The 72,089-nt window shown below is 34.0% G+C and overlaps 1 long non-coding RNA gene and 2 pseudogenes across 1 annotated transcript; 1 reads left to right on the forward strand and 2 right to left on the reverse strand.

Moving 5' to 3' along the window:
* Positions 1-25,641: 25,641 nt before the first annotated feature.
* On the reverse strand, positions 25,642-27,097 carry LOC107857880 (annotated as a pseudogene).
* A 1,105-nt stretch (positions 27,098-28,202) lies between these two features.
* LOC107861017 lies at positions 28,203-29,825 on the reverse strand (annotated as a pseudogene).
* Positions 29,826-35,473: 5,648 nt separating this feature from the next.
* On the forward strand, positions 35,474-40,160 carry LOC107858743. The gene is made up of 2 exons (XR_001671218.2): positions 35,474-35,822; positions 39,937-40,160. It is a non-coding gene; the product is annotated as an uncharacterized LOC107858743 (long non-coding RNA).
* Positions 40,161-72,089: the final 31,929 nt, after the last annotated feature.

Consider the following 72,089-nt stretch of genomic DNA (forward strand, 5'->3'; position numbering starts at 1 on the left):
AGGGGACTTAAAAATATTTAAAGATCAAATTTTAAAATTACATGGATAAATAAATATTTAAAGATAAACTTTTAAAAACTTCTTAAAAAGTCTATGGTGGAATGCTAGCCTAGTTTCTCCTTTTCATACTTCTCAATAGATTCACACGGGTTGTCTAAATGTTTAGTATAGCTGAGGAAAGGAGAGGAAAGCCAATAATATAGCTGAGGCAATTCTTTTTGACATTTGCACCTAATAAGTAGAACAAGGCACATACAAGGCATTCTAAGCCCTAGCATTTGAATCCTTTTGAAAACCTTGTGTCTTGGGTTGAAAATACTTCATGACGAACACCTGTATGGAATTATTCAAAACTTGAGGTGACTAACCTTACAGGATATTTTTCTCGATATAGGTGTAGCTCTCAGGATTCAACAAGCTCTTCTAGTATAAACTAGAAGTCAGAATCTAGCAAAGATAAAAAAATCCAGCAAAATATGGATAACGGGGCGATTATATGCTCACTTTATTCCGATAAGAGACAAAATTACAAGAATATGTATACTCAGCCGAGGGAACATGTAATTATCCTATATGTAATTTTCCATATTTTTTATTATTTTTGCCGTTGGAGATTTTTCATAGCTACCCCAAGTCTTGTATCACTTGTTGAAAATGATAGTTCGATTACCGAGTAGTTCGTTTACTTTTTAGAGCAAATTCACTGTTTAGAAGTCTTCGTTTGTTCCAAATGGCCATCGAGCAAAAACTTCAGTGAAATAATCTTGAATGAAAACTTAGTCTATTCCAGTAGCTCTGGAATATCGATTTTAGGCTAGTTAGATCATTGGTTCGGGTCCCATTGCACCCAAGCCCATTTTGACCTATTAGCTGAAAAGTTCAAAAATTAAAAGATATGGGTGTGTGGCCCACAATTGGTCTAAATTACCTTGGATGGAAAATCCAACTTCACTAATGCATCAGAAACATTGAATTTAGTGGGGTTAAATAGTTCATTTGCAAATATCAGAGTTTGAATAAGCTCCGGAGGTAGAAAAAAAATTTTGACTTTATGTACTAGTTCCATGGAGATCGCGGCCCAATTGAGGGCGATCGCGGCATCTCCAAGACTGGAAGGGAAATAAATAAGCCCTTTAGTCACAAATTTGGCTATTTTCACTACTCCTTGAGGCCTAAAAACCCTAGAATGATGTGTTAACTTCAAATTAAGTCTTGGGTGTGAGTTGGAAGCTTGTTCAATATATATTTCCGTAATTAACAATGAATTTGAGATAAGAATCCATCATTTTCAAGCTTTAATTTCTGATTATTGACTAAAACCCTAATTAGCTTGAGGGCATGATTTTAGCCCAAATAAGTTTGTTTTTCACTTATTTCTTGAAGGTTATGATTCCCTAATGGTGTATGAACGTTTGGTTGATCTTGAAAATATGTTTTCCGTATGTACGACCCACTTGGGGTTTTGGGTATTGTTTTTAAATCTGAAGCACAATGGTGTAATATAGATATCGATGTTCTCTTAATAATGTGTAAATTGTATTTTTAATAGCTTGACACCTTGAAGAAGCTTCTTGAAAGGGAAAAACAAAGGTTTAGCAATTCATGAGCTTCTTTTGGATTTGAGGGAGGTTAGGATTACTTCTTGTTAGATAGAGCTATGATATAGTATAATTATGATATCTTGTTAGATTGAGAAGGGTTCTATGTGTTGGATTGATAGATAGTAACACTTGGGATTAGTTGAATCATTTAGGTCATTTGAACTCATAGGTTGGGATGCTTGACTTGTATGCTAGAACCTTGGTTAATTGGAATTATTGTCTCATAGATAGCATGAGAAGTCTCTAGTTGCTTTAGTTAGTTGGGAGTTACCTTGTCACTCATGTTAAGGGTAAGTTGACCCTAGTTGGATATAATAGTGAAATTGCCTTAGTTGTCATGGGTGAGTTAAGAGTAGGGCGTGATAAAGACCTTTATCTTAGGAATATTGTGGATTGATAAACATCAAATACTAGATTTAGATACCTTATCCTAGTCTCAGGTAAAGGTTAGACTAGAAATGTATTTTAGAGAATTAGAAGTCAGATCTTGACTCACCTTAAGCTTGGACTTATGTAGTTCCGTTGAACACCTTAGACACTTGTTAAATGCATAGAGAATGACCTTGGGAGTGTGTGATAGCCTAAAAGCTATGAAACTCATGAAATGGACTCATAAGATGCAAATTCTAGCAACTAACAAAGAGAAAACAATACATAGAATAGAGATGAAGAAGAGGAATACTTGAAATTTAAAGATAGATAGAAAGACCCTTACTCCTATTAAGTGATTAACACTAGAAGATGTTTCAAAATCTTCAACACACCTCACAAATAAGAGTTCAAACCTTCCTCTTAGGTGACCCAAAGGAAACACTCTTCCTCAAACCACCTTTCTTGCCAAATTATCCACAGCAAGTGAAACCCTAACTTCAAATGTTCTTGGACCTTAGTTTCGGATTCTAAGACCTAAACCTAGAGAGTAAAATTAAAATATAAGAGTAATATCAAATGTCATCCAAGTCTAATGAGAAAAGTGAAGAAATGGTCTATTTATACTATTACATGCCAAATGACAAAACTACCCTTAATGAGGGCTTAGATAGAGGCACCTATGGAGTGTTAATTTAAAGTGTCAAATGTCTTCCTTTCCCTTAACTTGAGGAGCCTATGGAATGCACAAGTTCCCCTCCTTCTTTTTCTTGGTCAAGGCTTGAAAATACTCCAAAAAGTCTTTAATTGATTGCCAATTCTGAAGCCTTAACCCTTATACCATACTTTATGCTTTTGATGCTCCTTGTGCTTGTATCAGTATGTTGGCTAGCCTCAGTATGTGAATTATAGTGATTGCATTAGAAGTGATGCATATGGTAGTTGGCTAAATTATCGTTAATTCTATGAGTAATTATGGATTATGCTATTAACTAGGCCCATAACTATGTTATCACTTGAACCATTGACTAGAACACTATTTTGGACTTGGGCTATGATTATATTCAATTTATGCTTTTATCTAGTAACCAAACTAGAGATTATGCTAGAGAGACCTCTTGTTGCTAACATTACGAGTCATCATACTAAGGGCTCTAGAATGGTATATTTATTGGCTACATGAGAAGTTATTCTATTAATCATGTTGAACTCGGTAATACATTGCAATATTTATGCTATATTTATTCATATATATATATATATGGATAAATTGTCCTTGACGACAAATAATGAGATATGAAGGTATACTTCTCCTTACTTCTCAGTTACTTTAGTCCTCGTGAGCTTGAAGTTTAGTTTATCTCTCGTGGGGCTTGTCATTTATTTTAGCCCTTATGGGGCTTGTCTTTTATTATTGATATATTGATGTGGTGATGATGCTCGGCCAAGCCGGAGTAGGATATATTATGATATGATGATGCCTGACAATGCGAGAGGATATATTAATAATATGATGATGATCGACTAAGTCAGAGGAGATATTGATGCTATGATGATGCCCGACGAGGCCAGAGGATATGGTGATAATATGATGATACCCGGCAAGGCTGAAAGATGATTATTGATATGCCTATGAGCATGTATACCAGTTTGAGTCTGACTAGACCTATGTATAGCAAATATATATATATATGTACATGTTTTTATATGTATGGATAATTGTATGTAATGAGCGTATGATATTGACATTAGGGTGCCAGTTATAATTCACTAGTGTTAAACACTTATAAAGCGGAGTAGTTAATTGGTAATGATAATTAGAGAGTTTTAATGGCTGTATGGTTAGGTGATGAATCAAGACTAGTTAATAAGTGGGAACTATTTTTAAAATAAGGAATCACCTAGTGAGGTATGCTAGTATCAAATAAGGGTTAATGAAGATATTTTGGCTATTAGAATAAGATTTGTGGTGATTTATTGCCTATCAAATGACTTTATTACTTGATGGATAGAGATTTAATAGACTATTTAATAACCCTTGTATATCTAAAATACATTAGTTAGCGATCATGGATGAATAAAAGGATAATGATGATAGTAATGTGGAATATGGACCTATGGTCAATGTTGATATCTATTAGAAATTTTGTAAGATGTCTGATGATGATAAATGCAGAATATGGTTGAATAATGATGAGATTCGGTTATTTTGTTGGTTATTATGTTCTTATTATTTCCTTGGGTGTACTCTCTAATGGTATGGGACGCCATGATGGAAATCATTACTTTATGCACTAGTTACTGTATGGGGGGCAACTTTGTGCTTGTGTAGCTTGTTATTGGGCTTATGTTACTTTATAATTTCAAATCTTTTATTTCTTATGTACGTTGATATTGGCATGTGATAATGTGTTAGGTTATATTATTGTTCCAATTTGATTACTTAATATGTACAGTGATATCAGATATGATTCAGGTTGGATTCTATACCCTACCTTAACTATGTTTATCTTGCAATATATCATCTTTATATCATAACTTAACTCAGTGACCGATGATACCTACTGAATACCCATTATTTTGGTACTCATACTATACTTTTGTACCCTTTTGGTGCTGATTTGAGTACTAGCTGCCTCTGTTAAGTTGGGTTCGTATGGTGTTGAAATTTAGAATATAGGGTGAGCTCTTGGTGTTAACACTTTTGTACCCTTAATTCAGTCTTTTGTATTCGAGGAGGATATATTGACTATTTGAGATCCTTGGGTTGTATTCCTATTACTATTATACTTAGCCATTTATATTAGAGCCCTGTTTATGTATATCTTATGTTCGTTTATTTTAGGCCTAATTGGGCATTTCTTACCTAATTAACCCATTGCTTCAGCTCCGAGTTAAGGTAATGTCTTACCTACTGGCGGGTTATAATACATGTCATCATGACTTGTAAATTAAGCCGTGACAGATTGGTATCAGAGCCTAGGTTTTACCGGTATTATTGGTACAAGAACAGTGTCTAATAGAGTCTTGCGAATCAGAATGTTGACATCCATTTTCTATCTTTGGGAGGATATGGTACATTCTTAGGAGTTCTTTACTTCTTTCACTCATATCATGCTAAGAGTTTGAGTTGGTTTATAGAATATTCCCTTGACTTTATTCTTTCACAGATGGCTAGGACACGTGCTACCTCTATGCAAAATGAGGGTCGACTGAGCCTGAGGATCCTATTTCTCTTTGTGGATAACCTAGAGGTTGAGGATAGCCTCGTGATGTGTCCCCAGCTAGGTACCAAGATAGGCTATCTTCCCCAGACCCTATCACTGAGCCAGAGATTTCTCAGCCACAGCCAGCAGTGGGCCAGGGTCCAGCCCAAACTTTCCTTTCTCATTGCTCAGAGATGCCTTGATTCAACTTTGGGGGATTTTATATGGTGTTCTATCTGATGGTTCACAGTCTACTTGTCATAGTGCCACTAAGGTAGGGTGCAGCCTATAGTTGCAGCTCCCAGAGTTGAGGTTTCTCCTATGCTGATAGTTGTGACCCAGCCTGCTATGTATTCTGAGGAGCAGTAGATTCTTGAGGTTAGCTCCACCTTGATTTTTTGGAGCTCCAGGCGAAGACGTGTATGAGTTTCTTACTGTTTGTAAGGATAGGCTGTAGTTTAAGCCTGATTGAGACTTGTGGTGTGGATTACACCATATTTTAGTTGGATTTGTCTGCTCGTCATTGGTGGAGAGGTTACACGGATTCTAGACTAGCTGGATCTTGTCCCTTATCATAGACTCAGTTCTCTGAAAAGTTCTTGGAGAAGTATATGCCACGCAGCCTTAGAGATCGACTGAGGGATCAGTTCTCCAAATTAGAGCAGAGCTTTATGACAGTTGCTGAGTATGAGGCCCATTTTCATAAGTTAGCCAGGCATGCAACTTCAATTTTAGATTCTGAATATGAGAGGGTTCACTGCTTTGTCAGAAGGTTGAGACTCCTTATTCGTATGGCCACTAAGATTTTAGTTGCCTCAGGTAGGACTTTTGCTGAGGTTTCAAATCATGCTAGGGTGATGGATGAGATGCACCTTGAGAGTCGTAATGTCCATGATAAGATGACTAGGTTTCAGGGAAGATTTAGTGGGAATCATAGCAGTTCTCGACTCAAAGGTGGTAGTTCTCATGTTGGGTATTCTTCACGTCTATCTTTTTAAGCTCAGAGTTATCCTAGTCGAACAATTCAGGCAACTCTTTAGTCTACTGACGGAGGTCAGTTTGGTACTAGTGGTCGCCCTGGTAAGGGTGGTGATCAATCTTTGAGAGGTTCACTTTTGGGTTATCCTAGACGTGGTGGTTATTTTGAGTCAGCCGGATCTATTAGTTCTAGTTCTGCTCATATTTCCTATTTGACTTGTAGACTTCCTAGTCACTATTTGCGGGATTGTCCTAGTCATAGGGCGATAGTCATTTTAGCCCAAGGTGTTTCCCCTATCATAGCAGTTCACCCCTCAGGTAGAGGTGGTTCTCATAGTCGAAGGGGTGGTTATCAGGGTGCTCAAGGTGGTACTCAGGTAGGCAGGAAAGGAGGTCGGTCAGGTGCCTAGCCAGGTGGTGGGTGTGGTCATTATATGCAGTACCTACTAGACCCGAGGCTGAGACTTTGGATGTTTTAGTCACAGGTATGATTTTGGTGTGCTGCGAGTTGGCTCTTGCATTAGTTGATATAGGATCCACTTATTTTTATATATCTACTTATTATACACCACAGTTGTAGTGTACTAATGATTTATTATCTATGCCATTGCGTGTGTCTACTACCGTGGGTGATTCTTTAGTAGTGGATTGAGTATTTAGATCATGTGTTGTGACAGTTAGTGATGTTTGTTGACACCCAATTTTTTCTCTCCGTGCTTAAAATTAACGTTTTCAGGATTTCTAATCGGTAAAGGGGCACAAAATATAATTTTCACATATTTTTTATAGTGATTTAAAATATTATTAATAATCATCCTTTACTTTTGGATTTTTATCAATTTATTGTCATATTTTTACTTTTCATAATTTATTGATAGTTCTCAGTACTTTAGGATTTTTTTATCAATTCATTATCGTTTTTAAATATTTTCTCAATCGTCTGCACACGTACAAGACATGACATTATATTTCTTTCAAATTAATTATATTTTCAATATTTTTTATATTCTTTACATTTCTGTAATTACATATTAATATCGACATTTTGTACATTTATTACAACCCGCAAATGCTACGTCGGATCAGTTATTTTAATACACAGTACAATAGTCTGATATCTTGTCACATCTAATAATGACCAAACAATAATGTCTTGTCATATCTGACAACGACCACACAATGATATCTTGTCACATCTTACAATGACTACTTAGGGACATTATCCTTTGGATAATAACTTTGTCTGTTGGTCAAAAGGATAAAAAATTATTCGGTCAATAACTTAAGAACCAAAGAGTGTCCTATTATAGAAAAGGAGGACACCTTTTTATCCTCTGGATAATAAGGAGTGTCCAATTTTATTATAAAAAGGTGGGGGTGGAAGATAAATATACAAACAAACAAAAAATTGAGTTATCTTTTTCCTTTCTCTCAAAAACACATATATCCAAACATTTTTCTTCTTTCTCCCCTCTCTCAAGAAAAACATACAAACACACACCACACATTTGTTTCCTCTCATACACAAATACAAACACACAAATTTCTTCCTCCTTTTCCAGTTTTTCTCTCAAAACATACACAAAATATGTTCACACATAAAAAAAAAATAGGTTTCTCCCTTTTTCCTCTTATTGTCGACTGCCGAATTCAACTGTCGGACGACCGACAACCACCCAAAATACCGTCACGACTCATCTCCTTCTTCCTTTTCCACTTCTCCATCACTGGCTCACTGGAGGTGATTGCCAACGAGTTCTAACTGAACAACGCCACTACCGGTGTCGCCCCTTTTCCTTTACCCCTCTTCTTTCCTCTTTTCTATCGCCGCTTCGCTAGAGGGGATTACCGGCGAAGCTTTCGGCTGCTTCCACAGTATTGCTGCCCTTCAAACTATTTTTGTCCTTTATTATTTTTTGTGTTTGGTAGATCTGCTCGTACTCTTATTTTTTCGGCATTGCTCCGACGATTGTCGTAGAATCACACCATCACTGTTTATAGTTTTTTCATCTCTGGTTATTATAATTGTTTATTATTATTATTTTCTTCTCTTGTTTGATCTTGCTCACTGTTGTTTTATTATAATACTATGATTTTTATCTTTGATGTGTTGCTTATATATTTGTTAATGTTTGTTAATCTTGGGTCGTTTGCACCCGAAACATTCACTGAATAGGTGAGTTTGTTTTTCTATGCCTTGACTAATTTTTGAAACTATTTTCAGACATTTTGTCCCTTCATTTCTTTGTACTTATCTACACAGATAACGAACAAATACTACACTACTTTGGCCAACGACATTATCTCTCCATCAGATTTTTGAGGCCACCCCATAGCAAAAGATGAATTTTATTTTCTCAAATTTACTTATTTCATATCAAGTACCAATACATGGCCGATGAAGAAATTCTCCGTTGATTTTTGAGGCCCTCCCAAAATTAAAGACGGCCATTACATATATAAATATGTAACAAAAATAAATAAATTTGGGCGATGACGAAATCTTTATAACATCATGAAAATGCAAAGGGTTTTATGATTCGTATCTTGGCAAGGCAATTTAGGATGGCCGATAAATCGAGCAACCACTTTATAGCCGTGGTGTATCTAAAATCTAATCTGATCCCACACTTTAACAAAAATTCTACTTCTTATATATTTATATACATGTATACACACACATAGTTCTTAATTTATTTTAATTTATTACTAACGTTGTAACAACCTAAAAATTTGATGAAATATGTGAAATTTGTGATTTTGTGCGATTTAACTGTTTTACCCCTCTCCATAGTTGCATTATGATATTTTTAGAGTGTGGGAGTGATTGACATAATTTTTGATGCATTTTGGTATCATTTATACAATATTGTAATTTTTGATGGCTTCGAGAGCCATATTTTGGACTTATGTGGATATCTTTGATCCGTGCGATGGATGGCCAAATGGACTATGCCAGCAGCTCTGAAATATCAATTTTAGGATAGGTGGACCTTTGGTTCGGGTTCCGGTACACCCAAGCTCATTTCGGCCTATTGGCCAAAAGTTAGAAAATTAAAAATATGGGTGTGGGACCCACATTTGATCGAAACTGCCTTGGATGGAAAATATGACTTTTCCAGTAGATCCATAATGTCAATTTTAGTGTGTTAGCATGTTTGGTATGCTTTTACGGCTTTTAAATCTCATTTTGACCCTCGATTTGGAAAATTGTGATTTCGGATTTCGGGGATCAACTTTGTGAAAAAAAATTTAGAATCTGACATCGCCATCGTATTTGAAACATCGAATTTAGTATGGTTGTATAGTTCATTTATGTATATCAGACTCCGAACGAATTCCGGGCACCCCGTCGAATTTCGGGGTGAATTTGAAGTGAAAAATCTGGTGTGATACCAGATTTTTCTGCATATAAATACCTCTTTTGGGCCCTTTTTGTTCAATTTTCATCTTGCCTCTTAGGAGTTAAACCCTATAATAGTGTGCGAGTTTAAAGTTTGTGAGAGCTTGGAAAGCTAGATTACACCTTTTTCTTGGTTTTATTACGGATTAAAGGTAAGAATTCACCCTTTTCTTAGTAATTTCTTGATTAATTTCTAAAAACCTCAAAAATCTTAGGGCATGATTTTAAACCCAAATTTCACTCTTTTTCACTTGAATAATGTTTTTATCTTATAATTACTAGTTTTTTTTTACCAATTTAACCTTCAAAACAACTCTGATTCTTGATTTTAACCTGAATTTTAAAAATTTTACCCGGTAAAGCTCAAAAATAGTTTTTATTGGATTTGAACTCTGTTTTTCAATCTATTTAACTTGGGTTTTTAGCTGTAGATTTCTAAAAATATGGGAAACATGTTTTTGAAGTAAAGTTTTAATTTTTCCCTTATATTTTGAAAACCCATTTTGGGGGTCCGTTTTAACTCCGAACCAAAAGTACTCAATATGGGTGTCGTTGGTTTTGTCTTGATGCGTAGATTTTATATTTGATGTTTTTAGTGGATTTCAAAATTGTTCATTAAAATTAAGGTCGCGGGTTTAAGTACAGCGGACCAGTTTCAGCTTTCGAGGTAGGTTATGGCTTAACTCTTTCAGACTGGGTTGGGTAGTAAATGATAATATAAAATACATGTTAAGGGTAGAAACTAATCATGAAAATTGTTATTTATGTGTTTTGCCCATGTAGGGGCCTATATATGTGATGTAGTTGTCGAAATTAAGTTATTACATGATATGTCCAATCGTGTGGGGTCCTATGTGATATTGATAGCCTTGAATACATATGAATAGTTGTATTGTGTTGTTAAAATTTTTAATGTGGTACCATTGGTGTATTATGATTATATTCATATCTTATTGGCATATGAGACATATGAAAATTCATGGATGAAATAAAATAATGAGTGGGTATTGGTTCATGTGGTTATGGAAATGTATCATTGTGGTTGGTTCTGGAAATATATCATGTCGTTGGTTGTGGAAATACTCATTGTGATTGGTTTTGAGTATTATATCTTCATATCATACTCATTCATGAAACATTGGTACCACCGTGGCAATATCTGAGAAATACTTACAACACCTTTTTAAAAGATACTGTAACACCTTATAAAACCTTTTTCAAAAGATGTTCCAGAAAGGAGATATGAGATATATGGATTGTATACAGGTTGACGAACCCCCATGGGTCCTACATCGGGAAGCTTTACCTCTGTAGGTGTAAACGGGGATTATGCGATGATCCCAAAGGTTCTGTGATGACCTCATGCATCATCATCATCATATACTTTGCACTTACTTTATTGTGTTTATGTTGTGTTGTATTACTTTATTGACTTGTCATCTATGTATTTGTCTTACCTTTCTTTACTTGTATTTGATGATCTTGTATCTACATATTCTCTCTTGTTTTATTTATATGTGACATAATGTATACTTGTATTCTGTATCTTAATGTGTTGTTGTAATATATATTAGATATATTAGAACTGTTAGTGCAAGCGGTGTGGGCTACCGTTGTGGGATATTTTTTGATTGTAGATGATGTGCCCTTAGTGTATATTTTGTATGCTTTATTTACTACTTTGCTTGGTCTGCCTATGCTACTTACTGAGTACAAGTGGATCGTACTCCTGTCTACTACACCCTTTCGGTGCAGGTCCTAGCTCGAGTGCTCCTCGGCTTGATTGACTCAGGCAATTATTGGAGCTTTCAAGGTAGCGGTTGGACATTCATGCATTTGAATTTCACCTCTATCTGTCTATATTAGTTATGTCATTATTAGTATTCGGAGATAATTATTATTCCTTTGTGGTTATTTTTCGATGTATTTGACTCTTGGATTGTATTAGTAGTTCTTACACTATTGACACCTGGTTTTGGGTATCATTGGTATTTTGGATAAGTTCTTTCCGTATTGTTGTGATTATTTATACGGTTCGGTTTCATTCTAGAAGCCTTACCTTGGGATATTTCTATCTTCTTCTCTTTTTGTATCAGTTTGGGTGATAGGCTTACTTGTCAAGTTACGCCGTGACAAGTGCCATCATGACCCTCATTTTTGGGTCGTGACAAATTAGTATCAAAGAAGCCAGGTTTTATTGGTCTCAACGATGTAAGAACGAGATTTCTAATAGAGTTTCGCAGATCGGTACATAGACGTCTGTATCTATCTTCAAGAGCCTATAGGATGTGTTTAGGAAACATCCCTCATTTTATTCCTTATCTTGTGAATTCTTTCATGTCTTGTGTTCTGAGTTGTGTTTCACTCTTTCTACGCGGATAGTGTGGCTTACACTACATATTAGTTGAGAGATATTATAAGAAATTAGTGGATATCATTTGTTGGTTGTAGGCTAATTGATGCTCCTGAGTTGTCATGGGATAGTTTGTTGATGCCTTTCTATAGAGATTTGTGCCTTTTAGTTTGAGAGATCGTATGTAGGATGAGTTTGATCATTTGGAGTAGGGCTCCATGACAGTTTTTGAGTATAAGGCATGCTTTCATGCCCTGTCTAGATATTCGTATAATAGCATTTCTACCAAGTTTGAGAAGATTCTAAAGTTTGTGAAGGTTTTAGTTGTCTCTCTTCAGTTGGCTAGATCTCAGATGGTTGTGCTTGGAGCTACTCTTTAGAGTATTGTGGATCACGCTAAGATGACAGAGGGTATTATTAGTGCATCTCAGGGAGGCACCAAGAGGGTGCATCATTTTGGTGAGTTTAGGAGTCAGACCTATCGAGGTAGAGATTTTAGAGATTTTCATGGATACCATGGTAGGCCAATGCAGGTGATTTTATAGAGTTCAGCTAGTGGATCTTCTGGTTCAGCAGTTCAGGGTGGTCATTCAGGCTCAATTGTACTTTCTCTTATTGAGACTGGTTGTAGAGGTTATTATGTATGTGATGAGATTGGCCATGTGGCCAAGGACTGTTCTTGCCGTGTGTTTAGAGCTACTTCTATTTCAGCTGTGAGAGGTAGGGGTTCTACTAAAGGTGCAAGAGGTAGAGATGGTAGAGCCCGTATTGGTGGACGTGGGGCTACTCAGCCAGTTAGTGGTCATGGATATTGTTATGCTATACTAGCCATACCTGAGGCAGAGGCTTCTGATACTGTGATTACAAGTACCTTCCTCATTTGTTTCAGACCTGCATCTATATTATTCGATCCCGAATGGACTTTCTCTTATATATCTGTATATTTTACTTTGGGTTTTAATTCTGTTAGTAAGCTTCTTGCCATGGTTATTCGTCTATCTACCCTGATAGTTGATTCTTTAGTGGTGGATCAGGTGTACCGATCTTGTATTGTGACTTTTGTCAGGCGTGAGATTTTGGTAGATTTGCTTGTATTAGATATGGTCGATTTTGATGTTATTTTAGGCATGAATTAGTTGGCTCTTTATTATGTTATCTCAGATTATTTTGCCAAGACTGCAACTTTAGCTTCATCGGGTATGCCAAGGAAGCTTGGAAGGGTACACTTCATTCGGGTCCTAAGAGGGTCATATCTTATATTCAGGATCGTAAATTGGTTGAGAGGGGATGTTTATCTTACTTGGACCATATTTGTGATACAAGTGTTGTTTCGCCTCCTTCTTTGGATTTTGTTGTGTTGTTCGTGAGTTTATGGAGGTATTCCCTACGAACTTTCCTAGTATGCCTTTGGATCAAGATATTGATTTTATTATTGATATTGATTCAGGCACCAAGCCTATTTCTATTCCTCTTTATAGGATGGCCCCAGCAGAGTTGAAGGAACTGAAGGATTAGTTGTAAGAGTTGTTTGATAAGGGATTTATTTGACCTAGTGTTTTACCTTGGGGTGTGCCTGTCTTGTTTGTAAAGAGAAAGGATGGGTCTATGCGGATGTAAATTGATTATCGATAGTTGAATAAGGTAATGGTTAAGAATAAGTATACTCTTCTTCGTATCGATGATTTATTTGATATGCTTCAGTGTATTACGGTGTTTTCGAAGATTGATTTGTGGTCCGGTTATCACCAGTTGATGATTAGAGCTTTTGATATTCTGAAAATAACTTTTTGGACTCGATATGGTCATTATGAGTTCTTGGTCATGTCTTTTAGGTTGACCAACTCCCCTGCCTCATTCATGGAGTTGATGAATAGGGTGTTTCGACCATATCTTGACTCTTTTGTTATTGTGTTTATAGATGATTTCTTGGTGTATTCCAAGAGTGAGGTTGAGGATGAGGAGCATTTATGAATTGTGCTTCAGAGATTGAGGGGTGAGAAGTTGTATGCTAAGTTCTCTAAGCGCGAGTTTTGGTTAGAGTCTGTTTCTTTCTTGGGTTATGTGGTAACTAAGGAAGGTATTATGGTTGATCCAGCCAAGGTTATAGCAGTTTGTGATTGGGCTGAACTTACTTCGCCCATCGAGATTCAAAGTTTTGTTGGCTTGGCAGGGTATTATCGGCGTTTTATTGAAGGTTTCTCGTTTATTGTAGCTCATTTGACTAAGTTGACTCAGAAAAAGATTTCCATCTAGTGGTCTGATGCTTGTGAGGTAAGCTTCCAAAATCTCAAGGACTTGTTGACTTCATCTCCTATATTGGCTTTGTCCAAGGAGGGTGTAGGCTTTACTATGTTTTGTGATGCTTTCAGTGTTGGATTAGGTGTTGTATTGATGCAGGAGGACAAGGTGATTGCGTATGCATCTTGTCAGTTGAAGCCTCATGAGAGAAATTATCCTACCCATGATTTAGAGTTGTACGCGGTTGTGTTTTCCTTGAAGTTGTGGAGGCACTAGTATGGTTTCTGTTGTGAGATTTTCTCAGATTATAGTAGCCTTCAGTATTTCTTTACTAGCGAGATCTTCATATGAGGTAGCACAGTTGGCTTAAGTTTCTTAAGGATTATGAATTGACTATTCTCTACCATTCAGGCAAGGCTAATGTGGTTGCGGATGCCTTGAGCCAGAAGTCAACTAGCATGGGTAGCTTGGCACATGTTTTGATCCAAGAGAGGCTTTTGGCCTTAGAGATTTAGTTTTTAGCTAACCAGATGGTTAGGCTTGATATTTCAACAACGGGGCATGTTTTGGCACTTGTGGATGCTAGATCTTCTTTGATGGAGAAGATTCAAGCTCATTAGTTTGATGATGTTGGATTGAGGTTGATTCAAGATAAAGTGTTGAGTAGGGAGGATAAGGAAGCCTCACTTGACTCAGATGGAGTTTTGAGGATTGAGGGCTGAGTTTGTGTGCCGAGAGTGGTGATTGGATTAGGTTGATCTTAGAGGAGGCCTATTGTTCTAGATATTCTATCCATCCAGGTGTGACTAAGATGTATAGTGATTTAAGATGGCACTATTGGTGAGGTGGTATGAGGTGAGATATGGCATATTTTATATCTCGTTGCCTTTATTGCTAGCAGGTGAAGTCTGAGCATATGAGACCTAGTGGGTTGCTTCAGAGGTTACCCATTCCCGAGTGGAAGTGGAAATGGATCACTATGGACTTTGTGACTGGTTTTCCTCATACATCTCATAGTTCTGACAGTGTTTGGGTCATCGTGGATCGATTGACCAAGTCAGCTCATTTTATCTGGTTCAGGTCTCATTCAATGCTAAGAGGTTAGCCCATGTATTCATTCGTTAGATTAAGCATCTGCATGGTGCGTTGGTGTCCAATATTTTAGGTCAAGGTTTTGTGTTCACATCTCAGTTTTAGAAGACTTTTCAGGATGAGTTGGGTACTCAGGTTGATCTTAGCATAGCATTTCACCCCCAGACTGATGGCCAGTCAGAGCAGACTATCCCGGTTTTAGATGATATGCTTCATGAATACGCGATGGATTTTGGTGGCCAGTGGGAGCAGTATTTGTCTTTAGCAGAGTTTGCATATAGTAATAGATACCATTCAGGTATTGATATGGCTCCTTTTATGGTGTTGTATGGTAGGCTTTGTTGCTCCCCAGTAGGTTGGTTCGATATTTCAAAAGTGAGACCTCGAGGTGCGTACTTGTTTTATGAGTCATTGGATAGAGTTCGGGTCATTCAAGATAGACTTTGATCGGCTTAGAGTAGGCAAAAGTGTTATATGTTGATCGTAGACTTTGTGCCTTGAGATTTGGTGTTGGTGATCGTGTTTTCCTTCAAGTTTCACCCATGAAAGTGTGATGAGGTTTGGGAAGAGGGGCAAGCTTAGCCCCAAGTATATTGGTCCATTTGAGATTCTTTGAACTATTGGTGAGGTGGATTATGAGTTGGCTTTGCCCCTTGATCTATCAGCTGTTCATCCAGTTTTTCATGTTTTTATACTTCGTCGTTATATTTCAGATGAGTCTCATGTCATTCATTGGGAGTCGGTTCAGTTAGATGAGCGGTTGTCCTTTGTTGAGGAGCCGGTTTCCATTTTAGCTAGGGATGTTAGGCGGTTGCACTCTAGAGTGATCCCTGTGGTTAAGGTCCAGTGGAGACATCGACATATAGATGAAGCTACTTGGGAGGTCAATTCTGATATGCATAGTCCTTATCCCCAGCTCTTTGTTGATTTTTGATATTTCTTTTGTCTTAGTTCGAGGACAAACTAGATTTTTAGTGGCGGATGATGTAACAACTTAAGAATTTGATGAAATATGTGAAATTTTTTATTTTGTGTGATTTGACTATTTTACCCCTCCTCTTAGTTGCATTATGATATTTTGGGGGTGTGAGAGTGATTGGCATGATTTTCGATGCATTTTGGTATCATTTATGCAATAATGTGAGTTTTCATGGCTTCTAGAGACTTATTTTGGACTTATGTAGATATCTTTTGATACATGCGACGGATAGCCAAACAGACTACACCAGTACCTCCGAAACATCAATTCTAGGCCATGTAGACCTTTGGTTCAGATCTCGGTGCACCTGAGCTCATTTCGACCTATTGGTTGGAAAGTTGAAAAATTAGAAATATGGGTATTGGGCCCACATTTGATCGAAATAACCTCGGATGGAAAATCTGACTTTAGCAGTAGATCTTGAATTTTGATTTTAGGGTGTTAGAATATATGATATAATTTTACGGCTTTTAAATCTCGTTTCGACCCTTGATTTGAAAAATTGTGATTTCGGGTTTCGGGGGTCAACTTTGTGAAAAATATATTTTTAAAAAAATTTGATATCGTTATCGCATCCGTATTGTAAAATTTTGTATGGTTGCATAGTTAGTTTATGTATATCGGACTCCGAACGAGTCCCGGGCACTCCATCGAAATCTGGGGTGAATTTGAAGTGAAAAATCTGGTGCGATACCAGCTTTTTCTGCATATAAATACCTCATTTTGGCCCTTTTTGTTCATTTTTTATATTGCCTCTTGGGATTTAAACCCTATAATAGTGTGTGAGCTTAAAAGTAAAGTTTGTGAGAGCTTGGAAAGCTAGATTAACACGTTTTTCTTGGTTTTATTACGGATTAAAGGTAAGAATTCACTCTTTTCTTAGTAATTTCTTGATTAATTTCTAAAAATCTTAAGGCATGATTTTAAACTCAAATTTCACTCTTTTTCACTTAAATAATATTTTTATCTTATAATTACTAGTTTTTCATCAATTTAACCTTCAAAACTACTTTGATTCTTGATTTTAACCCGGATTTCAAAGATTTTACCCGGTAAAGTTCAAAAATAATTTTTCTTCGATTTGAACTCCATTTTTTAATCGATTTAACTTGGATTTTAGTTGTATATGCCTAAAAATATGGGGAACATGTTTTTGAAGTAAAGTTCTAATTTTGCCCTTTTTTTTTGAAAACCCATTTTGGGGGTCCATTTTGACCCCGAATAAAAGTAGTCAATATGAGTATCGTTGGTTATGTCTTGATGCGTAGATTTTACATTTGATATTTTTAGCGGAGTTCAGGATTGTTCGTAAAAATTAAGGTCGCAGGCTCAAGTGTAGCGGACCGATTTTGGCTTTCGAGGTGTAGGTTATGGCTTAACTCTTTCAGACTGGGCTGGGTAGTAAATGATGATATAAAATACATATTAAGGGTGGAAACTAATCATGAAAAATATCTATTTATGTGTTGTGCCCGTGTGGGGCCTATATATGATGTAATTATCGAAATTGAGTTATTATGTGATATGTCTGACCGTGTGGGGTCCTATGAGATATTGATAGCCTTGAATACATGTGAATAATTATATTTTGTTGCTAAAATGCTTAATGTGCTTCTATTGGTATATTGTGATTATATTCATACCTTATTGGCATATGAGACATGTGGAAATTCATGGATGAAATGAAAATAATGAATGGATATTGGCTCATGTAGTTGTGAAAATGCATTATTGTGGTTGGTTGTGGAAATATATCATGTGGTTGGTTGTGGAAATACTCATTCTGATTGGTTGTGAGCATTACATCTTCATATCATACTCATTCATGAAACTTTGGTACCACCGTGAAAACGTCTGAGAAACACTTGCAACACCTTTTTAAAAGATATTGTAAAACCTTATAAAACTCTTTTCGAGGGATGTGTCAGAAAGGAGATATGAGATATGTAGATTGTACACGGGTTGACAAACCCCCCCATGGGTCCTACGTCGGGAAGATTTAGCTCCGTAGGTGTATACAGGAATTGTGCGATAATCCCGGAGGTTGTGCAATAACCTTGTGCATCATCATCATCAGCACCATCAGCATCATCATATACACTGCACTTACTTTATTTTGTTTATGTTGTGTTGTATAGCCTTATTGACTTGTCATCTATGTATTTGTCTTACCTTTCTTTACTTGTATTTGATGATCATGTATCTACATGTTCTCTCTTGTTCTATTTATATGTGACATAAGCTATACTTTTATTCTATATCTTGGTGTGTTTGTTGTAATATATGTGAGATATATTAGAACTATTAGTGCAAGCGGCGTGGGCTACTGTTGTGGGATATTTTTTATTGCGGGTGACGTGTCCTTAGTGTATATTTTGTATGCTTTATCTACTACTTTGCTTGATCGGTCTATGATACCGACTGAGTACAAGTGGACCATACTCATACCTACTGCACCCTTTCGGTGCAGGTTCTAGCTCAAGTGCGCCTCAACTTGATTGATTCGGGCAATTGTTAGAGCTTTCAAGGTAGCGGTTGGACATTCATGCGTCCGAAGTTCACCTCTATCTTTCTATAGAAGTTATGTATTTATTAGTATTCGGAGACAGTTATTATTCCTTTGTGGTTATTTTTCCAATGTATTTGACTCTTGGATTGTATTAGTAGTTCTTACACTATTGACACCTAGTTTTGGGCATCATTGGTATTTTGGATAAGTTCTTTCTGCATTTTTATGATTATTTATATGGTTCGGCTTCGTTCTAGAAGCCTTACCTTGGAATATTTCTGTCTTTTCTTCTTTTCGTATCAGTTTGGATGATAGGCTTACTTGTCAATGTACGCCGCAACAAGTGCCATCATGACCCTCATTTTTTGGGTCGTGACAAATGTGTTTGTATAGGTTCTCGAAAATACTTATCAAAAAATAGCATTCAAAAGGAGAGTTTGACTTTACGTTTATATTTTCGCATTATTACAATTGTTCAAACAGCATTCATCGTGAAAACTTTACTTTGGGTGTCGGGCAGGGACATTCTTTACTTACATATTTATTAACGCATGTTTAGGCAAACTTAGGCCGTTTACACAAACATTAAATTAATCAATTAATCCATACATTTACATCATACATATTTTATAGTTTTTCTTTTCAACTAAAATCTTATTTTTTCTCTCCGTAATTATTTGTAAAAATACTTTTTTTTTATACTACATAAAAGACACTTTTTCACATATCATTAAATACTTTTGTTTTCACAAGTAATTTGTACATTTTTATACATGCCTTTTACATATTTTCATAACAATAAGTTTATTTATATACTCTATGCACATACACCTTTTACATTATTTAAATATTTATACCTCCTCTCTCTTTAATTAATTTACTCTATTCGGGTACCACATTTATGGATTCTGAAGGGTGTCTAACCCCTTTCCTTCGGAATAATTTGAACTCTTACCTAGAATCTCAATTGATTTTTTGCAGACAAAAACATTAGTCATATGTGTTAATAAATAAATAGGCTTCCTTAATTTTTCTTAAATAATTAGGTGGCGACTTGGTATAAATATAAATTTATTTAGAATCCATAAATAAATAGGCTTCCTTAATTTTTCTTAAATTTGTGCTGATCTTATTCTTCTGGATATGCTGGATTTTGATGTGAAATTTGGCATGGACTGGTCATCCCACTATCATGCGGTCATGGATTGTTTTGCCAAGACCGTTACCTTAGCCATGTGCGGCATACCCCCAGTTGTGTAGTAGGGAGCAGTTAGCTGCGAGTTGACGGGGGTTATTTCTTATGTTTGTACTAGGAGACTTATATCGAGGAGATGCGAGTCTTATCTCGCTTATATTTGTGATACTCGTGTGGAGAGTCCATCGCTTGACTTTGTTCCTGTTGTTTGTGAGTTTTCGAATATGTTTCCTACTGACCTGCCTGGTATTCCCCATGTCCATGAGATTGAGTTTGCTATTGACCTTGAACCTGGCACCCAACCTATTTTTATGTCACCTTACCATATGGCTCCTGCTAAGGTTAAGAAGCTGAATTCTCAACTTCTGGATTTTCTTGGTAAGGGTTTTATTAAATCGAGTGTGTCCCCTTAGGGAGCTCCTGTATTGTTTGTGAAAAAATGGAGCTATGGTTATGTGGATAGATTATAGGAAACTTAATAAGGTGACGGTGAAGAACCGTTATCCTATGTCTCGTATTGATGATTTGTTCGACTAGTTTCAAGGTGCAACTGTGCTTTCTAAGATTAATTTGACATATGGTTACTATCAGTTGAGGATTCGAGCTAAGGATATCTTGAAGACATCTTTTAGGACCCGTTATGGTCATAATGAGTTTTTAGTGAGGCCTTTTAGATTGACTTATGCCCTAGCCGCATTCATGGATTCGATGAACCGTGTGTTCAGACCCTATCTAGACTCCTTCATTATTGTGTTCATCGATGATGTCCTTGTGTATTCGAGGAGCAGTGAGGAGCATGTATAATATTTAAGGATAGTTCTTCAGACTTTGGGGACTATTTGTTTTTCTCAAAGTTCTTTAAGTGTGATTTTTGGCTTGAGTCGGTGATATTCCTTGGATATATGGTGTCTAAGGCTGGTATTATGGTAGACCCAGATAACATTGAGGCTATTCATGATTGGGCTAGGCCTACATCTCCGGCAGAAGTTCATAGTTTCATTGGTTTGGTCGGTTATTATAAGTGCTTTGTTGAGGGCTTTAGGAGTATTTCATCCCCTATGACCAGATTGACTTGAAAGGAGGTTTCTTTTTTATGGTCTGAGGAGTGTGGTTTAAGCTTTAGAAATCTCAAGGACTTTCTTACTTTAGCTCTGGTGTTAGTATTTCCAGTTGAGGGTGAGGTATTCACCATGTTCAATGACGCTTCTAGTTTTGGTCTTGGTTGTGTATTGATGCAGCAGGGTCGTGTCATTGCCAATGCTTCTAGACAAGTTAAGGTGCATTAGCTCAATTACCCCACCTATGATTTGGAGTTGGCGGATCTGTATTTCACCCATGAAGGATTTGATGAGGTTTGGAAGGAAGGGCAAGCTCAATCCTTGATATATTGGTCCTTTTGAGATTCTCTGCACAGTTGGTGAGGTGGCCTATAAGCTATATTTACCTTCGTATTTTGCTATCGTTCAACCAGTTTTCCATGTCTCTATGTTGCAGCGGTATATTCCTGATTTATCTCATGTGCTTAGATGGGACTCAATCATGTTAGATGAGCATTTGACCTTCGTGGAGGAGCCTGTGCTTATTTTGGCTAAAGATGTGAGACAGTTGCACATGAGATATTCCTGTAGTTAAGGTTCAGTGGAGGCACCACCCAGTGGAGGAGGCCACTTGGGAGATCAAGAAAAAGATGTGGGCCCAGTATCCCCACCTATTTGAGACTTCAAGTACTTTATCATCTTTAACTTTCGGGGAAAAAGTTCCTTTAGTAGTGGATATTGTAATGACCCTGCAAATCATTTTCCATATTTCCGATTATTTTTGTCTTAGAGCTTTTCCATAGATGTCCCAAGTCATTTATAACTTGCTGAAACTGATAGTTCAATTATCGGAAAGTTCATTTGGTTCTTAGAGCCGATTTCCCATTTAGAAGTCTTTGCTAGTTCCAAATAGCCACCAAGCAAAAGGGTCAGTTAAACGACCTCAAATGTAAATTCCAACTGCATCAGCAACTCTGGAATTTTGATTTTAGGTTACTTAGACCTTTAGTTCAGGTCCCACTGCATCCAAGCTCATTTCAACCTATTGGTCAAAAAGTAAAATATTAGAAGATATGCGTATGGCGCCTATATTTTGTCTAAACAATCTTGGATGGAAAATCTGACTTCACCAATGCGTCTAAAATGTCGAATTTAGTGGGGTTACACAGTTCATTTGCAAAATCCATAGTTTGAATGAGCTCGAAGGTCGAAAAAAGTTTTAACTTTGTTGTACTGGAGCCATGACCATCATGGTCAGGCCAATGGCAATCGAGGCATGGAGATCGCAGCCCAATTGAGGGCGATCACGTTATCTTCAAGCCTGGGGGCGGCTATAAACAGGCCCCTTAGTTGCAAATTTGGCTATTTTCACCTCTCCTTGAGACCTAAAAACCCTAGAATGATTTGTTAACTTCAAATTGAGTCTTAGGTGTGAGATAGAAGCTTGTTTAACATATATTTTATTGATTAACAATGGATTTGAGGTAAAAATCCTTCATTTTCAAGCGTTAATTTCTTGATTATTTTATCAGAAACCCCCAATTAGCTTGAGGGCGTGATTTTAGCCCAAATAAGCTTGGTTTTCACTTGTTTCTTGAGGGTTATGATTCCCTAATGGTGTATGAATGTTGGGTTGATCTCGGAAATGTGTTTAACATATATAGGACCTACTTAGGAATTTTTTGTGTTGTTTTTGGACCCGAAGCATAATGGTGCAATATGGGTATTGATATTCTTGTAATGATGTGTAGATTATGTTTTTGATAGCTTGGCACCTTGAAGAAGCTTCTCAAAAGGAAAAAATAAAGGTTTAGCGGTTTGTGAGCTTTCTTTGGATTTGAGGTAGGTTAGGTAATTTTTGTTAGATTGAGCTATGTTAGAATATAATTGTGATATCTTGTTAGATTGGGAAGGGTTCTAGGTGTTGGATTGATAGATGGTAACACTTGGGATTAGTTGAATCATTTAGGTCATTTGAACTCATAGGTTGGGATGCTTGACTTGTAGGCTAGAACCTTGGTTAATTTGACTTATTGTCTCATGGATAGCATGAAAAGGCTCTAGTTTCTTTAGTTAGTTGGGGGTGACCTTGCCACCCATGGTAAGGGTAAGTTGACCCTAGTTGCATATAATTGTGAAATTACCTTAGTTGCTATGGATGAGTTAAGAGTAGTGCATGAGAAAAACCTTTATCTTAGGACTATTGCAGCTTAATAAACATCTAACACTTGATTTAGATACCTTAGTCTAGTCTCGGGTAGAAGTTAGACTTGAAATGTATTCGGAGAATTAGAAGTGGGATCTTGACCCACCTTAAGCTTGGACATATGTAGTTCCATTAAAGACCTTAGACGCTTGTTAAATACTTAGAGAATGCCCTTGGGAGCATGTTGGCTAGCATCGGTAAGTAAATTATGGTGATTTTATTAGAAGTGATGTTTATGTTAATTGGCTAAATTATTGTTAATGATATGAGGATTAGAAAAGAATACTAATAAAGAATCTGAAGAATTAGAAAAGCAAAAAAAAACCTATAGCTGCTAAATGCTGAAAAGAGAGCTGAAAAAAAAACTGAAAATACAAGAACTCAAAAGTTATCTAGGAAGGGGTTTGTAAAAGAAAGATGCTCAATTTGCAAAAATGACGGTCATAATGTTAGAGGTCATTATAAATGGGCCAAAAATTTTGGTGAGTCATCTTCAACTCAACCTGAGGGGGTATAAATTCAACTAAATAGAATGAAAATGATGAATTTTGGGATAACTCTCAGTTGTGGATTAACTCTCGGATGGATTCGAACTTAACTCAGGTAATAAGTTCTCTATCTGTTTTATTTCATTTATTTTAGTTTCTTAGCTTTTTCTTTTTCTTTTTGTTTCAGAAAGGTGCACAAATTATGAAATCACTTACTGCTGAAGTACCCGATGAAACATTACATATTGCGGATGAATTTTTAGAGATATTGAATAGACTAGATGGACATGGTGCTGATTGTGAGACCTTTGTGCATGTTACCGAATTACCTGCTAGACCTTCTGTATCGAAGAGTGACGAACATCTTAAAAGAAAAGCCATACCCAATTATGTAGTTACTGCTCAGAAGAAGAGTACTGCTCAAAAGGATCCAACTGGTTGGATCCTTCGTTGAATACCCACCATTGGGTCATTTTGCTGTGAGAGACATGAGGCAAACTTTTTCTATCGGTGTTGTTAAAAATATTGACAAGAAGATCCAACTGGTGCCAAGTCACCAAGGATGTCCAGAAGAAGGGAAAGTGAATAGTGCAGTGTAATGCTGGTGTTTTCAATGCTAGTATGTTATGTAGACTCTATTTTATTTAGATCTGCTATATTCTGGTCTTTGATTTACTGTCTAAGTTCTAGTTCTCTGCCTTGTATGTCAATTAACAATTCTCAATTGTTTGTGGGATTTTGTTTAGTCAATGTATTTCAAAATTTCCTCATCTCGCTTTGAGGTTTCTTTTCTCTAATCACGAATGGTCAATCTTTTCTCCTGATTTTCATGTTATGCAGGAGCTATTACAAGTGCACAAATGTTGGAGCTATTCACATTTTAGTATGATGCTAGTACAAGCAGGAGCAGTTGTAACACAATATGGTATTGTACATAGTGGCATGAGCCAACTTGGAGCTATAGATAATCGTGTTCGAGGACCTAGTTTTGAAACTTTTTCTTTACAGCCTTCTACTCAGTCTCTCCAAAGCTACGGAAAGATACTCCTTGTCCTGTGATCATGTCTACCATCAAGTATAAGCTTAACAATAAGATCCCACCATCTATTTCCCCCCTGCATCTTAGTGGATTACAAAGATATCTCTAGTTGAAGTATAGATATCCCCCCCCCCCCCCCCTCACCTAGTGTTCTTTACATAAGTACTAAAAGTTATCGTCATATCTTTGTACATATGCCTAGAGTATATTAGGAACTGGAACAATAGTGGGTGACTGAGCAAATGTCTATAAAACTTATCTATGACATTTTCTAGAATTTATGATGAACTTTTCCAATGTATTATATTTTTTATAATTAGGATGAGGGTACTTTTTGAAATTGTTTTGGTCAAAGATAATATGCTAGCGCATTTTTGCGAATATTCATTTGAGAAATTTTTTACTATGTAGGGTACAACTGAAAATGGTGTGTAAGATTTATTATTTGCCTGATTGCCTAAATATGATTTGATGTTTTCTACTCCACTTAAGTTTTAGCATGCGGCACAACCAACAAAAGGTGTAAGGATCCATTATTCTACTATAATTTAGTAGTTAAATATAAAAATACAAACCTTTCAAAATTCGTATATGATCCTCGAAATTCACTTTGTATATGAATACAATGTATATGAGCTCCAAAATTAGAAAGACCCTTGAAATAGAACTTCCTTGACTTAATTAGAGGCATATCAAAACATTTCTCAAAGATAGTTGGATCTCTCACATGAATAAACAGAAGAAAAAATGACAACTTTTTTGAGCTAGCAATACAATGCACAACGTGATAGATAAAAACATTGATTAGTGTCTTATGGAACAGATTCTAACAAGATTAAATTATGGTGCTTTCAACTTAATACCAACAGGAAAAAAAGCTGCTTCTATCTCTTACCATTATCAAGATAGAAGCTACATAAACCTATACTTATGGTAGGATGACTATTTCTAGGTACAAGAAGCAACCAAATCGTTATTCATCCAGCCAAGATAAAGAACGCCATTCCTCACATCAAGCATATAACTTTGGTAGTAATTCTCCAGTATGGTCTTAATAGTAGCATTGGCTGAGGAACTTAACAGATATGGTTTAAAACCAGCCATAGAAAATTGTGACCTCCACCTTCCAAGAAGCTCATGACGCTCAACTCTCTCTGCCCCTTCACATGCTAGTATGTTCACAATTTTGTGAGCCAAGCAATGTTGCTTAACATTGACTCGTTCTTTATGGTCCCTAGGTAGATACACGTCTATAGACTCGAATACGGATAGGTAGTAGTTCAGTGTCTCCAAAAATGAGAAAAGAATTGGACTGTATTAGTGTTGGACTATTGCTCCACTAAAGTAACTATCTTGGGAGATAAGCTTTTAACCATCCTCAGAATTTTGTCTTTGTGATTTTGAGTTCCAATACTCTTATTGTGCATATGGTGTAAAACGAGAGCAAAGTTGACTGCCAATGGTTCCCTAGGCCAAACATTAAGATTCTTGATCTCAACATCAGAACAAAAAACAACCACGGGATGAAATTCAAAAGGTATGTTGCAAGATACAACAATGCTGATAACCTCTGACCTACAATTTCAATCCCCCCTCCTCTGGCGTAATCTGATATGGAATCGTCAATTCTTGTGATGTGGATTCGCGGGGGTCGACCAGGCCAGGCTGTAAGAGCATGGATTAAGGAGATCTACTGGCTACCCTGAGCGACGAATTGAGTTCTCATTTTTCATGACATTAACTACTGCACCATACAAATATCCAAACTTGAAGTACGGACAAATTTCATAAAGCAAGTGCATGTATGAGAAAAGCTCAATGCTAATAGGCTCTTTGCACCTTAAGGCCTTATAGATAGAGCTTCCCAAGGAGACTAATTTGGTAACTAAACCTTCCAGCATATACGCTCCTAAACATTGCATTGGAGACCCACAAACGAATCCCACTGTGCGTAGTTCTGACTTTAACCATTCAACTATAATCAAATTATTCTCCGTTATTGCTTTAGCAGAAGCAATTAGAACTTCTTTCAAGCATTGGTTGTTGTTTGAAAAGTTAACGGAAGGCAAGAAAAAAGAATCTTAATACTTTATAGGTTGGTTATTGAATCTGTTAAACTCGTTAGGTTGGTTATAGAATCTTGATACTCTATGGTCCAACCCCAAGCCTGTAGTCAATACAAAAAATAAAAAAAATAAAAAGTTAAAATCGATGTCGATTTCAAGACAAATGAAAATAACTTTAAGAAATTACTCCAATAACATGTTGGAGAGTTGAAAATACTTTATTCTCCTAAAAAAGACCTAAAAAATTACAACAATAAAGAAACAAATTTTACCTCGTTGTCTCTCATTCGATCAACATTATCCGTTTGTGGGAGATGAGAAGCCTTCCCATTCTTCATTAACTTAGCTGAATTTTTTGATTTTTTTTTGAATTGCAGAAGCTTCAAGAAATGTGTTCTGCTTTGTAAACTGATGGTATCTTCTAATGATGGAATAAGGAAGAAAAAGGTTTCTTTTAATCTAAAGGTGAGGTCAAATGGGTCATGGGTTATGGATAATTAAGTATTGGGTCAAATGGGTCATTTTGTTAAGTTTTTAACATTTCTATTAGTTTTTTATTTTTTGAAATAATTATAGAGTTCAATGAGATTATTGTCCAAAAAAAATCACAAGTGACATTAGTGGGATGTTTGTAAAACTTGAGTGCCAATTTAAGGAATGGTATCTTCTAATGATGGAATAAGGAAGAAAAAGGTTTCTTTTAATCTAAAGATGGGGTCAAATGGGTCATGGGTTATGGATAATTAAGTATTGGATCAAATGGGTCATTTTGTTAAGTTTTTAACATTTCTGTTAGTTTTTTATTTTTTAGAATAATTATAGAGTTCAATGATATTATTGTCCAAAAAAAATCACAAGTGACATTAGTGGGATGTTTGTAAAACTTGAGTGACAATTTAAGGAATTTACTTAATTCTTCTAACATCTTTTAGCTGAACAAATTGAAATAATTTTAATTTTTTTTTTTTTTGAAAAGGAAGGAGCACGGGAGGGGGGGATCTGTTAGACGCTTGAAGCTACTATAAGGTGTGATTGATTCTTATTTGTTATGTAGTTTTGGAATTAGGCTCTCCAGAAAGACAATGGGCGTGGGGAATATTGTGAATTTTGTCTTCCCTTTTTCATATTTAGACAATGGGGTTGGGGAATATTGTGAATTTGTCTTTCCTTTTTCATATTTCTCAGTAAATTCACGTGTTGTTGAAATTTTTAGCGAAATAATCCTGCTGCTACAGTGAGGTTATAAGTATTAGGCTTATTTGAAGTATTTAAATAAAAAGTTATATCAACTTTAAATGTCGGACGCCCAAGGCGTAAGTTTCATAAATTTAAGCTCTACATGTGCGCCTCAAGTCGTTTTGTCAATACCTCGCTCTAGAGCGAGTCCCGAAGCAAGTCGCAAAACTTTCTTTTAAAAACTACATGGCAAACCATAATACTAGTATTACAAAAACTATTAATACATAAGTATAATTTGTAAACATAACTGTCCTAGAATACACCAAACAAATTTTAACATAGACTAATTCCCAGTGCAAGAAGGGCAGGAACTAATTAGTCTCGAATTATTCTTATTAGTAAATAGAGAGAGAGAGCGCACTTAAGTGTTTACATGCCTTCATTTTAGACACACAGCACACGTAACAATTGAGTTTAGTACGTAGTAAAAGCTAGCCTACTCAACGGCCAACGACGACAAGAAAAATGCTAATTTCAAACCTGTCTCTTTTCACTTAGCTCATAAATAACCTCATTTAACGCTTGGCATGAAGTTCCACCACCTTTTTTGACTGCATTAATGGCTTCCTCTCCTATCTCTTTCACCTTCTTCCTTGCCTCTTTACCTTTATCTCCTTCCATGAACTCCCTTATCGGCTTTTCTAAACCTTCACACTTCACGAACCCTCTCACTGATCCATTACACGTCTCGACTCTTAGTCCAATCTTGATTTCCTCCACCACCATTCTTGCATTAAGGTGTTGATCCGCCATCATTGGCCATGCCAGTATTGGCACTTTTGCACATAGGCTCTCTTCTGATCAGCCCACTCTGTCACAACAAGCCCCCTGTTTTTTACTCTGTTTTCAAACCCATTATTGACTTCATCTATATTTCTCCTGACTACGCACAAGAAGTTAACTTCGGATTTCTCCAACCCTATTGTAATTTCCTTGTATTGTTCAGGAGATATCTCTGCTTGGGTACCGAATGCCACGTACAAAACTGATTTCCCCATTTCTAGCATTTCGTCAAGCCATTTGATGTATGAAGGTTTCTCTTAGCTTCCCACTTTGGGAGGCTCGTGAACCGCACAAAAAGGTCCAACACAACATAATTTAGGACTAGCGACACAGTTACAGTAGTCTACATAAACAGATTCGAGCTCATAAAAGCTGTTCACAAGCATGCCATAGCTTTTCGAGGTCGCCATGAGTTGCTCCATAACAAACTCATAACCGGGGCCTTTTGGTTCCCGCTCTCTTAAGGGTACATCAAAGTCATTTCTAGTGATTTCAATCCCGGAGAAATCAGGTACTGAAAATGGCTCATCATCAGACACTTCTGTCCTAAGAATTGAAGCAGCTGAAATCGAGAATGCCATTGAAAATGCGCTCATGCCGTAATAGACAAGCCTTGGGATATCAAATTTGTTTGCTGAGTCTAAAGTCCAGCCGAGAAAGTCATCAGTGATCATGAAAGTAACGGGCGGAAGAGAATCCAAGGCCTTTTCGAAATGGGGTTTCATCAACTTCGTAGCATTGGCAAATGGTGGAAAAAGGGACATGGATGGGAGTTTATCAGTGCTTTCGACACCTGGGGGAATTCCTTGTATGTTTTCAGGAAATGGGATTTGGATGATATTGATGTTGGTGTCTGAAAGAGAATCAGAGAAGAATGGACGATTTGCAGGAGTGGTGAAGATGGTGATGGAAATTTTGCGGGTGAGAAGAAGGAGAGCAAGGTCAAAGATAGGAATTGTGTTGCCTTTGGACATGAAAGGAAACAGAACAGCATGAGTTGTAGAATGAGAAATCATTTTTCTCACAATCTCACTGTGCCACTATGTTGGATGCTTTAGAAACTTTGGTATGATGTGTGCATAAGTAATATTCAGTATCATGGAGGCTTATTGTATAATAATTTTGAGATAAAAGACACAATTATTTTATTCGGTGTTTGGCTGGAAGTATTAGTTAATTTCAGAGAGGTATAGTTAGTTTCGGGCGAGAGGTATTAGTTAATTTTGAGATTAATTATCTCATCATTTATATTACGATGAATTATCTCATAGTATCTATGGTGGAATAACTAATCCGAGATAACTTGTTCCTAACCAACGACCCTACGAGACTTCATTATAGGTACAAAGTAAACCTTAAACAACTACCCCTTGATTCCTAAATATTTCGTCATGTTTTTTTTTCACACCATTTGAAAAAACCGTTAGCTAAAGGTAATTTGACTAATTTATTCCTATTTATTACCCTTTTCAATTTAATACTTCTCTTTTTGTGTTATATTAATATCTCTTTATATTTAAGATTAAGGCAAAGGTAGAAACAAACAACTAATCTTGTTTTGGTTTTGTAAAATAATAAGCATTATGAATCATCTATTTTTATCAAGGATGACAAGTATGTAGAGTAAAAGGAGTACTATATGACTAAAAATCACCCCGTGAAGGATAAATTGAGAATTTTAAAGTTGAATTACTTCAAATATTTAATTAAAAAAAGTGATAAAAAGAATATCTTTTTTGTCCATTTTTATTTGTCCATAATAAGAATGACAGTCACTATGAGACGGAGAGGTGGATAATTTGGGGGGGAGCGGGGGGAGGAGTAGGATGTCACGGAATAGAGGAAATATGCAATTTGAATTTTTCTAGTGTTGCCATCACTATTTAACTACACTAACTCAAGTTCACTATGTTTTCAATTAGATTGATTTCAACAAAATGATCAGTAGCAGTACTATTTTCCAATATCCTCCAGGAGGGTTTTGTCGAAAAGACCTTCTGTGCTGAATAGTGTATGTCCTCACTAAGCTAATTGGGATTTCCATTTCCTATATTCTCTTATGATGTTCCTTATTTATGTATAGGATTATATGATCAGGAGCATCTCCTTTTTCTTCTTTTGGTAAAGAACCTGATAATTAGGGACATTTTCCTTAATTGTTCTTTTTAGTGAGTATAGTCAGAACTTGATTAATGGGGAGGTATGGCGAAGCCCTTTCCTCGTGTATTTTGTGAATTTTAATGAATAAGGCAGGAATCAAAGTCCAATCCCTCATGTCATATCGTATAGCAAATGTAGTCTGTGAAACTGACTTAATATATACATTTCTTTTTAAAAAGAAAAAGATTTTTTGTAGGAAAATTGAAAAGATTTTTTTATAGGGGAAATTGACATTACAACCATTTTGGTCTAAGGCCACACTAACTCTGGACAACACTTATAAAGTGTTGCCTAAAATAGTTTTGGGCATGCTTGTAAAATGTAGCCTTAATTTTTAGCTTTAAGGCACAATAATTTTGACAACGCTTTTAAAGCGTGCTCTTTAATGTTATAGGCTACACTTTATAAGTGTTCATGTCATTATATAATTAGCAACACCTTTTACAAATATGGTTACACTTTTAGAATGTTGTTATAAATGTACCATATATAATTAATGTCTACTTTACCATATATAGTGAATACCTACTTTATCATATATTGTGTATGTCTATTTATGGGAAAGTTACAAATCCCAAGGTTAGTTTTCCCTTATAAATAAAGGGGTTTTCCCTCGTTGTAATTCATCCATCAAGAGAAATAACAATTACTCTCTCTACTCTTGTTCTTTATTCTTTATTATTTTATAACACGTTATCAGCATAAGACTCTACCAAACAAGATGAGATTATAAATCTAAAGGTAATTTCAAAGCTAGTAATTTCTTATGTTATCTTTCTTTTGTTACTAATAATATAATTATTGTTGAATTTGAGAAAAAATAATGGAAAAATTACAAAAACTAGCATCCTTAAGACTATAGTTACAATAAATAGAAACTTTTTCAAAATTACAACTTATAGCAAAAGTAACAATATTTTACCCACTTCATAGTAATAGAAGAATATGTATTTTTCAGTTGTGCATATGTATTTATGAGTAATACATATATATTTGTATATGTATTTATATAGCAACATTTTACTTAAACACAAATACAATTTGTTATTTTTCGTAATGATGAAATTGTTGTTATATAAGTTATAATTAAGGCTACAGAGTTGCTATTTCTGAAATTTTTCCAAAAATAATTGGTTTGGAACCATTTAAGTTTTAAAGTTATTCCTCAAGAACAATATTATCAAAAGGGATGATAATATGTTGGGTTTAAATCTCATCAATTTATGCCTAAGACGCCTTTATATGGGTAAGACGTTGAGTTTGAATCTCAATGCATCATATTGATGATATTATGATGGCTAAGGCAAAATAATGTGTTTTTAATGAAAAGTCATGAAATATGTCCCATTGAATATGCTTCATTCCATGAAGTGAATGTGATAGCAATATATGATAAGTGTGAAATATGGCAACTTACTTTATTCTTGAAGTGTATATGATAGCAGTGCATAATATATCTGAAAGAAGACAAATGATTGAATGCACGAATATACGCGTGGAGGGATAATATGATTATGATCATCAAAAGTGATGATATTTTCACACTCGTATTATGATCATAAGTTATGTTAGAGAAAAATTCTCTAGATCATATGTATGCCTCGATTTGCTCCTGAAGTAGCAATATCATAAAAGAGGTTATAAGCTATCAATTTGATAGGCTTAACACACGATTATATTTCATTCATGAGAATGAGAATTTTAATTGTTATACGCGTAGATCCATTCTCTCGGTGAATGTGATGATATTTAGTGAAACTTATCAACAAACATGAACTTGATTGTGATGGCTTCACAACTCATCTTCGAATGAGGCAGAATAATCGAGAAGAGTTATTATGAAATCTACTTCTAAAGTAGTAAATCTGAAATTTATTCACGTAATAGTAAATATGAAATTTACTAAAGTAAAAAGGTACATGTCATGGTAAAATTGGAGTTTGCTAGAATAAAAGGTCATAAGTTGACATGAACGATTATAACATCCCGAAGATGTGCATATTGAGTATTGGACAAGTAATGAAGAATTAGAAAATTCTTCAAGAATTATTCATGTTGTTTGTTTTCGTGATAAGTTGGTTGGACCAACTAATTATTGGATTGGATCTCTCAAAATCTGAAAAATATAAAATGTGAATAAGGGCTCGTTCACCTTTCATATGATATGTTGAAAAGATGCATCAATAAGATAATCACATGTACATTTATTGTCAACCTGTAGTTTGACATTCATAAATTTGCTTGCTCAATAAAATTGAGTTAAGAGCATAACTTTCAGATTGTGCAATCAAGACAATTCATCTTGATGAAAATGGTTTGGCATTGAATACCTTCAATAAATAGTTAAACCATTGCTGATGAGAATAAAGCTTCATGTGTTGGTATTAAATACTATATGTTGCATACAATAAGACTTGCATGCATTAGACTAATAAATTATGATTATTTCTTTCGTCTCAATTGGTTCAAGGTCAGGAACCAACTATTTCATCTAATAGTTTTGATGTGGTATACAATTAATAAATATACCATGATGCACAAAGATGTATTCCTAAAAAAGATGGAGGATGTATGTTAGTTTTCCTAACATAAGGAGGAGATTACAAGCAACTATGAAATATGTTAGTAATTATCATCAAATCCTCATTCAAAAGATCATTCAAGTCATATGTCGGAAGCATTTATTGACTCAAATTTAATTTCATAGCTAAGCTGCAAGTGCTTCTATTTTGCATTTTTAAAGGACAAAATCTACGCATGCATGAAGCATGGTAGACTAATTAGTTTCAAATGAAATAATCCTTGAAAAGGATAAAGACCAAACAATCATAAGAAGAAGGCAATGTGCTCTTGAAGAGCCTACGACATAACACTTCATGAAACCTATGAGAGGTTCAGGTACCTGAAAATAATGAAGTGATGAGATCTCAAAATATTATGTCACATAGTGAACCGATACAAAATTATATATCATCGATAATATCTTTGATACAATATTGATGCAATATTGTAAAGTATTACGAGGATCCGAATTCTACGTTTATTTAAGCATGATGATGTAGAAATATTTATCAAGTGACACAAAAGGATGTATTTTGGTAAGTATAAAACTTATTTGATTTGCAGTCCAGACACTTGAAGATGTCACACTTGACATGTTGGATATTATCACTTGACAGAAATTCATATGAAAATCTCTAAAGAATTCAAAATGCCTGAAGCATATAAAGTTTCTGAAAAACTTTTTATTATCCTCATAAGAGATAATTTGATGATTTGAGTATCATTGAAACTCTTGGAGAGTTTTTAAAAGCAATCGAATTTTTGCTTAAATGAGAAACATACAAAATTGAATAAGGGTCCATTCTGACCTCAAGAAAAGAATGAGGAACCCCTTGGTTATGAAGTACCATATCTTAGTGCAATTGATGCACTAATGTATCTTGCAAATACTATAAGGCCTGATATAGCCTTTTCAGTTAATTTGTTAGCAAGTTTCCAGTCTCGATCTTATTGGTCATGTTGATATTGGGTACTTATCTGACCTACATAAAGCTCGGTCTCAAATAGGCTATGTATTCATATGTGGTGGTACTGCAATATCTTGGAGATATACAAAGCAGTCTATCATAGCCACTTCATGGAACCATGCTGAGATAATAGTTATTCATGAAGCAAGCCGGGAATGTGTATGGTTGAGGCATGATACATCTCATTCGATAAAAATGTTATTTGAAATGTGACAATATACCCACAATCTTATATGAAGATAATGCAGCATGTATAGCACAACTTAAGGGAGGATCTATAAAAGGAGATAGAACAAAGCACATTTCATCAAAGCTTTTCTACATACATGAGCTCCAAAAGAATGGTGACATTAACATGCAATAGATTCGTTTAAGTGACAATGTGTCTGATTTATTCACCCAGTCTCCTTCAATTGCAACTTTCAAGAAGATGGTGCACAAGATGGGAATGCAAAGATTAAAGGATGTTCTCATTAGGGAGAGTTAATATGCGTTGTACTCTTTTTCCCTTACGAGATTTTTATCCACTGAGTTTTCCTTGTAAGGTTTTTAATGAGGCAACATAAATGTGTATTATCTATCAATTAGACATTCAACGGAGAGTGTTATAAATGTATCACATATAGTCAATGTCTACTTTACCATATATAGTGAATACCTACTTTACCATATATTGTGTATGTCTATTTATGAAAAAATTATAAATCCTAAGGTTAGTTTTTTCCTATAAATAAAGGGATTTTCCCTCATTTTAATTCATCCATTAAGAGAAATAACAATTATTCCTTCTACTGTTGTTCTTTATTCTTTATTATTTTATAACAAATGTGACTATTTTTATTATTTTAAAACAACAATTTATAAGTTTTGTCATTACTTTTCTAAAATTTACACCAAAATATGATATTTCCTTCAATATTTTTAACACTAAAATATTATATTCCCTTTAATTTATAATTAAAAAAATCATAAAACATAATAACATAGCTAGGATTTCTTCTTACTGTTACATTTCCAATTACTTTTCCAAGGTATAAAATGCAGCTGGATATTACTTAAAATTAATTTCAATATAAGTCCTTTTTTTCCTCAATTTTCAATTTTGTTCTGTGGAGCTACAATTTTGTTTAATTACAGCTGAAATCTCGCACAACTGAAATGTCGCACTTGAGCTCCCCTATTAGATCTGTCACACTTGAGCTCCTCCATTAGTTATGTTGGATAATTATAACTTGACGTACTCTAGGGTTTATTCTCATTGATATTGTTTGGAATTGAATATTGAAGCATATCGTTATGATTTCCCCAGAAATTATTACGAAATTGGGTTTCTATCAAAAATTAGATTGAGGTAAGCTCCGATTAACCCTTTTCTTCTTGTTTTATTCTTGTTAATGAGCATTCATGCATTTTTTGGTGAATCTCTTATATGATTTGAAAAAATAAAGCCTTTTTACAATTTGGGCAAAGAGAAATCCTTTTAAAATTTGAATATTCAGGCAAGGATTTGGGTGTGTGCATGTTTGTTTCCAGGAGGTTTGAATTATTTGTTAATTTGTAATACGAAAAGTCTCAGTTTTACAATGTTTATTTAGTTTGTTTGCTATTGTAAGCATGATTAGACTTTCTGTTGATATTGTGGGTGTTGCTCGCATTATTAGGTGTTAACTTTATGGCTAACAGATGATCTTTAAAGGATATATTCTGTGTTTAGGAGTGATCATGTATTTTCCTTTTGAAACTAATGTAATATTTAAAGTTCTGCACTGGCTTCTAATTTCATACGTCGAAGCAAAGATCTTAGTCTTATCACCTACATAGTCTCAGTTTCTAGTTTATTAGAATTTTCTTAGGTTTCTTACTATGAAGCAGAATTCATAGTCTCATTGGTCTGACTTTGGATTTAAGTGCTTGCATGGCTTAGATAGTTATATGTTAAGTTGGCTCCCTCGTTTGTTGTTATGTGGAAGCTCGGGTTGTTGTTGTTTTACAGAGATGCAAAATTTCGTTGAGCCTGATTATATGGTTTCCTCAACTATCTAGGAGTGATAATGTTCAATTGAGCAGAGGATGCATATTTTTGAGTTTTACTTTGTTTTTCAGTTTTCTGGACATATTGGGCTGTGAGACGAGGACTATTATATTGTGTAAGAACTGCTTACCTTGTGTTCATTTGAGGTTATGTCGTAGCTTGTTAGTGGGATGTTGGATTTTATGTTCAAATGAGTAATATTCTAGCACAGATATGTGGTGTACTGGGGTTTGGGAGTTGGGAATTGCAATGTTATTAATCTAACTAGTTTGCTACATTCATCTGATGGTTCACCTATTTCTACTTGTGACCTCTCATTACATGTCTTCAAGTCAGATGAAATCTGTCTGGATCTTTAGGTACGCCAGATAGTAACAATTTGTTATCAACTGCACGTCCTAGTTCATATCCCAGTTTCCTTGTGGCATATACCTTTTCAATGCTTCCTGGCTCTAACTTTTTGTCGATTAGTCTCCATGAAGTTTTAGGATTGTGGATGGTGAGGGTAGTTTTATCAATACCACCTCATAGAAATGTTTCTATCTTAGCTAGATAACTATTTGGCTCTGACAGCAAGAGGATTGTATTTCTCGGCATTCTTTTCAGTCTTGTTATACTGTTTAGTGGACCACTATATGAAGGCTCTTGGACAAATTCTGACACCTTTTGATTCTTTTGATCATCTACGCCTAATTTTTCTAATTAGATATGTTGGATGTAGTTCACTCTTGAAACAAAATGCATCATGCTGTTCTTTCTTCTGGGTGTTAGTTGTCTCAATTGGACACATTTCACTGTCAGCTAACTTAATAAGTTATTCTGACTTGTTTGGAAAATTTAGTTGAGTTGTTTACGTAGAAAAAAAGTATGGGAAAACTTAAGAGGTAGAATATTAGCTACTTGGAGGATACTAAACGAGGTTAGTGAAATAACAGAGCATCTAGATTTTCAATCTTCAATATAGGTTAGATGCTTATTTTTCTGAAAGGCCTGGATTTTCTTGTGCATTAGTGGGATTCCTTGCAGTTGTTATGGTATTGAAAATTAGACTCCAAATGAAACTAAGTGTGCGGCCCCTGTTTTGAAGTGAGTTTCCTGGTGGTGATTCGGTTTTGAGCAGTCAGTTTTGCCTCCTTTGGAAGGACAGGGCCTGATCTACCTTTTGCTGTGTAGGTGTTATCAGTACCATTGTGCAATATTAGTTGGGTTCTAAGCAAAACTTCTTTTGCTTGATTTCCTTTGTGCTTTCTGGTTTGTATGCATCTTTCTAGGTGCATTCTTGAAATGGTTGGAAGCTGGATTTACACAAATTTAGCATATTTCTGCCGTTGCTGCACAAATTTAGCAAATTTCTATTGTTGCTACATGTTATCTTTTGCTATGTATAGTTCCAATTTGTCAAATTTCCCTATTTCACAATTTAAGGTATCTTGCTTGAGACGTATAATACCTTTATTTGGCAGGTGTAGTGTTTAATTTTGATTTATTTGCCTTCTTTAATTTATTTTTGTGTGTGTTTTGTGATGAGCCGCTTTCTTTTCTTTGTAGAAGTGTGAAAGCTCTCTCTGTTGGTGCATGCATCATATGTTCCTGCACTCAGAGAGACATAATTCTAATCAATGGTATGTTTGATATGTTTGGCATTGTAGTAATTAGTAATGTCTGGTGATATGGATATATTTATAGTGAATTAGCATTTTGGGTAGGATCCTTCCATTTATATGTTGATGGAAGTTTTGGTGATCTTGTCATGTTATCTTATTTTAGATGTGTTGGAAATGCATTATGTTTGAGAATTCTTCTCGGCTTTCTTATTGGCAGTTCATCTATTTAGCCTTTTATGGGGCTTCAAATTGATTTTCTCTGTGCAATGTGAGAAGTAGATAACATATTTGCCAACATTATCATTATCAAGCGTAGATAACTATTGTTTTATTTGGCTGATGAAAATGAGAATAAGCATTCAGTCTCTAGGAGCTTTTTAAGTTTTCTTGGTTGTTAGATCTCTGCAATGTTGACTTGGTCATGTTTTTGGTTCTTTTTTAGGTTTTGTCATGGATAGATGGAGACATTTATGACTTTCTCTTGTGAATTTAAAAATTCTATTGTGACAGTGGACTTGAGTCCTTGTCTTACCTTTTTCATCTACCATTTTACTGTTGAGATTAACATTTACAACATCTTTATTGACATTGCATTTACTTTGCGCATTTTGAGTTTCGTGGCCTTTTTCTTTTGTAGGTGTGCCCGTGGGATTATTATTGGTCTTGTTAGAGTAGCTGGCCCTTAAAAAGTTTTGAGGAACTTAGGGATGCAATTTTAGAGTAATTTTGCATCTGATTATCAATTCATTAAGTGAGGGCTTTGTATCTTCTAGTTGTTAAGTACAATTTGAAGCTTGCTTTTTCAATAAATACATGTCGGATTTTTCATGCTCAACTTATCAAAATGAGCACTTCTTGTGTTCTTGATTATTCATTAAAATTTTGTCTCGACTTGCTTGATAATATGATAATGTCTAGATGGGGAACTTCCTGGAAACAAATTAATTTTTTTGGGTATTTTTAATCATCTTTCCATTGCATGTGTTAGCAGAGCAACCTCTAATAGAGATTTACGTTATATTATTTGTTGGCGCTTTACTGAGAAAATTGTTTGGCCAACTTAATTCTTGGCCATCAGTTCAATTCTTGGACATATTTGGATTTGACCTAAAAGTTGGTCAGCCAAGCTTAAAAGCATTTAACTTGTTTCAGTATTGGGTTATTTTTTAAACAACTTTTAAGCCAAGTTGTTACAAACCTAAATAAAGCAAAAGCAACAAGTTGGAAAATCATAACTTCATAGCATTTTATCTTGAGGCTATTCACCATAAGGTTTTAGGTTCAATTCCCAAAAAAGAAAATAGAGTATTTCTCAATTACATTCCTAGAAGATCTTTTGATCTTTCCATCATGAAGAGTCCTCGGCTACATGTTTGTTGAAGCCACAATCAGACTCTATTTGGATTGGTATAGAATGTAAGGCCTTTCTTCTGAGAGAATTACTCAGAAATTAAAGTTTGATGGCATCCCAAAATATTGTAGATTTTGTAAGAAATCAGATCATTTTATGGTTTACGCAGTCGACCTTTTCGTTTCTCTAGCCACCTTTTGCCATCCTTCCTTATCTGCATTAGGATCTTTCACCATTTGATTCATGATCGTATCTAACATTTCGTTCCCGTTATCTGGTTTGGTATACTCTTGCATTTCACTGTAGGGTTGAGTTTTGTTACACTTACAGTCAAAAAGTCAATTTTGGGAGGAGCTTCATTGTTGTGTGAGTCTCAATCTTTGTTTAAGCATTTCTCAGTTCTGGGAAGATCGTCATTGTTGTATATTTGTTGAGCATAATTTTACTTCTAATTGTTTGTTTCATTTTGAATGTGCAGGAACAATGCGGGGGATCAAATTTGAATGGTGGGTGCCACAACTCAACTTGATCTAGATTGAAGTGAATGATGAAGAATTTTTGAAATATTTTGATATACGTTTATATATATTTGGTTTTGTGTGAAACTTGGTACAAATTTTTATTATGTTGTTTTCTACTTAGTATGTAAAAGACATGTTTCTTTGAAATCAAATCTATGCACTTTAATTATTTATTAGCTAATTGGTACGTGAGATTATATATAAATATGTATGTTTACGTAATGTGCTCAGTGATGTATACATTTCGATCAAAATAATTATTTTTCAATTAGAAATTGCGTACTAATATTTTATATGCCTGATGCCATTTCTGTAAAATGTGGCTTGAGCTATTAAATTTTAGGCAATATTGCTACACTTTAAAAGTGTGGTTAAAACATGCTTACACTTTACAATTGTTGTTGTAGAGGATGTATAAAAGGCTACTATTTTGAAATGAGACTAGTAATAACGAAAATGTCACATTTTTTAAGTGTTGTTATAGCGGTGTTACAAAAGGCTATGCTTGCGAAGCATGCCCAAAAATAAAACAAACGCAACATCTTTTAATGTTGTTATAGAGGTGCTACAAAAGGTTACGCTTGTGAAGCGTGCCCAATAGTAAAACAAAGGCAACACTTGTAAGTGTAACTTTATCAAAGAAAAGTATTGTTAATGACAAGCTGTAAAACGTGATCTTAATGGTCATGCTTTTTAAATATAGTTGATATGACAATACTTGAAAAGCGTGATCTTTGATTAAAGGTTACGCTTCTTTAGGTCATCCCCAAAAAGCGTTGTCTAAAGTTTAAAAATGTACTAATCAATGACCACACTTTCTACTATTTTAGATCATACTTTATAAGAGTGGCAATAGTACTAAAATGTCGTAGTGTGAACAGTTACACCAGAAGTATTTGAACCACTGTACTATGCTGGTGTGAACTGCCAAAGACCAAAAAGCAACACAAGTTTACGAATGATTGCTCATGCGTCACAGAAAAAGTGGTTTCTAATACAACTCAATTAAATAATAGTTACAAGCAGTGGGAGAGCTTGAAATATTATTAAGAGATAGAACAATATATATATATATATACTAGACGCTGACAGTTCGTGCTAGTATATATTATTTTTTGTCTCTTAGATAGTTAATTACTAAAATAATTTAAATTTTTAATTACTGTAATTTATAATAGTTTTTCTTCTATCTCAATTTAAGTAATATTAATATAATAATTGTGACACTAATATAGTTTCGAGAGTCAACCAAATTTTTATGTTGACATATTATTTTGTGTCTATTTTATCTTTTTATGAAATATTATTAATTTTTTAATGTTTAGTTGTTCATAATAATTAATTAAGGGTACCATATAGTAAAATCACGATTAAAGCAGCGAATCAGACATATCTTAAATGACTTATAATAACTAATAAAAAGTGATATAACAAAACTACTATAAAAAATACTTGCGAAAAAAATTTAAGTGAGCCTCATAAAAAACGTCAACTTAATTTAAAACATCAAGAGTTAAGTTATCAGTTTATTTCTATTTTATTTTTTTGTTAAATATTGTTAATTTTTTAATACTTGGATGCTTTATAATAATTAATTAGGGGTGATATAGTGAAATTATCATTATTGAAATATTTTCAAATTAGACTTATAAATTATTTAAATATAGTTTAAATCTACTAAAAAATCATAATTAATTAAAATTATTTAATTAGAGGATATATTAATAGTGAATATAAGTAATATTCACAAGTTATCAAATTAGCGTAATATAGAGGTACAAAATTACAATAATAATGTGTCTTGATATCTTTAGTTGTTGTTAACTAGGGTCCACAAATGTGAATTTTGTGATTTTCACAATTTCTATAATATGTTAATATCTATTATGTGTATAATGATTTGAATTTTGACTGCCGTTAATGAAATATATTAAATTATATTTAATATTTATCCAAAATATATAGCTTAAATTTTATTTAAATATAATATTACTTAATTAGAGATCATATTAATAACAAATATAAATTATAATTTGCAAATTATAAAATCGACGTTACATAAGAACGTTAGACGACAACATTAATGCATGACTCTCGTGAGTTGCTGTTAATTAGGATCAAAATATGTGAACTATACGATTTTTACAATGGTTAGCTTAATATCTATATTGAGTGATTATTTTAGGTTGATGTTTACTAGGGTCAACAATTATGTACTCTATGATTTTTATAATGTGCTAATATCTATCATGTCTAAGGAATTTTGAATTTAGACAATCGTTATAGAAATATTTCTTAATTATATTTTAAAACTATTTAAATATGTTGTTCGATTTTTTTAAATATAAAAATAAAATTACGTAATTAAAGTTCATATTAATAACCAATATAATTAATGATTCACCAGTTAATAATTATATTTTTAATTCACCAGTAAACAAATATAATAATTAAAGTACGTAGGATCGCAAGACCATAACATTAACGTGTGACTTTCTTGAATTGATGTTTAACCAATATCGACTTTTTTGAACTATATGATTTTTATTTTGTGTCGATATCTATCATGTCTAAAGTAATTTGAGCTTTGACTATCACTATTGAAATATTTTTAAATTATATATATTTTTAAAAAAAATTCAAATATGTAGTTTAAATTTATATAAACATAAAAATTAATATAGTTCATTAATTAGAAGTAATATGTATTAATAAAAATATAAATAATAGTTCCTACGTTATCAAATCGGCGTAACATAGTGACGCAAGATTACAACATCAATGTGTGACTCTCTTAGGTTATTGTTAATTAAAGTCGACACTTATGAACTATATTATTTTTATAACTTGTCAATGTCTATCATGTCTAAAGTGTTTTAAGTTTTTATTGTTTTTATTAAAATATTTTCATATTATATTAAAAATTGTTTAACTATGCAAACTTTTAATTTTAAAACTCGTAAATAATTTTTATTCTTTTCTTTATGTATTTTTTTTATCATTTATATATAATTTAAGTGTAAGATTAACATAGGGTAATTTTTTTTATCAACTAAGAAAATTTTTATGCAAAATTTTCAAATGTTATGTGACTTCTTTCCTTTGTACTTCTAAAAATAGATAGAAAAGATTTGAAATGAAAAAAAAAAATTATTTGAATTATCATGAGAAAAATAATAGCATAATTAAAATTGTACAACTGAATTCATAATAAAATAATTAACTTTTTGTGCTGGAAATTTCGATAATTGCTTATTTTATGTAATACTAAACTACGAATCAGATTTTAGCAAAAATAAAAGACTAAAATTTATTCAAAATTTATATATATATACACACACACCTCTTATTTATCTATATAAAATAAAGAGATATAAAATTTAAAATTAAATAATAAAAATAAAAATTATTTATAGAATAAAATGCATAATTAAGTAGATATGATACATAAATATATAATGTTAAATTTAAAATTTCAGATAATACTACTTTGGTCACACTAATTTTGGATATATGAGAATATAATTAATTAATTTAATATTTTTATTTTTATTCTACACTATTCTTTTCAAGCAATAAATACTATGCAATCATATTTATGAAAATGATGTTAATTTGTCAATTCTCATGTATTGAAATAGTTTTCAATGTATTGGAAAAAAGTAATAAAATAAGGATTTTAAATTTAAAATGAAAAGGACAAGAATGTCCAAAAGAAAACTACTTTATAGTGTGAATAGAATTTATCACTATTATGATCAAATTATGACCAAAAAAAAAAATTTATCCTTTTTTTTTTCCATGAAAAAATAACACCTCTTAGCTTAAAATGACTCGTCATCTGTGGAGAAGTCCATTTTTCAATAGCATGTAGGGAGAGGTCAATTTTTCGTTAGACTCATTTACAATAAAGTAGCTGCCATTTCTATGACTCATTTATTTGTGTATAAATGTTGCGTCCTTAACTTCCCATTTTATGATCTTAATTGCTGTTTTATTAATGCGTTGACAAGTGTAAACTTTAGGTTCTCAATTATCTGAATTAGCTACAGACAAAATTGATGAGACTATTTAGCATTAGGGTACTCACCATTTTGGGTCAAAATAGTTCAATCGAAAAATCAAATCAAATCAAATCAATTAAATAAATAAATTTTTATTTAATTTGATTTATTTATTTAATTGATTTTGATTTTTCTCAAAACAATGAAGAAATAAATCAAATTGAACGATTATATATATATATATATATATATATATATATATAAGTTATATATGTAATATGTTCATCAAAATTTATTTAAGAAATAAAAATGTACAAAACAAAAAGAGGAATGAAAAGTGTCAAATCAGGTTCAAGCCTAAAGTTGTTATATAAGTGAGGGAGTATACATTTTGGTAATGTATTCTGAATATTAGCTACGCTTTCAGTAGATTTGTCTTAGAAACTTCTATTGTTATGATATTTTGTCCCAATTTAGGCAAGAAAAATTTATGCAACATAATTCCTTTGTTGATTACATAATATTTTTATATATATAATTTAAATTATTTAAAAAATTATTAGATTTAATTTGATTTTGATTTTGATCAATAATCGATTCAAATCAAATCATGCACAGACAATGCCATAATTTATGTAGAAGAATATATATTTACTACAACACTTTCGTGCATCTCATTGTTTTATTAGGTGGTAGAATAATTGCAATTATAGAAAGTACTGCGAAATTGAAAAACATAGAATTAGGTGTAAATAAATAAATTACCAAAGCTTTATGATGTTAAGCCGAAACTATTCACTATAATAACATTTCTCTTTAAATGTTTATTAAGTATGATATATTTATCAAGAAAATTTCATTCATTATCAGTTAATTTTATGTCCATTACATAAAAGTTGTTTTTCTTCTTTCATTAAATAAAAGTCATTTTACTTTACTTGTGTCACCATAAAAGCCACTTTAATCAAATTTTATAATAATATCACCTGAAAATGAAGCGAAAGTCTCAATTAATACATTTATTTAATTAAATAAAGTTAATTAAATTCTCTAGTTTGTTATTGTTTGTATTACTCAATGATAACCATGAATTATTTCCGAGGTTGTCATTGACTGATTGTTTGCTAATGTTTTATTATAACATGACCTTTTTGTTGCGACCATTTTTTTCTTTAGGAAAAATCTTTTTGGCCACAATAGAAAAAAGTTTTGTTCACATTATAAACTAGTTAATTTTTAGATATTTTTATCTTTTTATACTATATTTAAAATCTATCAATACATTATCTATTTTCAATTTTCAATACATTGAAATTGCTCATTAAACAAAGGAGTATGATGCTAAGGACGATGGACTTATGGTGATCGTTATACATTAAGTACGATGGAAGTTATACATTAAAATAATAAAAAAATAAAAATAATTTAAAGTTATGACTTAATTTTTTTTTATGATGGATGAGACTCATGTGTGAGCGTCTTTTTTTTTTTTTTTTAAATATATATTCAATGTGTGGATCCCCTACAAACCAACACAATGCACTGTATTACTCTCCAACATTTCATTCTTATTGTTATAGCATTTTATATATTAAATTATTAATGCACTGTATTATATCACTTCTGTTCGGTAATTTACGGTGTAATTATCATTTTTTTTATTCAAGTAGCTCAAAGTAAAATTACTGTATATTTATCATCTTCATTTTTCAATCATTTTATTATTATACTAGATATCGAGGGGTCCGTGCTAGCACGAACCCAATATATATATTTTTTCTCAATTTATGTGATACAAATAAAATTTAGATGATCAATCATATTTTTAATATGTTCTTAGATATTTTAAGTTGTTAATATTGTAATTTATAATATAATTTTCAAATAATATATGTTACTCTCCTTATCCAAACTTTCGTGGCATTGATAGTCAATTATATTTTAAAAATAATTTAAGTTTTTATTTATTCTCATTTATGATATTTTTTTTATCTATTCCAATTTAAGTGGCACCGATATAATTTCGAGAGTCAGCCAAATATTTATATTTTTAAAAAATTTTAATTTGTTAATTATTGTGATCTATAGTATTTCTTACGTACTTTTGAATATATAACAACTTATTTTTTTTATAGATATTTTAAATTGTATCTATTGTAATTTATAATATTTTTTATGTAATTTACAATAATCTATATTACTCTCCTTGTCAAAACTTTTATGGCATTGTTAGTCAGTTATATTTTTAAAATAATTTAAATTTTTAATTATTTATTTTTTTCTTTTATTCTAATTTATGTGGCACAATGCTTATATAGTCATAATAATTAATTAGAGATAATTTAGTAAAATTACGATTGAAGTAGCGAAGCAGACATATCTTAAATGACTTATAATAACTAATTAAAAGTGATATAGCAAAATTACTATAAAAAATACTTATGAATTTTTTTTTAAGTGAGCCTCATATAAGATGTCAAGTTAATTTAAAAAATCAAGAGTTAATATGTGATTTTATGTTTATGTTATCGTTTTTATCAAATACTATTAATTTTTTAATGAGATGACTTATAATAATTAATTAAGAATGATATAATAAAATCATGGTTGAAAATTCGAAGCAGACATGTCATAAATGTCTATTTTACTTTTATTTTATTATATATTATTAATTTTTTAATACGTAAATGACATAACAATTAATTAGGGGTAATATAATAATTCGGTTGGAAGCAGATACCTCAATGAAGATGTGCCTATTTCTTCACACTTATTAATAGTAATAATTTAAGTTATAACTTTAAACTATTATTATTTTTGTTCATAAATTTATATTTCAAAATTTAAGATTATTTGAATTTAATTTAGATGTTGAATCGTATATTTAATTCTTGAACTTTAGAGAAAAATTCAGAATGTTTTTTTTTTTTTTCATTTAATGACTCAACATCTATGATTTATATGTAAAAATAATACATCTATGATGTATAAATAATATATCTACACTAATATACGCAAAAATCAAATGAATATCGGAAAAATGACCATTGGTTCTAATATTAATTTAATTGGATGACAAAATTTACTATAATGAATATTAAAAAGTTCAAATTTTAAGAGTGAAGATAGAAAAATAAAAGTGAAAACCAAAGCTTTACCTAATTTTACTTAATTAAATGACTGAATGACTAATTTTGATGATAATTGAGCCATTTTTAGTTAAAACAATCACCAAATGACCATTTCCATTAATTTTCTCTTCAAAAATTATGTGCTTGACGATTGATTCCGGACAACATTTACATTAGTATTCCGGACAACTTTAGATTAAGTGATTTAATCATTTTTAAAAAAATTATATAATAACATTATTTAACTTATCATATCTATTTAAATTCCTTACTTTTTTATTTAATTACATTCCATTTCATATTTTTCTTTCTCTCTCTAAAACTCACATATTCATATGATGTGTCCGTGTAAAATTAAGTGATGTATCCGGAAGTATGTGATGTATCCATATGAAATGTGATGTATTCGTATAAAATTAAGGGATGTGATAAATTCATATGGAATAAATCAAAAAATTTTAATATAAAAAGAGTTGAAATAGAGAGTAATTAGCTTAAAAAATTGAAATTTGTGTTACTTTTACTTAATTTTTGGGCAAAATGACCTTCTGGACCCTTGTATTATGTCAGTTTTGTAAGTTGGACACTTCTAGTTACATGTTTGTCATCTGAACCCCTGAACCCACTAAAAAGCAGCTTTTTAAACCCTTTGTCGGTCTACTCAGTTGTGCGTGTTGCGCAATCGTGACCACGTCATTAATTATGTGTAAAATAATTTTCACGTATGAAATGACGTGTGTAGAGTATAAATACTAAATTTTGACCTAAAATTTAGGTCATTTGAACCCTTCTTCTTCACCCTTCCTCTCTCTCATCTGAAACTCAAAATTATCACCATTTGAGGTTAATTTAGGCCGATAGTTGTTGAAGGTTCTTGCAATCCTTGTAAGTATTTAATATGTCGGTGTAGTTGTAGTATGTGGTAGTTTATTTTAAAGTTTTTAGTCGATTTAATGGGGGTCCGTTCTACTGATTTTAGAGTTTTCGAGATTAAGAACTTTTTTCTTCAATTTTTGGTCTGATTTTACTATGTTTCGTCTGTAGTGTTGTTGTAGGTAGTATTTCTAGTGATGATATGCTTTCAATGACATATATTGGATTTTGATTAGAATTTAGGGTTTTGCCTTTTTCGTAAAATGAAAAATTAGGTCCAAAAAATTTGGGGCTTTTGGTTTGTTTGTTGTCTAATGCTCGTATTATGGCTATATATTACAGTTTTATGCCTTCAACAATTAAATTTTAAGGCTTTTTGGGTAAATTCAGAATTGGGTCCGAAAATTTTGGGGATTTTAATTTTTTTATTGTTTAATGCTCCTATTAAACTTATGTATAGCAGTTTTGTGCCTTCAATGACATATTTTGTTATTTCAATTACACTTTAGGGTTTTTTTGGTAAAATCAGAATTAATTTTTTTATTCTTTTATTTTCTTTAAAAATTAGGGCTTTGTGGATAATTGCCTAATGTATATGTTATCTTGTCATTGTACAGATTTTTTAAATAAATGAACATAATTGTAACACTTTAATTCACATATGGGGGTGTCTTTTTGTCAGACCCTGATTTAAAGTATGCAAATGGAGTTCGTATTCCTGATAAAATTAGAGTAGATGTTGATGAGCTTCTTGTATGTTGTTTCATAACTTAGTAATAGATTTTGATGTGAAAAAAATTGAAACCTTTTGACGTAGAGTAAACAAAAAGGGCTATTATTACAAGTTAGAAAATAATGTTGATGTTTTAAGTCTTATAAGTAGTTTAACAAATGGAGATTTGGTTGATGTATATGTGGTTCACCAAATTAGTAAACCTATAGTTGTTAATGATGATGTGGCATCCCTTTTTGAACCCGATAGGGCTGATGTGTTTTCATCTCATCCATTGGATGTAAATGAAGATGAATATATAAATGAAAATCAGTCTCCTAGGGCAGAAAAAGGAAAAGCTAAGGTTTCTTGTGAAGACTTAGGTGAAGGTCAATTTAATGATTTCTCCACATACCATCTCCAAACATCTGATTCTGAATTAGATTTTGATTTCATTGATTCTGATAGTGATTCAATTTATAATGTTGATGAAAACATTGAAGAGTTGAGTGATTTTGATGAAGAGTTGCTTCAAGCTAGAAAGGCTAACATTGATAAACAAGCAAAAAAAAAAGCTGATAGGGTAAATCTAGATGAGATACCATCTAGACCAGTAGGTATAGATGCTAGTTTTGAGGATATTTGTAAGAATAAGGGAGTTAGATATGAAGGTAAACTGGGTAGGGATGACCCTTATTTTGATAGTTCAGATCCGAGTAGTGACATTAGTGATGAAGAGGGAGGATATCCTGTTGATGATGATGAAATGGTAGCTCCACTACCTAGAACTTCTTCTAGCAAGATCTACTTTGATAAAACTGTAAAGAAGGTATGTTTTCAGTTGTATATGGTTTTTTCTAATGCTATTGAGTTTAGAGAGGCACTACAGAGTTACTTTATTCAAAAAAGTGTGAACCTTAAGTTGAAACCTAATGAGAAGGAAAGGGTAAGGGCTAATTGTAAGCATAAGGGCTGTCCTTGGGTTATTCTTAGAAGTGTTGATAACACATGATTTTTTACTGTGGAAACTTACTTCCCTGTACACAAGAGTTCTAAAAGGACAATAAATAAGATGTGCAACTCTTTGTGGATTAGTAAGCATTACAAGGATAGGATTATGAGTGATCCATCAATAAAATTGCATCAGATTCAAGCAGTTTTAAGAAAGGACTATGGGCTGTAAGTTAGTAAAACAACCTGTAGAAAGGCAAAAATCAGAATATTGAATGAAAATTTTGGTGATTTTGTTGAAGAGTTTTCTAGGTTGTATGACTATGCTGAACAGTTGAGGACCACCAATCCTGGTACCACTGTATCTATTAGGACATCCAAGAATACAATTCCAGGAAAAGAGGTGTTTATGGGTATTTACATTTGTCTTGTGACCTTAAAAAGTGGATGGAAAAAGGGATGTAGAAGAATAATTGATTTAGATGGTACCTTTCTCAAGGGTATATGTAAAGGTATCTTGTTGTGTTGCTTTTCCAAAGATGGAAATAATCAAATGTACCCTGTAGCATGGGCTGTGGTTGATAAAGAAACCAAGGACGCATGGTCTTGGTTTCTTAGATGCATCAGCTATGATTTGGAACTTGAAGAAAATGGGGGTAAAGGCTTAACAGTAATGTCTGATATGCAGAAGGTATAACTGTTCATATGTTCATATTTTTCAGTTATTTATTTTTTAATTTGCTGCAGTGATGTCTTTAATGTTTAACTAATATTTTACATATTTTGATAGGGTCTTCATTTGCCACTTACTAATCTATTGCCAAATGCTGAGCATAGATGGTGTGCTAGACATATATGGGCTAACTAAAGCAGGTTTGGAGTGGTGAGGAAAGGAGAAAAAAATACTGGCAGGTTGCAAGGCCCCATTTGAAGTGTATTTGCAAAAGAAACTTAATGAAATGAGTGAGTTGGGTGATGGAATTGTGGAAGATTTGCTCAAGTACAACAAAGAGGCATGGTGTAGGGCCTTTTTTAAGGAACATAGCAAGTGTGGTGTAGTTGAGAAAAACATGTGTGAGACTTTTAATAGTTAGATTTTAGCTGCTAAGTTCAAGACAATTATCACTATGTTGGAGGAAATAAGATGCAAAGTCATGGAAAGAATGAATCAAATGAGAGATTTTTCTGAAAAATGGATCACTGATGTATCACCAATGGCTATGAAAGTTCTTGCAGAGAATGGTGATTATGCAGCTAAGTGTGAGGTGAGGTTTAATGGTGATATGAGATTTGAGATTGGTGATCCACCTTATACACATGTTGTTAATGTGAAGAGGAAGCATTGTAGTTGTAGGTCATGGCAACTATAGGGAATTCCTTGTGCACATGCAATTGCTGCAATGCATTACAAGGGATGGAATGTGCAGTCATTTGTTAATCACTTGTATCAAAGGAAAACATACCTGAAGGCATATGATAAATATATTCAACCAATGACAAATATTAACATGTGGCCAAGAAGCACAAGACCATCAATTGAGCCACCTGAGATTACTCCCATGCCAGGAAGGCCAGGTAAAAATAGAAAGAAAGCTAAGGATGAAGCTATTAAGAAGAAGTTTGGAAAGGCTACAAGAAGAAAAATGACATGTTATATGTGCAAGTGTATTGGGCACAACAAGAAAGGATATCCAACTTTGGGAAGTTAAATCTTTTCTTATTGATGAATTTTACTATTTTTGAATGTGTTTTTGACCTTTTTATTTTTTTTGTAGAAAAAAGATTTTAGCAGTAGCTGTGGCAGTAACCAAGTGTGTAAGCCAATACTAGTACTGCAACTGTTGCTGCTGAGAGAGATACAAATGCTTCAACAGCTGAAGAGATGCCTGTAAATGCTAAATCAAGCAACAGAAGGCCTGCAGGAAGGACTTTAAATTCTCACAGTGTACTAAGATATTCAAAAAGGCCTGCAAATTCTTACAGTGACCAAAAGCTACAGAAAAACCTGCAAATGTTGCATTAGTTGGTGGTGTAAGGCCACCAGCTGCTGTGATGCCCACTACCATTTCAGCAGTGGGTGCTACTGCTACACAATCTATAACTCAACAGTCTACTAGTGGTGTTGGTGCCCAAAAGAGAAAAACTAGTACAACTTTGAGAGGTGGTGCAAATCTGGCATATACAAAACCAAGGCAGAAGAAGACAAAAGAAGCAGGTTTTGGTGTGCTATTTGAACCAAGTGGCAGTGTGGTAGATAGGGTAAGTTTCATATAATGTACTTTACATTTAACTAGTTTTAATTAGTGCATGAATAACTAATTTTTTTTTTATTTTTACAGTCTGGAAATACTGAAAGAGTATTACATAGTCCAACACTTATTAGTTCAGTTCCAACCAATATTGACTTGGGTTTCAAACCAAATGGACTAAGGTGGAAAGGTGGAGTTGCAGTAACTCAAATATAGCTACAACAACAGAGTAACAAAAGATCAAATACAAAATCATCTTCAACCACTCAACCCACATCAAGCACTCAAGACAGCAAGAATCAGTCCACAACAAACACTCAAGGAACACATTAGTGTAATTCTCTTTATGTATTGATCCCAAAGTGTTGTTAAGATAATTTTTTAATACTTCTGGCTCATTTCTCATTTCAGATGTTGTTAAGACAAGTATTTTGATGTCAACTCTTGTTAAGATATTATATATTGCAGCTTTCTATTTTGGCAATGGTGTTTGTTATTAAATTTTAATCTCATTTCATTATATATACCAACTATATAGATCAATCCATCTTAAATAATACAACAGATAGAAACCAGATGACAAAAATAATGATAACATTGATATCAATACTAATGCTTGGTCTTTCATGTCTTTCGTACCTTCCATATCTTCCCAGTCCTTATTGTCTTTGTTGCCTTCGATGTCTACCTTTATATTGTTCATTTTCATTGGCCCATCAAAATAATCCACAACCAGTACCAACCTGATATTTTTGACATCCCCAAAACATTTTTTCCCGATTGATTGGTGTTCTTAACATCTTAAGTTCCGCGTAAAGTCCACAATAATAAATTCAAACTATCATGGTGTTGCAAAAAATGATATAAAAAATTAACTTTCCAATATTACAAGCATAGCAAGAAAAAAAAATTAAAGAACAAGAACTTAGAGAGAGAAAAATGGAGAAGAAGGGATGAAAAAAAACTCAAATTGCTCCAACAATGGTGTTGGAAGCAAATGAGGAAGAAGGAGCATTTATAATGGGTGTTGGAACCCTTTTTGACTATTGGGGCCCTTTATTTTATGGCTGACGCACGGCTGGAGACTAAAACACACGCTCCTATATGGTCCCAGCCACATAGGATTCCACATCAGAAATTGTGTTTAAAATGTTGCTTTTTAGTAGGTTCAGGGGTTCAGATGACAATCATGTAAGTAGAAGTATTCAACTTACAAAACCGACATAGTACAGGGGTCCAGAACGTCATTTTGCCTAAATTTTGTGTTAAATACTTTTATAGATAGTTTAATGTCTTATGCAACTTTAGACCAATAAAAGTTCGGCCCAAAAAAAGATACAAATTCAATACCAAACCTTTTAGAGTGAATAAGTTTAAAAAAATGTTTAACTATCACTGTTTTGCAGTAATTTCATATTTAAATTATTGGATTTTTGTGTCGCCCAAAGAAATATGACATGCTACATTAACATTACGTTTCAAAAACTCTTTCTAAGGGTTCTAAGCGATAGTTACTTTTTTACATTTAAAGTAACATAATAGTGAGTAGTGACCAACACGGGTTGCATATCCATAGATCTTGAATTTTGAAAGAAGAAAAATAAAATTTTAAAATTTCTGAATGTCTTAACTGTCTTGTGAAGTAAGATTATAGCAATTGCAAAGGACTCTTAACTGTTTTAAAAATAAACAAATTGCTACCAGCTGTACATTTGACTTTCTAATCCTTTACTTTTGTCTCCAAGAAAGAAAAACTATCTAAGAAAAATATGTAAACGTGATGCAATAGGTAGAAATTATGTATTGCTTCTTTGCCCCAAAACTCTTTCATTTGAACTGATCCATCTTGTAGGCCCAATTTCTTGTTTTCCTTCATTCTTAGCAACCTTTTTATCTTCCATGAATGAATACTTTATGAAAGATGAAGACATGTCTACACCCCCCTCAAATTGAAGGCTTGTGAAAGAACCCGCAATTTGTTCATCAAGAGATAATGAAATATCCCAGATAAAGGATTGGTAAATAGATCTTCAACCTGCTGCTTATATAGAACAAAAGAAAGACTAATAAGACCTGAGATGAATTGTTAGCTTACAAAGTGGAAATTCAGTTCCCGAACTTCTTTTTTTTTTGTGAAAAACTGAATTTTTGGCAATGCATCTAGCCGTTTGGACATCAAAGTAAAAAGAAGTGATCAAACATGGTGGTGCAGATAGATTAGCGAGAAGTCTCACAAGATAGGTGATTTCACGCGTGACTTTCCTCATGGATTTATATTCAACTTTGGCGGAAGATAAAGAGGCTAATACTTGCTTTTTTGACTTTTAGGAGATTGGTGCACCACCAAGAGTGATGAAGTATCTATTAATAGAACAACATGAATCTCAACATGAGGCCTAATCGACATCACATAAAACTAATAACAAATCAAAAGAAAGGTTTGAGGACTGTAAAATACTCTGACCAGGATCATTATAAAATGAACCTAATCAAAGTTCTTGAGTGAACTCTACTATAGGAAGATTAAAGATTAGAGCAGGAAGAAGAAGAAGAAGAAGAAGATAGAAATCAGAGGAAGAATGAAGAAGAATAAACTTGTCATTCCACAATTCTTGTAACTCACTTACTTTCTTAGAATGAATAAGTAACTATATATAGTAATTTATGGAATATTCTAGATCCTAACAATATAACTAACTCTCTAGGATCCACTCCACAAAGTTAGTTATTCAACTACTTTCCTAAAAATAGTTAGTCACTGTTTTATTGGAAGTAAGCTGCAACTCCTCCTTTAAACACTCCCCCTCATGCTAGGTAATCCCAACTATATTGAGAATCCATAGCTTGGATATAAGGTATTCATGTTGAGCTTTGTTGATACCTTTAGTTAGCACATCAGTTGGTTGTTCTTTGGTAGGAATGTGGTTGACTGTCAGTAGTCCTTGATTGAGTTTCTCCGTTATGAAATGATAAGCTATCTCAATGTTCTTGGTTTTTTCATGATATATAGTGTTGGATGCAATTTGCATAGCTGACTTGCTATCAGTGTAAACCTTAGCAGGTTGTTTCACTTAAACTCTTATTTCTTTTAGCAATCCTAGTAACCAGACAAGTTTAGAAACAATTGCAGTAATGCTTCTGTATTCACATTCAGCTAAACTTATGGAAATAGTATTTTGCTTCTTAAATTTCCAAGAAATCATAGATTCACCTAATTTTACAAAATAGCCAGTAACTGATCTTTTTTTATAATGGACATGATGCCCAATCTGCATCACAGCAAGTAAGCTGTAACTTCTATTTTTGGTTGACTTGATAGTAGCACTCCTTTTCCAGGCTTCTGCTTGATCTGTCTAACTAATCTAACAACATCATCCATGTGAGATTTCTTTGGTTGTTGTAGGAATTGGCTGAGAGTTTGAACAGTATAAGAAATGTTAGGTTTTGTCATTGTTAGATACAACAACTTCCCTATAAGTGTCTGGTCACCCTGTATATTAGTTGGTGGATCATTCACTTTATGCTCCTAGTTGTAAACATGATCATTAAATTATTTTATTGTGAGCTTAATATTTGTATCAATAGGTGAAAAAACTGGTTTGGCTGCTCCTAATCCCATCTTAGATATAAGTTCTAAGGCATATTTCCTTTGGTGCATTAGAATGCCTTCCTTTGACTTGGAAAACTCAATCCCTAAGAAGAACTTTAGCTCACCAGGATCTTTAATCTTGAAGGCTTGCTGAAGTTTTGCTTTTGTGTATTCAATCATCCTCAGAGTGTCACCTTTTATCAGTATGTCATCCACATAGATTAATACAATAGTAATACCTTTACTAGTCTTCTTTGTGTATAAAGAATGATTAAGTTGACTTTGTTTGAACCCTACCTTGTTAAAGCTTCAGATAACTTGGCATTCCACTACCTGGGAGCCTTTTTGATACCATACAAAGATTTCAAGAGTCTGCATACCATTTTTGTCCCCTAGCTCTTGAATCCCTGTGTTAAGTCCATGTAAATCTCCTCATGTAGATCACCATGTAAAAATATGTCATACACATCCATCTGGTGAATGGACCAGTATCTCTGAGCTGTAATTATGAGTATTGTTCTGAGTATTTTTATCATCACAACAGGAGAAAAAGTCTCTTGAAAGTCAATACCTTTTTGTTGACTATAGCCTTTTGCAACCAATCTAGATTTGAACCTTTCTATCTCACCAATAGATTTGTATTTTATTTTGAAAATCCACTTGCAACCAATAGGTTTCTTGCCTTTAGGTAAGCTAGTAATCTCCCAAGTTTTGTTTCCTTCTAGTGCTACAATCTGCTCCTTCATTGCTTCTATCCACCTTGGATCTTTCACAGTTTCACTGAGTAGCTGGTTTTGTAGTTATAGATGACTTTGCAATATATACCTGGTACTTTGTAGACAATGCACCATAGCTCAAGTACTTCCCTAGAGCATAAGGTTCTTCCTGATGGATGTTCAGAGAAATAAAATTCTTGAGCCATAATAGAGCTTTTCTGATTCTGGTTGTCCTTCTGGTGACTTGTTCTTGATTGTAGCCTATGGTTGGGTTGTGATTTGAGTTTGAACTTGATTATCTTGTGGTACCTATTTTTGTATCATGTGATCATTAGTGTTCTCATTAGGTGCTGCATTTTGTGAGATTTGTATGTTCTGCACTTCCATGGCTGACCAATTGACTAGTGTCTCATTGAGTTTTGTAGTAGTTAAATATTAAGAGTCGTGCACTGATCTTTAAAAAGGAATGTATCTTCTCTGAAGCTCACATCCCTATCAACAAAGAAAACTTTATTAGTATGATCAAATAAAAAATAGCCCTTTTGAGTCTTAGAATAGCCCATCAAAATGCATTCTCTAGATCTAGGTTGTAGTTTATCAGTTTGTTGAATAATCTTTGCATAGAATAAGCATCCAATAATTCTCATGTGAATAATTTTTTGGTTCTTTCCATATAATCTCTCATATGGGGAAATGTGAGCTAACACAGCTGTGGGGAGTCTATTGATGATGTAAACAACTGCTTTAATATATAGTCCCCCAAACTTAATAGGTATTGCACCCTGAAATCTAATGGCCCTAGTAATTTCCAATATGTGTCTATTTTTTCTTTCAGCTACTCCATTTTGTTGAGGACTATAGGCACATATAGATTGATGAACAATTTCTAATTTACTACACAAAGTGGAACATACAGAATTGAAAAATTTAGACCTATTAGCAGTTCTAATGATTTTAATGTTTTTATCAAATTGAGTCTTAATAAGCTAAATGAACTAAGACAGTACTACACACACATCAAACTTGAGTTTAAGAAGGTAGATCCAAGTCATTCTAGAATAGTCATCAACTATTGTCAAGAAATATCTATTTCCTTCAAAAGTGGGAACTCTATAAGGTCCCTATACATCCATATGCAACAAGTCAAAAGTATAAGTAGTTTTGATATAGGTAATTGGAAAAGAAAGTCTAACTTGTTTTGCACAAGGACAGAATACACGTTCATTGATATTTTTTACTTTTATACTACTATTTATAGGCAGTAATCTCATAAGTACATGAGTGGAAGTATGTCCTAGTCTATTTTGCCATAAGACTATGTCTGAGTTGTAACTATCAACCACAAAATCACACACAGATTTAGGAACAAAATCAGTAAGAGTAGATCTATAAGCTATCATCACAATATCATTCTTAGTAGTGGTATTGTCAAAGATGTAGAGTCCATCAACTTATCTACCTATCCCTCCAGATTCCATTGTAGAGATCTTAAAACACATACAAGCTAGGATAAAAATCTACAAGACAATGTAATTCTTTTGTGAGTTTAGAAACTGATAGGAGATTGAATTTAAATTTAGACAGATGAAAAACATTTGTGAGTATGTAATTTCCAAATATATTGGTTGAGCCAATATATCTGACCAAGTATATGTCACCATTTGGTAAGTATACTCTTTTTGGGGTACTTGTACTGGTTATAGAGAATTCATTTAGTGCACTAAGATCAACAACTATGTGGTTCGTTGCACCAGTGTCTATGATCCATGGGTCCATATTGGTGGAACTTTTTAGCTCTATCATTTTACCTGCTACAAGAGATGAGTACTTAGCCTTGTCATATTTATTCAACAGTTAGAGGATCTTATATTGATCATTAGTGAATAAACATGGACTTGTATGTGAGGTAGATCCTTCTTTCACAGGATTAGAGCTGCTAGCTTGAGGTAGACTTGTTTATGAAAAACCTTGACTGTGTCTATGACCTGTATTTTCTTCTCCAATATTACACACTACATTTTCACTTGTATTAGTTCCAATTCTCTTTCTGAACTTGAAATCAACTGGGTAACCAATCACTTTCCAGTAATTATTTGTGTTGTCGACCTCTATTTATTGAGAATATTTCTAATTGAGTACCCTTTGAATAGCCATTTTTCTCATTACTTCTTGTAAACATAGCAGATTCATAACCAGTAGTTGGATGATTAAACCCAAGAATACCTGCAGTAGCACCTATTGATTTCTTACTTTCATCACTGATTACCATAGCATATGCTTTGTTAATTGATGGTAGTGGATTCATGAGTAAAATTTGGCTCCTTGTCTGACTATTGGATTCATTTAACCCTATCAAGAACTGAAAGAGTTTTAACTTTTGAAGAAGTGCAATATAATCTTTTGAGCTTTCTTAGTTGCAACAAGGTAGTGGCACTAATGCTTCAAACTCTTCCTATAGATCTTTCAGCCTTGAATAATACAGTGATATAGAGGCTGTTCCTTGAGATAGTGTGGCAATCTCTGTGCGAAGGGTGAATGTTCTTGAACCATTAATCTTATTGAACCTTTCACATAGATCAACCCAAACAGTTTGTGCACTAGTAGAATACATGATCGCTCCTAGTAAATTTTTAGCTACTGCACTCATGATCCAAGAAAGTACTATTGTATTTACTCTTTCCCAGCGGTTACTCATTTTAGAGGGGAACTTGTCCTTGGAATATGAACCATCTACTATTCCTAACTTATTTCTTCTTAGTAATGACAATCTCATAGATCAAAACCGTATAGAGAAACTTTCAATTCTAGTCAACTGAAAAGAGATAATCTGCAAGCCACTTACATATGATGGATGTAGAAAAAGTGGATGGTTATAGTCGATTCCCACTGAGTGCTGGGATCCAGGTTCTACATTGGCTAAATTTGTAGATTCTTCTGCATTTTCACCCTTAGTAAAAGACATTACCATAGCACTGGAAACTGATTTCTTGATGTTCTTTAATAGATGGGTGAACTTTATTGGTTTTAGAATTTACGAAAGCAGAATCTAGTTAATGTAGATGATTTACTTGAATCGAACCTGGCTCTAATACCATAAACTTAATCAGAGTTCTTGAGTGAACTCTGCTATAGGAAAATTAGAGATTAGAGCAGGAAAAAGAAGAAGATAGAAATTAGAGGAAGGATGAAGAAGAAGAAACTTGTCATTCCACAGTTCTTTTAACTCACTTACTTACATAGAATGAATAAGAAAGTATATATAGTAGTTTATGGAATGTTCTAGATCCTAAAAATTTAACCAACTCTCTAGGATCCACTTCTCAAGGTTAGTTATTCAACTAACTTTCAAAAAACAGTTAGTCACCATTTCATTAGAAGTGAGTTGTGGCTCCTTCTTTTAACATAAGGATACCTCAAAACTCTAATAGCTGCAAAATAGTGTGAGTGTCTGGGTTGGCGCATATATTGACTCAATGTCAACACAGCAAATGATAAATCAGGTGTAATACCCCGTACTATTCTTAGTTCAGTTCAACTTTTTGTACATGCACAAGAGGCTTAGAACCTGAAAATTTAGCTTAGTGTTGGAGACTTAGTTTTATTTTTGGCCTGTTAACTTTGATGATTTTTAAATTGACATGTCTCGGGTGAGTTTTGAATTTTTTGGATAAGTTTTGGACCACGTTTTGATTTTCAAAACAGCAGCTCACTGTGATTGCACCGCGTCGAGGTGGCTATAACGGTGGAAGCCTTGACGCATTATGGTGAGAGCCCAAAAAGTGTTCTAGTTGTAAATTTTAATTTCCAGGGGAAGTTTAGTCTTTTTCCACATCCCTTAAATCATTAAAACATGGGATTAAACAGCTAAAAGGGTATATTTTGCCCACATTCCCCAATTTCATTCAACAAGAAACCCTAAACTCTCTAACTGTTCATCAATCTAAACCTTCTCCCCTCTCCAAGAAAGATCAAGAATTGGGGTTTCCAAGCCAAGAACATTCAAGCTTGTGATAGTCTTCAGGATTTAATCCTTAGACTTATGTTAGATGTTTATCCATGGACCCTTTTCACCCATGAAGTCCAAGAATCCATCTTTTATATTTTAAATTATGAAATTACATGTTTATAATGATTTTCTCCATGAAGCTTTTATGATTTTTGATTATACATGATGTTTACAATTTATTTTCGTTGAAAGCAAACTTATACATTTGAAGCATGAAATTTCATTGTTAAATCCCTAAGTATGGTTTTAGTATTGCAATTATTCTATTCCTACATGTTTCACTCATTCCCGTTCTTAAGTCCATGCATTTCTTACCATTTAAATTTCAAGTTAAGATTATAAATTGTTTCAAGTGGAATGCATTATAGAATATTTTAAATATGGTGGTTTCCATATCATGTTCATGAGAATTCAGAATAAAGTGTGAGTTTATGATCTTGTCATGTGATTGTTCCATCTCATCGTTTTTAAAGGTATTACCATGTTTAAATTCATGTCTCCCATGTGTTTGATGAAATGCTTAAGTGAATAATTGAGAACAATGATTTTCCTTCCATGGTTTCAAAGCTTTCATGTGTCCCTATTGTTATAGTGATCGAGTCCTGGGGGTTATGAATACATGAAATTTCACTGTTTACCTAGTTTTCAGTCTCTATAAAATAATTTTAGTCATACCATGAGCAATATCATTCAGTTAGTTAATACTGTCAGTTGTGGGTTCAGTTAAGCTTAGTTTTGTCCAGTAATTAATGTCAGCTTAGTTGAGAGTAGGATTCAGCACCAAGCGAACCTAGGGATGGGGGCTCACCTATCAGTTAGGACTGGGTCCTTAGAAGAAATCCCTAAGTTCCAAAACTATGTAGACAACATAGGTTATGAGATGTCACCCATAATTTTAGGACTGACACTCTCAGGGATCACCCGCCAATTTAGGACTGATCTCAGGGGTCACTCGTCAGATTAGGACTAAATCCACAACCATTGTTAGTACCTGTGTCACGGTACTAACACCCTTTCAACTGGGGTCACAGGTTGGACCCCGATCAGTTTAGCCTGGGACATGTCGATTAGATGATACCTTCTATCATTTCAGTTTCAGACTTAGTTCAGTTTTGCTTGACTATAGCATATAGTTTATTAGTTATTCAGTTATCAGATTTTAGTATTTCAGTTTACAGACTATTTCAGAATCATGTTATATGCTTGGTCACTCATTCTTCGATTTTATAGCATTCACACATACATATCTAGTTACCTTATGCTATTTATTTAGTCAGTTGTTATTCATAAACATGAGCCTATGTATATTAGCGTAATCTTATTTAGCATACCAGCACATTCAAAGTACTGACCGTATACTCATTTATTACGCTATGATGTATTATATCATAGGTTTGGATGCTTAAATTCCCGATTGCACTTAGATATTCTAGCACATCAGCAGTAACAACAGTGGTGAGTCCTCATATTTCAAGGGATGATTATGTTTATTTTAGTACTTCAGTCCAGTAGTCAGTTGGAGTTAGTTGGGGACATATCCCATCAAATCCATAGTCATTCAGTTAGAGGCTTTTAGACACTTTCAGACAGTTATCCAATTTTCAGTTGATTTTCATTCTTTATGTTATTACTTTCTGATAGTTGTTTTAGATTTAAGAGTTCAATAATGTCTTAGTATTATAAAAACTTATGGCATATTTAGTTATTCTGCATATGTGAATCATTTATTAATAGTTTTGTTCAGTGCTCACAGCAGGTACCAGCTCATGGGTTAGCTTGTGGTTACTTGTGACTATAAGCACCGTGTGGCATCCGAGGTGTACTCCTGGGGTGTTACAAACTTTGTATCAGAGCCTAAGGTTTCAAAGTGTCCTAGGGGGTTTGAAAGCTATGTTGAGTAGAGTCTTGTGCATGGGTGTGAAGCGCACCACACTTATGGACAAGAGGCTACAAAATATTTTAGGAAAAGTTTCCCTTCTTTCAGTATTCTTGTCGTGTGAATGAGCATGATCTTAATTTAAACTCTTTTTCTAATTCAATATTCTTCCCATTTATAGAACATGTCTCCCATTAAGTGTAATACCCCAAGTCTGTACCCCGGATGCCACAGGATTATCATAATCCCGAGGGACCACAAGCTAACCCATGACTGGTACCTGATGCAATAACTGAATAATAATACTGTAATTATGGAAAAATTTGGCAGAAACTTTCCATAAGGTTCAACATCAATTTTTGAATACTGAAATCAATAATGTAAACTGAATACTGATACATCTTTCTGAAATACTCTAGTCTAAAAAGCCTCTACTGTCTGAACAATGAGTTGATGGGACAAGTCCCCAACTAAATTCAACTACTAAAATAAATTGAGTACTGAAATACTGGATTGATAAATCTGTCCTCAAACTATGAGGACTCACCACTAAGTCTGTTGCTGATGGATTGGGCTGCTAAGTATGATTGGGAGCTCGTGCGTATGAACCTATAATATAAAATATCATAGCATAAAAAAAGGTATGCCTCAGTACTTTAAATATACTGGTATACTAAGTGAGGTAGGCTGAGATGCATGGGATATGCATGAACAATACTGACTGAATAACATGAGTATAACTGAATGAGAATACATAAGCTGTAACTGAGATCATGATAACATTGGATACTGAGTTCTGAATTACTGATATTTGAGTTTACTAATACTGTATAACTGATAGCTAAATGATTGTATCTGACAGTCCTGATTCTGTGTAACTATACTGAGTTTTGATACTGAGATTGGAACTAAAACTAAGACTGTGGGAGGTAATCATCTAACCGGCATACCCCTCTCTCAATTGATTAGGATCTAACATATAACCCCAGCTGGAAGGGTATCAGTGCTGTGCCATGGGTAAAGATAAGTTGAGTCACCCTCATCTGACAGTTGCTCTAAATGAGAATAGTGGTACCCTCAACTGGCAGGTAGGACACCTCATCAACCCTCAACTAGCAGGTTGATGCCTCAACCTATGTTAGCTATGTATTTCGGGAACATAAGGACTGCTTCTAAGGATCACACCCTCTGCTGGCAGGTGAGTCCCCATCCTTGGGTTCACTCGGTGCTGAATCCTACTCCCAACTGAATAGACACTGGACTGAATTCTAAACTGTGCTAGGCTGGACTGATCTATTACTGATTCATACCATCTAACTGAACTGAACTGAGTTCGCTGAGTTCTGTTGACTGATGGAATACTACTAAATTCTATTAATTGATTGAATTTACTGAGGTATGAGCTAAATACTAAACTACTGATCATGATATAACTGATACTATTCTAAAACTGACATTGGCTCTAGATATACAGCTAAATTTTCGGGTATTAAATACCTCCAGGGACTCGATAACATGAAAAGTAAATCACTACATGACTTTAGTAGCATAATAGTACTAGCTTTCTGATAATGCATTCACTTAGATATTTTTGTCAAACACTTGATTTACATGAGCATGTGCATAATTGAAATTATACAATAACATGTTATGCTTGGACTAGTCAAATCACATAAGTATTTTGACAAATACTTAGGGAGCATGGATATTTCACATATTAATAAACATGTGCTAATATCATGGATTCTACATTCAACTTCCAAATACAAGAGTTCGACATGTAGTTCACAAAATTGAATTCACAATAACTAGTTTGCATGGAACTTGGGACAAATCATGGAAGTAGATCACCATTAACATCATGATCATTAATACATACAAGACCCAACATAAAATCCATCAAATCAATTAACTTATATTTTAAAAGAGTTTTTTGAACTCCAAGGGTGGAAAGGAAACCCTTGGATGAACACTTCACATACCTTGGTATTCAAATTTGTGAAGAGTGATGGAGTGTTCTTGAAGGCTGAATCTTGAATTGGAGATCCTAGGGTTTTCTTTTTGAGAAATTTTAAGAAAGATGAATGGATTTTGCCTCTAAAGGGTCTTAATCTCGTATTTTGGGGGCTGACATAAGGTGGGAAAAGGCCGAATTACCCCTGAGGATACAGTTTTTTAATGACTAAAAAACAGATTTAGCTATGCACAGTTGATGTGCCACATAATTGGCATTGATGCGATAGCCAACGTGTTGCGATGAGTCTGCATCGGTTTACTGGAATTTGTACTGGGATCTGGGGAAAGATACTCATCGACGTGATGGGCGATGTGGCATATCGAGATCGCATAGATCCACTATTTTGAGCTTTCAAATATGTTTCAAATAAAGTCTAAAAAATCTAAAACTTGTTCAAGAACACCTGCTGACATTCCTGATCATAAATTAACCTAAGAATCAATATTTAAAGGTCATAAGAGTCATAAAAAGGGATTGCCAAATTATAAAGGCTAAAATAACTCTAAGTATGAACACTTAGCTGAATTTTTTTAAGTTTGGGACCCCTTACCAGCTTTTACAGGACTTAATCAAGCTTAGGATTTTGCGAGATCTTATAGAAAGACGAACAGAAGGAATTATCCTGCACCTCCACCTATTTAAAAAGATCCCCTAAATGAGCATGTTTCTCATGCTGAATTTAGAGCTGTATTCACCGCTCTAGCTCACTCAGTAACAACTCAGAATAATTAGTAGGCTGCTATCCCAACCAATCCAGTGGCTAATACCGCCACAGCTAGGATTTTAGATTTTACCTGAATGAACCCTCCATTATTTTCGGGATCTAAGTCTGATGAGGATCCACAGGAGTTTCTCAACATGGTTTAAAATGTAACTGACATTATGGGTGTGACTTCTAGTGAGATTGTAGAGTTAGGTGCTTACCAATTCTAGATATAGCTCACACCTGGTATAAGTAGTAGAAGGGGGATAGAGGCACAGATACAGGACCTATTGAGTGGGAAGAGTTTGTTACAACCTTTTTAGATAGGTTCTTTCCCTTGGAGTTAAGGGAAGCTAAGGTGCAGGATTTTATCATTTTGAAGTAGGGTAACATGAGTGTGAGGGAGTATTCTCTTAAGTTTACCTAGATGGATAGGTATGCTCATAATGTGGTGTCTGATAGTAGGTCTAGAATGAGTAAGTTTGTTTCTAGTGTAGATGATAGTGTAGTTAAGGAGTGTAGGACTGCTATGTTGATTAAGGAGATGGACTTGTCTAGGCTCATGGTTCACGCTCAGCAGATTGAGGAGGAGAAAGCTAGGAGAAAGAAAGAGAGAATAATAGGGCTAGGAAAGGTAGTTTTATTTTTTCTCAACCAAGGTCAGAGGGTGGTAGCCGTTCTCAGTTTAGTCCAAAGTTTTTAGCCGCATCTCCATCTTCAGCTAGTGCACCAGTACCAAAGTTCAAGAATAATAGTCGGGATAGGATGTCAGGCCTCAAGACTCAGGGTAGTAGGAATAGTGGTCATACCCACCCACTCTATAGAGAACGTAGTAGAAATCACCTAGGTGTGTGTAGAGCTACCAGTGATATATGTTTTGGGCATGGTAAGCCAGGCCATAAATTTTGGAAGTGTCGAGTAATGGTTCAGAGGGGAAAGGATTAGCGATAACAGGGTCAGTCCAACCGTCCTCCATTTCTATCCAGTCACCTGACTCAGCAAGGCACCATTTCCAGTGCCACCAGTGCTCAATGTCAGAATAAAATTTATGCACTCCAGTCCCGATATGATCAAGAAAGTTCTCCTGATGCGATTACAGGTACATCACAGGCCTATCATATTCTTGTGTATGTTTTAGTTGACCCCGAAACTTCACTTCCTCTTCAGAACCCCTATTTAGATATCGAGTTCAGTATCAGTCTCAAAACCTTAGCAGAGCCCTTTTCAGTGTCTACATCAGTGGGTAAATCTATACTGGCCAGATGAGTATACAGAAACTTTTTGTTTCAGTATCCTTTCAGTATCCTAGAAAATTACTTCAATTGATTTTAGACATAGAGTCGTTCAGTTTTAGTTTCTGAATGAAATGATCATTGAATGAAGGGGTAGTACCTCATGCTTAGAAGTCAGATGTGTTTTCAAATTCTTTCTCAGAATCCAATGATAGTATATGATATAGAATTAGAGGTATGAAACTTAGAGTTTCGCAGTAGTAGTAGAGTTGGGATGGTGTTATTTGAATTTGAATAGATTATATTTTATGGGGTTGGTTGGATGAAAGGTGAATCAGTAGGGTGAAAGCAGTGTATGTAAGAATTTAGGTTTGTTGATTTGAAACATATATTGTGGATTTAATATTTGTAGGCTATGATGAAAGTAGTATGGTTATTAAAGATTTGGGGATATCCATGTTATGTGTTAAAATCTAAGTTTGAATCTTTGAAGGTTGAGCTAATAGAAAGAGGAGTTAAAAGTTCTAAGTTAGTCAATTTTAAGCTGTTACATGATGATCGTTAGGGCTATAGAGGGCTAGGAGTTGCATCTCAGAAGAAATAAATAGCAACAAGTTTTACATTACCGGTCATAGTTATTTAGGGTGAGTTTACGGTTATGTGTATTATTATACCCCACATTCTAGAGTAAATCGGTGAAAGTTCAGTTTACAGATGTTGATTAAGTGGTTCCCAAATTTATAGTGATGACTTTAAGCTAAGGGGGAGATAATAAAACAAGTAACCAAGTCAGACTCTCTGGTTTTAGTAGTGATGCTACTGTTGTGGAACAAACACTTGAGAGGAAAATGCCCAATCCATTCTTATCTCAGTGTAAGGTTTTTAGTCCTCACGATATCTACTCGGGCCTTACATATCAGCTTCATGATCACAGTTTATGTTCATGCACATCACAAAAAATTTTGTACACTTCTAGTCCCTAGTATAAGAAGTTCCAGTTTACTCAGTAGTAAGAACCATGTTCCACGAATTTATGAACTCCAAAATCAGGTCATGCAGCTCATGACTCAAGTACTAATGCTTTACAGTATGTTTAGTTCTAGTACTCAGGCTACACTCTCAACAATCAGCGAAATTTAGATTTTTGTTATGCATGTCCTCAGATTTGATTTTTTAATTAATTCATGTCGTTGATACTCTATTCCTCAGGCCTCAATTTTAGATTCTAGATATTCAGTCTTGATTCAGTTCGTAAGAGTCCTATGCATCATATCAGTCTTTCCTTAGTATTTCAATCAATCCTGTATCATTCGAGGATAAACTATCCCAAGGGGGAGATGTTGTAACATCCTTAAGTTTCATGTACTAAATCTCTCAACTTTTCTTCATAAAACCAGATCCAGCCCAAGGTAGTAGTTACTCATAAGTTGACTCTCTCATTTCTATCTCAGTCATATACTCGTCATTATGTCATTGCACACATTCATGAATCAGTTCAGATGTCACCATATTTTAGACTCAGTTATGTAGTCATATTTACAGTTATGCATGTTCAGTATGTAACCTCAGTTCCTTTAGTACTCTCTGCTTAATCAGTCTTATTTGAGGATAAATGTTCCCAAGGGAGAGATATTGTAATACCCCATACGTTTCTTAGTTCAGCTTAGTTTTTGGTACATGCATAAGAGGCTTAGAATATGCCAGTTTAGGACTACTCATAGGGGTCACCCGCCAGTTTAGGAATGACTCCACAACTATTATTAGTACCCATGGCACGGTACTAACACTCTTCCAATTGAGGTCACAGGTTGGACCTCGATCAGTTCAGTCTGGGGCATGTTGGTTAGATGATACCTCCCACAGTTTCAATTTCAATATTTAGTTTAGAACTTAGTTCAGTTTTTTCTTGACCATAGCATATAGTTTATCAGTTATTTAGTTATCAGATTTTAGTATTTAAGTTTACAAATTATTTCAGAATCATGTTATATGCCTGGTCAGACATTCTTACATTTTATAGTATTTATGTATACATATCCAGTTATCTCATGCTATTCATTCGGTCAGTTGTTATTCATACACATGAGACCATGTATATCAGCTTAACCTCATCTAGCATACCAGTACATTCAAAGTATTAACCGCATACTCATTTTTTGTGCTATGATGAATTATATCATAGGTTCGAACACTCAGGTTCCCGACCACACTTAGACATTCCAGCTCATCAGCAGCAGCAAAAGTGGTGAGTCCTCATATTTTGAGGGCTGATTATGTTTATTTTAGTACTTTAGTCCAGTAGTCAGTCAGAGTTAGTTGGGGACATGTCCCATCAACTCCACAGTCATTTAGCTAGAGGCTTTCAAACACTTTCAGACAGTTATCCAGTTTTTAGTTAATTGTCAGTCTTTACATTATTACTTTCAGATAGTTGTTTCAGATTTAAGAGTCTAGTAATGCCTTAGTATTATAAAACCTTATGGCATATTCAGTTATTCCGCATATATGTATCTTTTATTAGCAATTTTGTTTAGTTCTCACAGCAGGTACCAGCTCATGGGTTAGCTTATAGTCACTTGTGACTGTAAGCATTGTGTGGCATCCAAAGTGTACTCTCAGGGTGTTACATCAGGTCTAGTATAGGTCAAATAGTTAAGCTTCCCAACTAAATATATGTAGAAAGTGGTATTAGGAAAGAGAGAACTATCTTCATCATAAATCTTAGAATATGGGTCCATGGGAGGTAATACCTCATGACTTACACCATCAAATTATTGCAAAAGATCCAAAGTAAACTTCCACTGATTGATAATGAACCCCTATTTTTTATGCTGAATATCTAGTCCCAAGAAATAGTGAATATCCTTCAAATCCTTAACCTTGAATTCCTTGTTGAGAAAATCAATAATATATGTAATATCATACTGATCATTTCCTATAAGCAACATATCATCCACATAGATTGTTATTATAGAAACAAAGTCACCGGTAGATTTAAAGAATAGTGAATAATCATTAAATAGACTAATATGGACTTTGAAAGTAAAAACATTTACTAATTTAGCATACCATTGCCTAGATGTTTATTTCAGTCCATACAAAGACTACCTTAAGAGACAAACTTGATTAGGATTAGAAGGAGTAAGACCTGCCTGAAATTTAATGTAAACAGTCTCCTGTAAATCACTATATAGAAAAGCTAATATATAGTTGATGAACAGTCCATCCTCTCTTAATAGCTGATGAATAATGAATAAACTAGTATCATGTACACTAAGACAGAAAGAAAAAAAGAAAAAAATAGAGAAATAGAGAATGAGATATCGAGAGTAGATTATCAGAAAGTCATAAGAGTAGTTGAGAGTGAATTATTATTCCATCATTTTTAGTGGTGGTGATTACATAATCAAGTATATATAGAGTCTTAGCTGTGACATAACTACTTAACTATAACTTAACTAACTAAGGAACGGTTATAACTAACTCTACACTATGTAAACTAACTTCTGGAAAGAGATAGTTTACTACTAGGTACTATAGGTAGAAGTTGTAATCTTATCTTTAAGATGAATTGATTATAACTCTTATTTGTATTCCTCAACACTCTCCCTCAAACTTTGTTTTGGCAAAGAGATTAACAAAACCAAGTTTGTACATAAGATATTCATGTTGAACTTTGGTAAGGCCTTTGGTAAGTGCATCTGCAGGTTGATCATGAGTAGAAATATACTAAGTATGTATTATCCCTTGTTGAATATTCTCCCTTATAAAGTGACAGTCTATTTCTATATGTTTTATTCTCTTATGGTAGACTGGATTTGTAGCAATCTGAAGTATTGCTTTTTGTCACTGAATATAGTTACTAAAACTATAGATGAATCCCCAGATCCTTGATTAAGCCATTCAACCAGATTAATTCTGTAACTGTTGAAGCCAAACTCCTGTATTCTGATTCAGTAGAGCTCCTAAAAATTGTTAATTATTTTTTAATTTCCAGGACACAAGAGAATCACCTAGCTTGATAGTGTATCCAGTAATGGATTTCCTAGATAAGGAACATGTAGCCCAGTCTTCATCACAGTGGGCTGTAATAACATCTTTCTTGGTAGTTGACATTAGAAGTCCTAGACCTAGTTTTCCTTTTATATACCTGATGATTCTGAGTACAATATTCATATCTGACTGCTTTGGCTATTGTAGAAACTGGCTTATGGTCTTTACACTGTAGGCTATATCTGGTCTAGTCACAGTGAGGTACAATAACTTCCCTATTATCCTTTGATATTTTCCTTGATCTATCAAAGCATCATCATTAGAGCTTGCATTCTTTGTATTATATTGATCATATTCAACTGTTGTTAGCTTCACGGTAGTATCTAAAGGTGTAGGAGCAGTTTAGAAGCATTGAGTCTTGTTTCTGAGATCAACTCAAGACATACTTTCTTTGATGCATTACTATTCCTTGTTTGGATCTTGCAAATTCAATGACTAGGAAGTATTTCAGTTCACCTAAATCTTTTATTTTGAAGGCCTTGTGAAGAGTTACTTTAGTCTCAAGTGTCTGATCTAGCCTGTCTCCTATCGCTAGTATGTCATCCACTTACACTAATATGATTATACTCCAATAAATGTCTTTTTAATATAAAGGGAGTGATCATATCGACTCTATCTGAACTTGCAACTGATAAGAGCTTGAGAAAGCACTATTGCATTCCACTATCTTGGAGCTTATTTTAGTCCATACAAGGATTTTGAAAGTCTACATACTTGTCTCTCCTCCTGACTTTTAAAACCTTATGGAAGTTCCATGTAAATATCATCCTCTAAGTCACCTTGTGGAAGGCAGTAAGGACATCCATTTGATGGATATGCCAATTCCTGGCTGATTCAATAGCTGGAACAGTTCTTAGTGTAACCATTTTAATGATTGGGCTGAAGGTTTCTTAGTAATCTATCCCTTCTTTTTGGCTGAAACCCTTTGCAACTAACCTTTCTTTGAATCTCTCTATATCACCTGATGCTTTGTACTTAACCTTGTAGATCTAATTGCAGCCTATTGGTTACTTTCCAGCTGGTAGAGTCACTACTTGCCAGGTGTTGTTACTTTTAAGTGTAGTAATTTCAGCTTTCATGGCTTCAATCCATCTAGGGTCCTTGCTAGACTCTACATAGGAAGTAGGTTCTACAGTATTAGAAAATACTGATAAGTAACACTAATACTTATTAGATATTTTATCATAAGAAAAATAATAAAAAAGAGGGTATATAACAGTATCATTAATGCTTAATGATACAAAATCTTTCATCCATGTAGGTGGATGTATCCCTCTATTGGACTTTCTCTAAGGAGGTAGTGATCTTGTAGTTGATCTAGTTGGTGTAACAGCTTGTTGTACATCAGAAGTTGATCTAGTTGTTGTAACAACTTATTGCACATAAGAAGTTATTGGTACAACTATATATTGTGAGGCAGTTGCAGGTTGCTTAGTAATAGTGGTTCTCACTATCGTCGATGATACTTGTGGTTCATGAGGTTCCACAGAGGTGTTGTAATACCCCGTACTTTTTCTAGCTTAATTTCGCTCCTAGAATGTCAAGGGTTAAATTCAAAAATGAATAACTTTTGTTACATGTGAAATTTTCCATATTTTGACTTTTCATTGTGTATATAATTGAATAAGATTTCCATCGATACCAATTTTTCCCAAATCCGATACTCGGTTAAGGAGTTATGGCATTTTTAGTAATGCAGTGTGTCACTTGAGCAATCACTGCATCGCGGTGAAGGTTAAATTCACATTCATCAATTTACACTAGACCTCCATGATAAGCTCGTGACACGGAGAGGTCCAATTTCCCAGTTTTCCATTTCCAGTAGGCCAACGCAATGGTACCGCGTCGCAACAATGGCCTAAATGGCATTTCTATAGAGTACTGCAATAGCTTTGCATTGCGGTAATTTGCCAGTTCCAAATTGTCAAGAATCCAGTGAGCCACCAAATAGTGGCACGTCGCGGTCTGATCAAAAATTAAAAAGGGATCTTTGGTCAA

The sequence above is a fragment of the Capsicum annuum genome, chromosome 2 (assembly GCF_002878395.1).
Source record: "Capsicum annuum cultivar UCD-10X-F1 chromosome 2, UCD10Xv1.1, whole genome shotgun sequence".
Classification (NCBI taxonomy): domain Eukaryota; kingdom Viridiplantae; phylum Streptophyta; class Magnoliopsida; order Solanales; family Solanaceae; genus Capsicum; species Capsicum annuum.